We start from the raw sequence: 72,089 nt of genomic DNA on the forward strand, positions 1-72,089 counted from the left end.
AAGCTCTATAATAATCTTGACAAACTTCTCATATACGTGTATCATCTCTCAGGATACATAATTCTATACCATTCTGCTACCTCCCAGAATGAACGCATCCATCTTTGTGCTAGATTTATCCTTGTTCTTCTTAATAGAACCAAGCCATTTTATGCGAAGTTATTCGTCGTTATCCTTCTTCATTACCACTACCAGCCTTTAGTTCCTTATTTAGGTCTATCTGGCTCCATCTTACTTGCAACGTGACTTTAATTCCTTTATATACTGGATCTTCTGTACCTAAGATCCTCGTATCATCTATAAGCTTTTGCTTCCATGTTGTCATACCCAATCCTTATTTGTTTCTTCATTACTAGACCTTTCGTAGCATCTTTGTCTTGGAACTTCGGGTAAGACTTTCCTTGGAATCTTATCTCCCAACCTTATCCTTTTTGAGGTGGTTCTCGATTCCTTTTTGTTGCTATCTTTCCAACTTCTAACAAAGCATACTCCTGATCCAATACTTGTTTGTCTCATCTTCCCCCCTTAGGGTGTTAGCCCATCATTCTATAATTAACATCCGATTAGTTCTCCTTTTTCTTGCAAGTACATACTCTCAGCGAATCCGCAACTAATCTTAGTTGTGACTATTCATCGTCTGAATTTATCTAGTCAGTTGCACATATTTGTAACGAGTCACATATTCTAGTAGACGTACTGGCCCTGGATGGGCCTAATCTTTCATCAAAAGGATCTTCATAGTTTCTTTACTGTTCTTCCAAAATCACCTTTCTCCTATTACTCGCTTTCCCATTTCATCACCGTGATGGTATCTAGCGCAAATTTTATTCTCAAAATCCGCCCTGATTATTAATGTTCCTTCTTTTCTTCGCCACATAAATACTCGGTTCGGTCTTTAGACAAGCCTCTTTTTAAACTACAAATTCATCTCATTAATGAAGGGAACATCTTATACCAACTCACGACTTCAAACTCATTCATTCATACAACTAATTCCTTCAAAGCATCATTCACATCCTTCATTAGCCATTTAACCTTGTATTACTAACTCAATGACAAGAGAACTTCTGAAAGAGAATTTTTATGTACCTTAGTCCTACCTTTGTCTTATATTCGTATATCCTTATACTCGTACCTCCGTACAACATCCTTGCCACTATATTTTATACGATAGAGAGGCCCTTGTCGATATCTAGCTCTTTTAGTAATGTACATCGTTCTCATACCTCTGTTACCCCTTTATACTCATAAATCATTAGCATATTTACACTCAAGGGTCATATTTAAACATATACTTATCCCTTCCACTCCCTACTTCGAGAAGGAGTTACAACTCCCATCTAATCACACTAACATTTCATTAATGAAACACTTTGGAAGGTTCAATCGACTCAAGTTTCGCCCCAATCCGGCCAGCAATGTAAGGAGTAACATATAACAATGTAGAACCCGGATCAATTAATGCATACGTATCATGAAAAAAATACTGACAATATACCTGTAACAACATCGGGTGAAGACTCCAGGTCCTGTCGACCAGTCAATACGTAAATACGGTTCTGAGGACTGTTTAAGCTGGACGCTTCCTCTCTACCTCTACCACGACCTGCTGATGTCTGAGTGTCTTGTCCCGAAGGGCGCACTGATGACGACAATCCGACTGCCAATCTGGTAGGCTGCACCATACTTCGATGACCTAGAAATGGACACTCACGCATAATATGGCCTGGCTGACCACAGGCATAGCAAACATCCGAACCCAAGCGGCACAGTCCAAAATGTGGCTTACCACATTTATTGCACTGTGGTAAGGGCAGTCTCATCTGACCGGATTCACCTCTATACTGGGAACCTAAAGCTATGGAGCTCTGACCCAGTCCAGAATAATTAGGACGATCAAATCTCTTGCCTGCAAATTGAGGAGGTGCACTAGCTACTGAATGGCCTGAGTGCCTAGAATGTTGTTGCCTCTGACCCCCTCTGAACTCACTGACGGCACCTGAAGATCTGGCTCTCTTACTATAACCTCTATCATAATCACGCTCACCCCTTTGTGACCATTATTGTTCTTCAAGATTCTGGGCATGGGCCTGAATACGAGAAATATCCATCCCATACTGAAGTGAAGTCATCAAGCACTCCTTAATCAAATGTGGCCCCATACCACTCACAAACCGATGTACGTGGTCCCCTATATCGGCTACCATGGCTGGCGCATGCCTTGCCAAGCAAAGACTGTACTCTCAAGCACTCATATTCCCTTATCTAAGATTCAAAAACTTGTCAGCTCTAGCTCGTAGAACCTCTGGCGGCAAATAATGTCGGGGGAAAGCATCCATAAACTCTTTCCATACCGGTGGAGAAGCATTGACTCCTCTAGAAGACGTCCAAACTATATACCAATGAACCGCAACATCCCGTAACCTAGAGGAGGCTAACTCTACCGACTCCACATTCGAAGCATGCATTATTTGCAAGGTCCTCGATATTCCATCTATAAAGTTCTGCAGGTCCTCATCCGATTTAGACCCAAAGAATTCCGGAGGGTTCAAACTAATGAAATCACTGGCTCTAGCATTGACAGCTCTGTCACTATATCCCGTACCTTGCCGCTGGGCCTGAGCGGCGACTAACTGAGTCAACAAATGGATGGCCTCTTTCACCTCTTGGCCTGAGGCATCTGGGGGAGGAACTGGGGGTATTAGGGCTGGAGCTGAAGTCCCTTCATGCTCCTCTGAAATGGGTAGAGTAGGAGAGGTCCGAGATGGAACTTCATTCTGAGACTCACCCTCCTCTATATCTACCGGCGGCTCCCGCTCAGTCCTCCTTTCGGCTACTGTCTTGCCCTTCTGGGCCGCTGTTGCTTTTCTCTTCATAAGCATCGCTGAAATCATAACACACTATTAGGAAAAAAGGGAATCCTGATAACATAGCTCTATCGCACGATCTAAGATAAGAAAGAAAGGTCAATCATTCCTAAATGCCCCGCAACCTCCTGTTTATAAGTGTGGCGCGCTTCACACCCATAAACAAGACTCTACTGGACACGGCTCGTAGACACACCCTAGGATGAACTGCTCTGATACCACTTTTGTCAAGACCCAACCAGAGGGCCATGACTGGCACCTGAAGTTAACATACCGAGCACCTCTGAACATACATCTCATAATTATTTCCAGGTGGACCACAAAGATAACTCATAGGTGTCATACTCTGTAAGGGCATACATCATAAGATAACGGCATATCTCTATACAATCATCAACAACTATGTCCATAACACAAACCAACAAGGCTGCCAAACTATTATACAACAATATGAACTGGTAAGGTTACGAGACATCTAGCTACATACATTTGTCTATGAGCCTCTATATAAAATACAGGAATTCATAAGGACGGGGCAGGACTCTGCCATGCCTAAGTATATACACAAAAGAGTGGTACCAATAGACTACAGCTCTGAAGCCAATGGAGCGCTCTTGAAACTCCGGTGTTGAAGCTACTAAGAATATGATCCGTCTTCCTGCTTTCTTGCGGACATGAACGCAGCATCCAAAAGAAAGGACGTCAGTACGAATAATGTACTGAGTATGTCAGGCATGAGTAGTAACATGATAAAAGCATGAAAAATAGCGTAAGATAAAAGAACCGTTTATACCTCATGATACCTCTTAAGACATTCGTTATGCTTACTTAACCTTTCTCTAGAGGAAACATTTCATATGTCTACATACATACCTATAAAATACCGTACCCGGCCATATAGACTCGGTATTATCCATACCCGACCATAGTAAGGTTCGGTAATATCCGTACCCGACCATAGTGAGGCTCGGTAATACCCGTACCCAACTGTGGTGGTATGCGCGCAATAAATATCATACCCGGCCATATAAGCTCGGTATCATAAAGTAGCTACATACATATATATTATAAATAGCATGCATGAGAGCCCAAATAAAAGCTACTACTTTATCGGAGTGACGTGAGATCGGTAACCTTCGATTTATATTATGGAACAATCATCATCGCTATATCTCACCTTGAAGGAACAATTATCATAAGGTGAGATCAACAATAATGAATAAAATCAAGAAAATCATGAAATAAGCTCAATAATCTCATAATAGCATCAAACCCATAAGCTTTGGAATCTCCAGAAATGAGATCATCATCATCATCATTATCACCATAGAAAACATCTATCTTTAGCATCATAAGAACTTTGAGAATCGTGAACTTCTAGCATTTTCTTTGGGAGCAAGGATATTATGGAAAACGTGTATGGGTTCATAAGAAGAGAATCATGCCTTTAGAAAGAAAGGGATTAGCCTTAACATACCTTTTTGGTCTCCTGAACTACTTCACGCTTATCCTTCCAAGCTCGTAAATCTACATTCAAGAGAATTCATACTTTTGTTAGGCTTATCGTCATATGCTTGTCTTAAGCCTTCAAATTAAATCCTTTTAGAATATGTCGAAATTCGGGCAGCATCTCTTTTGTTTATATCCCTAGCCCGAAATCACAATACCAACAACCAACAATAACAACAATAACACTAACATCAACAACATCATCCTCAGTACCAATATACTCCATAAAACATCCCACACGATGTTTACCCGATTTCTCAGTCAACTAATTCATTATACGACTATTTAATAGCTTTATCTTCGTAAGTAAACCTAAATCAATATCAATAAGGAGAGATTCATACCTTGTTCTCACTAGAACAGTGATATCTTCAATATTCACCTTGAATCCAAGCCAAAATCCACTGCAAAACGATACTATAGTTACCACTATCCGTCACCCGAGCCTCGATTAATACTCGGCCACACGAAATCAGTCCAATTCCTCAATTTTTATGATACACACACACCCCTATATGTTGCTGAACTTTTTGGGAAATATTTTTGGATGAAAATGAGGGTTTTGACCCTTATATAGTGTGTTGAAGTCGGTGGGAACCGACTTAAAAATTGCTTTACGCGAACTCAGTGCTTCTTTACGCGTTCGCGCAGGGTTAATTTCTTGATCTGGCAGTCCGTCTTGAAATGCCTATAACGTTTGATTCTGATGTCGGATCGACGCGCGGTTTGCTGCGTTGGAAACTAGACTTCCTGAACTTCAATTTAAGCTTTTTTCTCACTTTAAAACTCCTGATATATTAGGAGATATTTTTTCTCAAGTTAGACCAAAATTATCGTACGAAACGTTGCCCATCTTTTCTCCAAAGTTCCAACAAACTTACTTTCCTTAATTCACTTGTTCTCCAATCCTCCCGTAACTCACCAAACATAAATTTAAGTACTCATAAACACAATTTAAACATGTCCAACCTCATATATCCTTGAAACAAATCCTGGTGTCCAAAATTAAGACAACTAACGTACGGCGAATCTTAATGTAGAAAACTACAAGGTGTAACATTATCCCCCTCTTAGGATCATTCGTCCTCAAATGAGTGTTATGGTCTAAGATTTTCACTAAACCTCAAGTCTTCAAAAAAAAAAATCTCTAGAGTTCCTTTATATTGCAAGCTACCCCAAAACAAAACTCTACTAACACCCTAAAAATAATCATATGGGCCTCACAGGGACTCCCACAACTACAACAAACAAGCCTAAACTTGAAAGGGATTCGCACCTTTAATTTACACTTTCACCAGAATTCGATATCCAGAAGGTTTAACACATACCTTGGACAGGAAATGAATGATAGTATTATGGCCTGAGTGTCATTAACAGCAACTAGAGGGTAACTACACCCCCTTTGAGTTTATTTTTGTGAATCTTAATTATTTTTGTGAATCTTAATATATAAAATAAGTATACCTCGAGGTTTAACAATATCACCCTTCAACTCTATAATGGGTTCACTAGGACATTCAAGCCTAAATATTTTTAATTGACAATCCAGAGTTTCACAACACTTGGAAAGACAGTCTATCCCCAATCACATCAAAGTTCACCATGTCTAATTCAAACAAATCAGCAGTAGTCTCACGGCCCTTAACTACAACTACAAAGGCACTATAAACTCTAGAAGTAATAAAAGGGACACTAGCAGGGTATTCAGAGAGAAAGGTTCTAAGAATTGTTCAGGTAGCCTACCAGAATCAAAGGCAAGCTACTGAGTCACATACGAAAGATTTAAACCTGTATCGATTTACGAATAGGCGTCAAGAGAACAAGTATTAGAATACCTGTGAACAGGTTTCAACTGCCTCCCTACAAGCTAAACCACAAAACACCTACTACATAATTTCAAATGACTTTATACCATCCATCAACTTATAAATCATAACCAATGTGCACCTCATAGCACCATTATTCACTAGGTTAGAAACTATGACACGAGTTAAAGTCATCTCCTCAAGGCACGATTAATTAACACACCAGAATGATCGTAGAGAAAAGTTCAAACTCTATAGCACAATCTAGAATAGAGAAGAATGAGAAACACCTATAAATGTCATGGTAGTCTTTCGATCATGCAAGTGATCAGGCTGCACAAGGAAGACTCCACTAGGCACAACTCTACAGACATAGACACATCCTAGGACACACCAAACCTAGGCTCTGCTACCAAGCTTGTCACGCCCGAAATTCGACCCTGGACGCAACAGGCATCCGATGCTATGAACAACACCGGAAACACCTTATAAAATAAATAAATAAATGTCTAATATCTTTTAACACTCGTTCAACATTTACTTAAACAAGTCATTAAGATTAAATGAAAACATGCTCACAATTATAAAACTAACCAGTGAAAGTCTAATATAAATATTTAGTCATATACATGGCAAAATGCCCAACAAACCATCCGAGACATCAACAATCTACTTACTATCCTGATAACTAACTATGAAGCTTTTAAGATAAATAAATGAATGAACTAACTTCGAGACACAGCTCGAGAACTTAAACAATAAAACTAGACAGATAGGGTGTCCCACAAACAAAGGTGTGGGCTCACCAAAAAGTCTGAAAAGCAGCAAGTTCTCCTACTCCGTACGCATATCACGAACCTACTCTTCTTCATTACCTAACATACCATCAAAAATAACAATGGTCTACCTGAGGACTGGATACTCAGCGAGTGTCTCCGAGACAATAGTTAATAGTAAACTATATAAGTAAAAAGTGTAATTGAAGACAACATTGAGAAACAATTCAAAATAAATGATGGCATATCATGAACATCCAGTATAAGCCAATGATGAAGAAGTAATCACTTTCAATCCTTAAGTCGTTCTCGTTACCTTAAGTTCTTTTAAAAACAGTTCGAAATCCAAGGATAGAGTAATTCAGTAACCTTGGTAAAATCACCAGTAAAAGCCAATAACGTAAAAATATATAAATTTTAACTTATTACACCGTTCATCACGGTAAGTCTTTTCAATCATGAACCCAAGATCATCAACAAGTCACTCACAGGCAACCAAAGTATACCACATGCCAGTACATGCCCAAATCAATATAACAAAGGGATGACCATTTAAGGTTCCCTAAACTGCATAGAAGCACCACATCGTGGCTATCAATCCACGATGGTTACCTTTCCTCTTGAATACTAGGCAAAGATCACACCGGGGCTACCAACCCTTGATGACCACTCTTCCTCCCGAATGGCTAGATATGAACCACACCAGGGCTATCCACCCTCGATGGCCACTCTTCTTCCGGAATGGCTAGGCAAACTCCACTAGGATCCATAGTGACTACCCTTCCTCTCGAGTAGCTAGGACAATCACAAACAATAGAATCATGACATATTAGCCAAATCACAAGTCATGGCTTGGAAGCCGAATATCAAATCATGGCATGGAAGCTAAATCAAAAGGCATAGCATGATAGCCAAATTGTTCATTATGAATTATGTTCATCATCCCGTTAATAGGGGTACATCAAGTCATTAGTAGATTTAAAACCCATGTTCAGCTCATTGGATAAGTTTCAATTTCAATAAAATTCGTACACAGGGCAAAGCAGATGAAATATCCAAGCTTTCCAAAATCAAGTGCAAAGCATTCCTTATAGGGTTAAATCATGTTCAAAGTTCAAAGCTTCATAAATCAGTTTCAATAACCCTTCGATAATAAAATCATGAATATAATATGTAGTATAATACTTCTAAGGTTCCATGAGGGCTTGTCCCTCACACACATGAAACATTGCCAAAGAAACTATTTTTGTTAAAGGTTGAAGAGTATGTTCGAAAAAGAGACATACTTCAAAAGAAGGTTTTCAAAAATGACATACCTCTAATCCCGCTAAAATTCTACCAAAGGAATTTTCAAGGCTCAAAGAATCACTCTACAAAGTATTTAGATGATAAATATTAGAACTTTACGCTTTTCTCTTGAATTTCCACCCTTTTCAAAAATTGGGCTTTTAAGCCAATTTTGTGTTCTTGCTTCCCTCTATGAATCACCCATTGATTCTTATTGTTTATAATACACTACACTATTACAAATCCTATAAATAATCTTAGTAAGGATCAAAGAACATACCTTGAGGAAATTTCTCAAAGTCTCCTTCAATCTCTCTTTCTTCGATTTTCAAGAATCTATGGTTTTGAAGGATGAACTAGTGTTAACTTAATGTTAGATTGATGAAGTAATAATGGGAAATGACCAATAAATTACCTTAGATGTTTTGAGGAAGCCTTAGGGTTTTTTTCTCTCAAAAACTCAGCCAAAATGAAGTGGGATGAAAGATTTTAAGAAAATTTGACGTTCGGTGGTTTTTATAGGCAGAGCCGTTCCGCTCTAGCGTTTTGTGTCGCATATCGCTAACCATTGGAGCATTTTGCTAAATGCTAGAATGCTCGAGCATTTCCAAAAGCATATCAAAACAGAATAATACGGTACTTTTGGGTCAAAATGCGTCCAAAAACGGGGCCGCATAACGTGATCCGCGAGGCATATTAGTCCAGCTGACTGCTCTGCTACCTTTCAGTAAAATAGTCATAACGTTTTCTCAAGAAAGTTGAAGCCCTTTGAAATACCTATCCACCTTATATCGTTGGATAGGTATTTCAAAGGACCACAACTTTCTTGTTTTAAGTTTTCTCAAATTCGTAATGGATTTTTATGTAAACAGGCTGGACTTTAGGCCTACCAGAAACTTAGTCGATTCTATCAAATCTTACACACCCCATTATTCGTGTTGATCTTCAAACAACTACTTTTACCCAAACTCATCTCGATAGGACTTTAGATGTCAAAAATAACACATTAACACTCATTTAACACATTCACACCTAATCCGGATTTACGTCGTGTTACATTACTATATTAATTATACTAACATACAAATCAACTTAATTTGACTTTTAAACATTTTTTCAATTAAATGACTATTTTTATACAAATTGATTTCAAAAAAGCATAATTAATATATAATTAGTACTAAGAATCAATGTAATATATATTGACCAAAAATTAGGATATTTTGCCAAATGAAATGACAAAATACCCTTAAGTAATTTTAAAAATATTTCTTGATTATAGAAAATAATTATTTCGCTTTGTTTGAATTTGAAGAAGTCTGACTAGTTGACTAAGAATATGGAGGATCAAAATTGGGTGTCAATAATAACCCTGATACTTGCATATATACTCGTTACCTCATATACAAGGCACACCCATGTACGTGGTATATGTTTTTTTTTTTTAAGTAAATTTATCAAAAGGCATTGCCCCGTGATGTTTTATTAATAATGTTCAAGTTCAACAAAAAATAACAGAAATGAAAAAATAAGAGTTGTTAACCATCTTTGAGTAAATCTGCTCAAAGATGGTTTTACACTTTGCCACATGAAAAAAACTACAAGTAAACTGCTCCATTTCTTAAACTTCAATTTGGCTGAATCTTTCTTGTTTTGATCCTCAGTGATGGAATTAGTGCCTTATCAATGTTTAGTATCTTCCTTCCCAGAACTGGCAGTGACTGAAAACTGTTGAACTCAAGTTGATCCTCTACTTCAAGTGTTGCATTAGCTAGGAAGTCTGCCGGTTGCTCCATTATATGCAGAATCTGCTCCACTATATGCAGAATCTGCTCCACTTTTTCCACAATTTGCCAAGGAATCTTCCAAACATTTTGCATTATGTTCTTCAATACCAATGAGTCCGTTTCTAATATAACATGTTGTTTGTTGTTAGCTAAACGATATTCATGGCTCCCTGGATTACTATTGTTTCTGCCATCATGTTTGAGGCAATACCAATCTGCTTAGCCTGTGCATATACAAGATTACATCTGTCATTTCTGATGCAAAAGCCATATGAACTGAGTCCTGGATTACCCTGAGATGCTCCATCAGTGTTACACTTCAGTCCATGCTGTGGCAATTTCCATTTAACCTTGCAGTAATGCAGTTTTGGCTTGTAGTTGCTTAGCAAGTCTACAATAGCAGGCCAATCTAGAGGAATTCTACAGAACCAAGGTACTTCACTTTGATTAATTGATGAATTGTTTGTTGAACCTGATATACCATTTTACTATATATGTGATGTAGTTCTGCCATGCTTGATTGAGTTTCTTCTTTTCTATAGCTCTCACATTATGAAGGCTGGCATGGCTTGAAATATCCCTTGTAGCTTGGATGGTGCATTGGCTTTCCACCATAAAATAATAATCTGCTGCAAATGAAGGCCTTCTATATTGAAACCTGCACAAGAAACAAATTGTTTCCAAAGCTTAAAAGCTATAAGGAAAGGTTAGAAAAAGATGGGACATAGTTTCCTGCTTGTGTTCTTGACAGCACCAGTATCTTAAGAAAATATTGATAAGCACTCTGTTGAGGTTGTCATTAGTTGCTATACACCTTTTCCAAACTCTCCATAGAAAAAAACTTATTTTGATAGGCAATCCCTTCAACCATATATATATATATATATATATATATATATATATATATATATATATATATATATATATATATATATATATATATATATATATATATATATATATATATACGCTTCAAGACCGTCTTGCTTGTCTTTCCTCCCATGCACTTTTGACTGTAAATTTACCATTTGTTTCACCCATCTACCAAGCTTTATCATTATCAACTCGAAACAGCTTTGGACTAATGGTATCCTGACTGCATTCCATAGTTTCTACAGTAAAAGATTCCTGCAGTTTTTGCAAATTCCACTCTCCACCAGATATGAATTCCTTTTACCTCTATTTCCTCATCAATGGCCAACTCGTTATCAACAAAGTATAAAGCACCTTATTTTGTCCAGTTATCAAACCAGAAGCTAGAAGTACCTCCTTTCAATTGCCACCATATCTGATGCTCTACCTCATCTCTAACTGCCATCATTTTCTTCCAAACATTTTATGCTCCTTTGGCTTGTGCTATGACAGGATGCAACTTCTTGCAATACTTGTTTCCCATAAAAGCTTCTCATAAAGATATGGTAGTTCTAAAGTTCCACCAAAGTTTTGCAAAAAGAGCTTTGGATATATCATGAAGTGATCTAAAACCAAGACCACCTTCACACTTTGGCAAACACATCTTATCCCAAGCCACCCAGTGCTTACCTTTAACACCTGCAGTATTACTCCAAAAGAACTTGGCAAAGATTGTACGTGGTATATGTCAAATTATAGTAACAAATTGAGAAAAATTCCCTTTTTAAAGTCAAAGTCTTAAGTTATCTCGGTCTAAGAATAGTAGACTTCCAAAACTGCTTTTTCATGTCAGAACCTACCAAATAGCTCAACTCTATTCAAAAGAACAATTCCCAACATCAAATAAAGTCATTGAACTCAAATTCATAATTTAATATGCAATCTAGGTCAAAGTCAACTCAAAAGTCAACCTCGAACCCACATGATTAAACCTTGAAATAAATTACATTCCAGTTTATCCATAAACCATAGAGTCTAAATCTTTAATTAAATTTCAAATTTAATCCATTTCAATGTTCAAATAACCATTTTAGTGTTTTTTAGATTTTGGTTTAAAATTCACAATTTTCACCTCTTAGATCAATGTATTAGGTATATAAATCAATGGATAATCATAATATGAACTCAAATTCAAGTTCAGACCACTTACCCCAAGTTTATAAATGTGCCAAAACAATGTGCCAAGCCGAGCTCCCAAAGCTAAAAAGTGGCAGAATAATATGAAAAATCCCAAAATTATTCAATTTATACCCAGGTATTCCTCTTCGCAACCACTACTAGCATCATCACTGTTAGCTTTTAGAGTAATATTTTGTATTATTAGAAATGTTTTAGTGATGACATATTTATGTGTAGAAAACTCAAAAAGAAAGATGATGAAACCACGAGTCACAGGGTGCAAGTCAACTATAAAAGGAAACAAGTTGGTAATAACCCTACAAACAGAATAAGAAGACTGTTGGGATTTTCTCTACAAGGAAAGACGATTGATCAAGGATATGAAGAAGTCAATCAAGCCTCTCCACAAGAAAAGCAGATCAATCAAGCTCAGTTCAAATTACACAACAATATATCACAGCCCCACAAGGAAGGAAAGCAGATCAATCAAGGTCAGCTCAAATATCATATCTCACAAGGAAAGAAAGTAGAATACAGTGGAGGATACAAACAGATAACAAAGCAGACTCGTACACCTTCCATAGCAAAGGATAAAAGATACAGAAGATACAGTTCAGTCTAGCAAACTGCGATCAAGATCACAAAGGAACGAAGAATCAAGATCAATCAGTGGATACCTACAAGATCCCTGATTGAGACAAACTCCCTTGGGTTACCTTAGAGCAAGAAAATTAAAATCAATCAAATGGACCGATTGATTTAGCAGCATCTGTCAAGATCACAAAGAAGGACTGCACACAAGTATAAATATAGCCCTCACAAGTCAGAGAAACCTATAACTTCACTTGAGCAAAATAGCTATTTACTCTTCATCTTGTAAAAGCATTATAGACTGTGAGCATTATAGTGTTAAGAAAAGAAAAGAGAGAATAGTTAGCTATACAGGTCGAGGCTGTCATTAGAAGAACCTATAATCAAGTTACAACAAAGAGCTCAAAGGAAACCCTTGTAACCCAACGGGACTGGATTAGGCACCACACCAGTGATTCGAACCAAAAGATAAAAACTCTTTGTGTTCATTTACTTTCTGCTTTACATTTATTTATTCTTGTCTATTTACTGATTAAGTTCAAAGAATTGCAAGGGAGTCGACTAAGTTGCATTAACATTCGACTTATATGTGAAATTTACAATCCACCCCCACCCCCTCTTGTGTTTCAATCACGAACGCGATTCAACTGGCTCTAAACTATCCTGACCATAACCAGTCTTCTGTTCCCGTGATGGCCAAAGGGCCTGGACCTACTAGCATTTTCTCAAACCAATGCAATCGTGAACCCATCCTCCACAATTGTGGAGAAGTCATTGCAGCATCACTTTGCGATCAAGACACACTATTTCACTAAAAATAAAAAAAAGCTCTAACCAAATATCTTTTTTTTTATAAATTTGGCCCAAAAATATTAACAGTTGAAATAAATAGTCTTTGTAACTAAACAAGAAATAAAAAGAAGTACACGGTAGCAACATCATTATTTTGGTTGTTTTTTTATTTGATTAAAATTAGTGAACTCCGAGGGTCTGTTTGGAAAGCCACATGGTAATTGGAATTGGTGTAATTATTATGGTAGTAATTACATAACCTAGTAATTACGCAATATAGTAATTACAAAGACCTGTTTGTTTGTCAGTCATAATGTAATTATAGTATAATTACAAGCATACGATTTGGTTGCACAAGTATAATTACACAGTTAGATGAATGACATCACCCGTTGTATGCCAACTTTGTTAATGACTCATTTTTTTTTAAAAAAATATTAGGAGGTGTAGTTTCAAAAACTAGAATAATAACTCAGTTACGCTAAACAAAGAAACAACAACAACAACATACCTAATGTAATCCCACAAGTGGGGTCTGGGGATGGTAGAATGTACGCAGACCTTTCCCCTACAAGAAGTAACGATTGGAACATGAGAAGATAGAAAATGAAAGATAAATTGTAACACCTCGTGCATTCGGACTAAGATTTGACTCATAAGACGGGGGTATAATGACCCCAATTTGAGTAGTGTATAAATGGTGTTTGAAACCCAATCAAGACATGAGAAGAGGGCAAAGGAAAGTCGGAAGCTACCCTACGGAGCATGTTTTCAAGTGAGTTTGCACCATATCTCAATTAAAATGAGTATACGAAATACGGAATTTGGGAAAATTTCCTCTTGAAAGTTATAGATCTTTGAAATACCTTTCCAACGATATATTATGGAGGTCAAACAGACATCTGTACAAAAAGTTATGCCCGTTTTACTAAAACAGTGTTCTGCCGATTTACGGCGGAATATACGGGCCGTGAAAATTATACGGGCCGTAGATTTAGGCCGTAAAATTGGCCCAGAAAGCCCAAATCACTGTAATTAATTTACGGTGGGATATACGGTCCGTAAAACTTTTATGGGCCGTAAAATAGGCCGTAAAATGGGTCCGACAACAATTTTAAAACTTCGTTTTAAGGCTTTTTCACTTCATTCTTCACACCCCCAAGCCGTAGAACGACCTTCTATTCTCTCCCATCATCAAGAACACCAAGGTAAGCCTATTCTAATCATTCCAAGTCAATTCTAATATATATCCTTGTAATCTAAACAAGAATCATCATTCCTAACCTAGGGTTTTCAAGAAAACCTATCTCAAGGTTCAAGATTCAAGATTTTGGAAATCTTCTTCAAAGTTAAAGTCTTTAATTCAAGTTTGGAGCATTACCAGGTATGTGGAGTTACTATCTACATGTGGGAACATCATTGTTCTTCCCCACGCCTCTTAATCCATAAAGTATGAATCTTTACGAAAACTAGGGTTTCTATACCATGCTCATAACAACCCTAGGTCCATGTCTATAATTATATTATGTATGAATTCCTATTATTCTATCATTGTGTTCTTAATAACTCCATATGATTATTGAGAATCAGTCTGTAATCCATGAAAACCCATATATCTCATTCCATGGGTTCTTATATGCTAGTTATGATATGCTATGATATTTTTCAAGAAAATACTATGTTTTACAAGTTCATGCAAGTGTAAGCTATAATTCATGATATCCATGTACAAGCAAGTTATATTCATGAAAACCATGGGCGCAAGTGCCACTTATTTTACATATTCATGTTTTTGGGAGTTGCATTAATTACTCAGAAGGCTTCAAACGGCTCGAAACTACGTAGCCACCGTAGGATGAGGATTGCTCCACCCATGCTTAGGACGATCTCTCATAATACCGGATCCTTTCATAATATTATTAAATCTCATGTCCCCAGGCAAGGTATGAGTGTTCTCATTGTAGACGCAAGTACCGCACCATATTGTTTGCTATATTTATCGCTCTCCCTACTCACGATACTTTACACATGTTATATATGTATATGTACTCATGTTCATGATCGTGTTTCAGCCGCTCTGTTATGTTATTTTCATGTCCCATGTTATTTCTTTCGCTTGCTTTACATACCCGTACATTCATCTCGTGCCGACCTCCCCTTTATTGCCGGGGGGCTGCATTTCACCACGGTACGGATTTACGGACGCCACATCCGCTCGCAGATTTGCACGTACGTGGCTATTGGTGAGCCCCATCTCATTCGGGGTTTAGGCATTGTCTTTCTTTATTTAGTTTTGCATCTAAAGGTATGCTGGGGGCCTTGTCCCAGCAAGTATGTTACGTGTTTCAGACTCATGTTAGAGGTTTCATAGACAAGAAAAGTTTCATGCTAGACTTCAGAGTTGGTTAGTCGGTTTGGCTCATTTATGATATTATCCGCATTCATGACTTAACCAAGTACTTGTGTTTAATATTATGACTTATTATGTTTTACAAAAGCTCATCATGCACTTCACTTTATAATTCCGCTCATGTATGCCTCATGATGATTCAGCAAGCCATGTGGTTCGCTCGGTCACATGCAGTCAGGCACCGAGTGCCGTGTTACGCCCAGGCCATGGTTCGGGGAGTGACATAAATAATGTAAAAAAATAAAAATAAAAAGGAATTTTTAAAAATAAAAGGCTTAATGCATATGCGGCCCCCTAAACTTGCCCTTTTTCCATTTTGGCACCTCAACTAAGTGTTGTTCCTATTGATTCCCTATACTCGTGCTCAAGTGTGTCTATCAAACCCCATAAATCTAATTTTTATTAGAAGCAGAAATTAAATTGGGGAAATAAAGGTAGGGTAATATTTTAGACATGTGGTAAGTTATTCTTTAGGTCAGCGATGTGTCAGTTTCTGCTGGTTCTGCTCTTCCACTACCAGCTTAATTAAGAGCTACTCTTTTTTTCCTCTCTTAATTGTGTTATTCTCAGCTAAAAGATAGCATAATTGAATTAAAATACATTTTAGCATGTTGCTACATTGAAGATGGAATACTATGTAAGTCGGATTGTGTTTAATAGACATACTTGAGGACGAGTTCAGAGGTTCAATAGAAACAACATTTAGTTGAGGTGCCAAAATGGAAAAAAGGGACAAGTTTAGTGGGGCACATATGTGTTAAGCCAAAATAAAAATAATCTGAAAAGTAAAAATAAAAAGAAATAAAAATAATAGAAATAAAAAATAAAAGCAATTTAAAAAAAAAAAAAAGTTTCCTTATAATTACGTCCAATTCTCAAAGGGGCTTTGACAATTGGAGAGTAATGTAATTAGCCCTCCGAATCGCTACCTTGTAATTACATCCAATTTTCAAAGGGACTTTGAGAATTGGAGAGTAATGTAATTAGCCCTCCGAATTACACTCAATTCCTTACTAACTAACAAATGATTACTTGGCCAAATAAACAGGTCAAACTGTATAATTATACTCAAATTCAATTTTCATGTGTCTTTCTAAGCAAGCCCTAGGTTCTTTTTTCATTGATTTAGCTCGAAAAGAAAAATACACAATTGAAATAAATAGTCCATTGCATCTAAAAGTAAGAGTAGTCACATCCTTTGCCGCATCAGCATCCGACGGGGAAGAGGGAGAGGAGGTAAGGACTATCAAATAACTAAACTCGGAAGTAATTAAAACTATTATACTGATAATATAAGTGTGCAATTAATAATTAACTCCAAATTTAGAGTTTCTCTTACGTGGTGTGGCAATCTGGCTTTTGATAAACCAAAACGGGGCTCGTAAAATCAGAAACATATACTATTACTCCCTCCGTTTCAACTTGTTTGACACTTTTCATTTTTCGATAATTAAACAAATTGTTCTTTTGTATTTTTTCATATGTGTTTTAAATATTTTAAAGTATTAATTATGATAACTTATAGTACTTTTTACGTAGTTTCCAAATATGTAAATTTTATTTTAAAAAATTTAAAAATTTTATATTCAAACACAAGATCAAAATTAAGAATTTTGACTCTCAAAAAGCGAAAAAGTATTAAACAAATTGGGACGGAAGGAGCAGTATATTTTAACTCTTCTTCGAATTACATCTATCATTAGATCCGCGAAGTTTCCTTTCTACTCAGTGTAGTTGGCTATTGTACTATACCTAAATTGTTGCATAGATGTCTTTGTTGTCTCATTAGCGAAACTTCCAAGTAGAAACTTTTTTTGTTCTTTCTTTTTGGCTAAACGTTTAAGAGTGGCAACACATTTACAAAAAATTTGTGATCTTAGTGGATAAAATACTCACTTTTTCTTGTTGTATATAACAGAATTACTATTTCGAAGGTAAATTCATTTTTGTCTTCTATCTGTAATTCTTTTTTAGAACGTGTTAATAGTTTTAATTTCTTAGAAGTTAATCACATTACTCTAGTTGATTTTGACGTTAAATTTTCACTATGTCCGATCTTTTTCTTCTACTTCGACATAATTACGCTGCTCCTTGCTAACAGTCTCGATTTCAATAACAAAGTATAAATAATTTGCTTTAGACTAGCTCAAATTTATAGTTATCATAGTCGTTAAGGCCAACTTCCTCCAACTATATATATAATGTTCAGAGGCGAATCCAAGATTTAAATTTTATGGGTTCAATCTTAAGATTTTTAACATTGAACCCATTATATTTTTAAAATTAGGGGTTCATATCTACTATTTATTACAATTTTAATAATTTTTTACATATAAATTTGGGCTCCGCGTCGAAAGTTTGGGGTTCAATTGAACCCCTAACTTTTAGGCTAGATACGCCTCTGCGAAACACTTATATTGAGGACATATAATCCCGATTCAGTTTCTGAGGCAAGGTTTAGAGGACGAGAGAGTCAAACTAGTTAATTTTAAAGTAAATTCGAACATAGACTTTTCACATATTTAAAGATAATATTTATATAATATTGAAAACTACATGATAAGTGATAATAGTTAATAATTCAGAAAATTTAAGAAACAAATGATAAAAAATAAAAAAATAAAAAAAGCCATCTTTATCTCTCCAACTAGTAACGCTACAACACTTATATGAACACAGAGAGTAATAAATTACACGATTTCTTTAGATTAACTAAAGTGAAGTAATAACAATGTCGCAGGAGTGAATTTTCATTTAGGGAAGTTTGAAATTTTCAATATCTTTTTATATATTATATATCCGAACTCCTGCGCCTTTCTAGTGTTTAGGTTTTGCATGCATTTTAGCAGATGACTTTATAAAACGTATGACACATTAGTAAATTTGAATCTTAATTGAAAAAACACTTCAATTCTTTGAAAGATAAGGTTCTTTTTTCTCGCTTTCTTTTTTCTTTTTTCTACGACTATCATAGACGACGATAATTGTATTAATGTATTATATTTAAATTACTCTTAATTAATATGATTTTGGTACAATAATTTACTTATTTATTTTTTCAATATTGGTAACATTTAGGAGATAACATGTATCAGCACTGCGGGTGAGAGGTTAACTGGTAGTAGAACCCCAAACCTTCGCACTAAATGCATACCAATTAGTCCCTCTCTCTCATATTACTTGTCCGCTTTTTCCTTTTCATTCCCCTTAAGGAATCATAAATAGAAGGTGTATTTTTACTACCTTACCCGTATCTCTCCAATAAACTGCCTCTAGGCAATATTAATTATCTTCAAGATCACTTAATATGAAGGGTAAGATGAGAAATATTTAATTAATTTTATTATGGTTTTATAAATTGATAAGTAATTTGAAACAAATATTTTTAGTAACGTCGACAAATAATATGGAACAGAGGGAGTACAATAATAGGAAATAGACATCTTGAATGAGAACACCGTAAGTGATGAAATGTAAGTTTTCACGTTATATAACTTAAAAAGCGTTCGGCTAAAACACAGTCAAACTGCGAGCAAGAAATGTAAACTGACCTGTTCTATTTTTCCAAGGCAAAGGAAGTCACTTTTCTCTTAAAGGGCATGCTAGATGAATTACTTATTGGGTTTTCCCAATTTTGGCAGTTTAGTTCCAATCCAATATTCCCTCCTTCTCATATTACTTGTCCATTTTTCTTTTCTAAAAGTCAAATTATATAAATTTTCACCAATATTGTTATTAATCTATATTACGAAAATATTTTGAAACAAGAATTTTGTAAAAATTCCAAAATATAGACTTTGTAAAACCGAGAAAGTATAAAAACTTAAACTAGAAAATATCAAAATAGTATCCGAAAAATATTTTTAAGGAAGAAAATCGAGCCCACTGAATACACAGTGTGTCCTTAAGGAAATTATTCCCCTCAAGTACCCGAGGTTAATAGAATACATCCTCCCAAGATAGAACGATCTTACTCACCGGTGTATCGGTACCTAAAACCACAGTGTCATCGAACCACTCACCGGCAGTAAATTACACTAGAATTTATTTGTGCAGAAGAAGTTTTGAAGTTCCTCTTATCAAACTTCGTAAGAAAAAATAAAGGAATCAAACGAATTTATAGCCATGAAGTCACCGTTTCAAGATTTGCAACCCTTCGGAATCTACTTTAAAATGTGCCATTAATTTTAAATAAAATCTGGGAAAGAAACGGGTCGCGGGTCAGACACGCGGATCCGGGTCACTAACGGGTCAGGATCTGGATAATTTAATTAATTAATTAATTAATTAATTAATAATTAAAATTAAAGAAAATTTGGTCCAAAAAGATTATCAATCAAATCATTTGACCAAATCCAAAGCCGAGCCGAGCGACGACGACGGCGATGGCGCGAGGGGAGACCCTCTTCTTAACCCTTTAGCAACAAGAAGGAGTGCTTCTACTTTTAAGTAGGAGAACTTTTCTTTCCACTACCAATGAGGGACAAATGCTTATTTCATAAAGCAAGAGGGAACAACTCATTTTTCCTCCACTTATTTTCCCTCCATTTCCCATTCAACCTATCAATTAAACCCAACAATCCCCCACATGAATGGGGAATGGCTATAAGATCAAGGAATGCACGGACAAGTGTGTGATTTACAAGCAAGGATTAATTGCATCTGGATAAGTGGGTTTCCCTTTGAACTTTCCGTAGTGAACATATATCGGATATACTCGGTCAATCGGTAGATTTGATATCTTTGAACCGTCGAGCTTTAGTGTATACCTAGACAACCACATGTCGGACAATCAATCCTTTACCGTCTATGGTTCTTACGGTTGTGTTCGTTTCAGCCATGAACACGTCCTGGTTGCATGAGTGTATAGAGAATGGGCTTTTTACAATCATCCTCTTTGAAGCGGCTTACACTTCATACTCACATAGGTGATTCCTAAACGTGTTATCGCGTAGATACACTATTTGGTCAAACCTGCCAAACTTAGAAACCATTAAAAAACTTAAGCTTTATTAACTCATTAAAAAGCCTTAATGTTTTATCCTTGTCCCTGAACATTGTCTTCATTATGAGAATGGATTAGTTATTTGACAATGCCGAACGGTCAGTCACAACTTTGTTTGACCTCCTTGAACCTAGCTCTTGGGATCTCCAGTCTGCTAAATAGAGTTACCGCCATGATGACTTGTCCTAAGCCTTAAACCCATTCCCTTAGATGATCTTTCAACCGCCTCTCTAGTTAGGCCTTTTGTAAGTGGACCCGACACATTATCTCTAGACTTTACATAGTCAATAGGGATAGTTCCACTAGAGAGTAGTTGTCTCACGGTATTACGTCTCCGTCGTATGTGATGAGATTTTTCGTTGTACATAACGCTCCCTGCCCTGCCTATTGCTGCTTGACTATCACAATGTATGCATATAGGTACCAGAGGTTTGGGCCAGAATGAAATATCTTCTAAGAAATTCTGGAGCCATTCAGTCTCTTCACCGGCCTTGTCTAAAGCTATAAATTCAGATTCCATCGTAGAACGGGCGATGCACGTCTGTTTGGATGATTTCCAAGACACTGCTCCACCCCCAATTGTGAAAACATATCCACTCGTGGATTTAACTTCAGATGATCCAGTGATCGAATTTGCATCATTATATCCCTCAATCACGGCGGGATATTTGTTATAATGCAAAGCATAGTCTTGGATATGTTTCGTATACCCAAAACTCATTTCATTGCCATCCGGTGAGTTTGATTGGGATTACTTGAACCGACTCAATTTGCTAATAGACACGCTATATCTGGTCGCGTACAATTCATGATATACATCAAACTTCCCAATACTCTTGCATAATCCAATTGTGAGTCACTTTCACCTTCGTTCTTCTGAAATGTATAGCTCACGTCAATTGCAGTCTTGGCAACATTGAAATCCAAATACTTGAAATTGGCAAGTACTCTCTCAATATAGTGAGACTGCGATAATGCTAGACTTTGTGGAGTTTTATGAATTCTGATTCCTAAGATCAAATCAACAACTCCTAAGTCCTTCATATCAAATTTGCTAGCCAGCATGTGCTTAGTAGCATTTATATCGGCAATATCTTTACTCATTATCAACATGTCATCAACCTACAAACAAACAATGACTTTATGATTTGGAGTGTTTTTAATGTAAACACATTTGTCACATTCGTTGATCGTAAATCCATTTGCCAACATTGTTTGGTCAAATTTAGCATGCCATTGTTTGGGTGCTTGTTTAGTCCTAAAGTGACTTAACAAGTTTGCACACTTTCCCTTCTTTACCAGGAATCACAAATCCCTCAGGTTGTTCCATGTAAATTTCTTCCTCCAACTCTCCATTTAAGAAAGCTGCCTTAACATCCATTTGATGGATTTCAAGACCATGTACGGCCGCCAGTGCCACTAACACCCGAATAGATGTTATCCTTGTTACCGGCGAGTATATGTCAAATTAATCAAGGCCTTCTTTTTGTCTATAACCTTTGACCACAAGTCTTGCCTTATATTTGTCAATAGTGCCATCAGCTTTCATTTTCCTTTTAAAGATCCATTTTGATCCTGAAGATTTATTTCCATGAGGAAGATCAACCAATTCCCATGTATGGTTGTTCAAAATTGATTCAATCTCACTATTGATTGCCTCTTTCCAAAATGCTGAATCAGAAGAAGACATCGCTGCTTTAAATGTTTGAGACTCATTTTTAAGCAAAAATGTCACAAAATCTGGTCCAAAGGAAGTAGATGTCCTTTGACGTTTGCTACGCCTTGGATCCTCTTCACTTGGTATACTTTCCTTTGGTTCTTCCCACGGTCGTTTAGATCTTTCACTTGACGACTCACATTCAGTTATATACGGATAAATGTTTTCAAAGAATTCAGCATTATCTGATTCAATTACCGTATTAACATGAATTTCAGGATTGTCGGATTTGTGAGCCAAAAACTGACAAGCTTTGCTGTTTGTAGCATATCTAATAAAAACACAATCCACAGTTTTTGGTCCGTTTTTTGCCCTTTTCGGTAAAGGAACTTGTACCTTTGCTAAACACCCCCACACTTTAAAATATTTCAAGTTGGGTTTTCTTCATTTACATAGTTCATATGGAATAGATTGTGTTTTGCTGTGGAGCACCCTGTTGAGTATTCGGTTAGCTGTAAGGATAGCTTCCCCCAACAAGCTCTGCGGTAAACCGGAACTTATTAATAAAGCATTCATTATTTCCTTTAATGTTCGGCTTTTCCTTTTCGCAATTCGATTTGATTGTGGTGCGTAGGGGGCAGTAGTTTGATGAATAATTCCATATTCTAAACATATCTCTATAAAAGGAGATTCATATTCTCTACCCCTATCACTTCTAATCATTTTTATCTTTTTATTCAATTGATTTTCTACTTCGTTCTTGTATTGCTTACATGCTTCAATTGCTTCATCCTTACTATTAAGCAAATACACATAATAATATCGAGTGCAATCGTCAATAAAAGTTATAAAACACTTTCTCCCACTACGAGATGGTATTGACTTCATATCACATATATCTGTGTGGATTAAGTCTAAAGGATCTGAACTCCTATTAATAGACTTATATGGATGTTTAACAAACTTAGATTCAACACAAATTTCACATTTTGATTTATTACACTCGAATTTAGGCAATACTCCTAAATTAATCAATTTTCGTTTGTTTTGTAGTTGACATGTCCTAAACGAACATGCCATAAATCATTTGACTCCAATAAGTAAGACGAAGCTGAATTCTTATTAATACTGTCAACAACCATTACATTTAGTTTGAAAAGGCCCTCGGTGAGGTATCCCTTTCCTATGAACATCTCATTCTTAGTTATTACAACTTTCTCACTAACAAGCACGCACTTAAACCCATTTTTGACAAGTAGTGCGACTGAAACTAAATTCTTCCTAATTGTAGGAACGTGCAGAACATTGTTGAGAGTCAGCACCTTGCCGAAAGTCATCCTCAGAAGTATCTTCCCATATCCTTCAACCTTGGCTATTGCAGTATTTCCCATAAAAAGCTCCTCTTCGGGTCCAGCGGGAGCGTAGGTTGCAAATGCTTATTTTACAGAGCAAACATATCGAGTGGCACCAAAATCAAGCCACCACTCTTTTGGGTTTCTAACCAAATTGCACTCCGATAGCATTGCACACAGATCATCAATGTCATCATTCTTCTCTACCATGTTAGTTTGTCCCTTTTTTCTTGCCCTTTTTCGGGAGACGACAATCTAGGGCTTTGTGGCCAGCTTTTCCACAATTATAGCAGTTGCTCTTGAACTTTTTCTTGGCTTGCTCCTTCTTTTGTCCAGTGGACTTCTTTCTTGTCTTACTTTTTGGGGCAGCCTCTTCAACGATATTCGCTCCCATAACCGTTGGATTCCCACGCGACTTCTTCTCGGCTGTTTTGTTATCTTCCTCAATCTTGAGACGAATCACAAGATCTTCCAACTTCATTTCTTCGCGCTTGTGCTTTAGATAATTTTTGAAATCTCTCCACAAAGGAGGCAACTTTTCAATCATTGCAGCCACTTGAAACGCTTCGTTAACTACCATACCTTCAAAGAATAAGGTCATGAAAAAGAAGTTGAGGCTCTTGAACTTGGGTTCCAACGGTTCTGCTGTCTATCATTTTATAGCCTAGAAACTTGGCAACCACAAATTTTTTCAAGCATGCGTCTTTAGTCTTATGCTTCTTCTCAAGTGCATCCCACAATTCTTTCAAAGTCTTCATAGAACCGTAGACGTGAATCTGCCTGTTTCCACTCCTCAGCAATCATAAAGTTTTCATTGTCCAGCATATCGGTGGTAGGCACTGGAGGGTCTTCGTTGGTGAACTTCTGCATACCAAGAGTGGTAAGCCAAAAGAACACCCTTTGCTGCCATCCCTTGAAGTTGGCTCCAGAAAATTTCTCCGGTTTTTCCGCCAGTGGCACAGCAGTTCGGCTTGTTGCCGCAAATACGAAGTATAGTAGCGCTTTCAATTGTCATTTCTTTTCACTGTCAAGATTGACAAATTGTTTTAATAATCAGAATAGCAAACTTTTCACAACAACAACGATGAAGTTTTTATGTTCTTCAATTCGTTTATGAACTTTAATATTCCAACGAAGTTTTTATATCTTCAAGTCAGAACACGAAATTTCATACGGAGTAGAAAACCACACAGGTTTTAGTCTCCAAAACAGAATATAGATTAATATATAAAATATAATTTCCTTAAGATTGTTATTAATCTATATTACGAAATTATTTTGAAACAAGAGGATTTGTAAAAATTCCGTAAAAACAAGAACTTTGTAAACCGAAAGAATAAAAACCGTAAAATGGAAAATATCAAAATAGTATCCGAAAAATATTTTTAAGGAAGAAAATCGAGCCCACTGAATGCACAGTGTGTCCTTAAGGAAATTATTCCCCTCAAGTACCCGAGGTTAATGGAATACATCCTCCCAGGATAGAACGATCTTACTCACCGGTGTATCGGTACCTAAAACCACAGTGTCAGCGAACCACTCACCGGCAGTAAATTACACTAGAATTTATTTGTGCAGAAGAAGAAGTTTTGAAGTTTTGAAGTTCAGAAAATTCGTAAGAAAAAATCTGAGGAATCAAACGAATTTATAGCCATGGAAGTACTGTTTCTGAAGGTTTGCAACCCTTCAGAACAGTCACTTTAAAACGGGCCAGAATTTTAAATAAAATCTGGGAGAGAAATAGGTCGCGGGTCAGACACGCAGATCCGGGTCACTAACGGGTCAGGATTTGGATAATTTAATTAATTAATTAATTAATAATTAATTAAATAATTAAAATTAAAGAAAATTTGGTCCAAAAAGATTATCAATCAAATCATTTGACCAAATCCAAAGCTGAACCGAGCGACGACGACGACGCGAGAGGAGACCCTCTTCTTAAACAAAAAGGAGTGCTTCTACTTTTAAGTAGGAGAACTTTTCTTTCCACTACCAATGAGAGACAAATGCTTATTTCATAAAGTAAGAGGGAACAACTCATTTTCCCTCCACTTATTAACAAAATTTTCCCTCAATTTCCCATTCAACCTATCAATTAAACCCAACAATTTTAAGGTCTATTTTTTCACCATATTGTTATGAGAAGAATTGCAATTGTAGTATTTCTCAGGTAGTTTTTGAAAATCTAAATTGTAATTGTAAAATATTAAATTTATCTAATCCAGTTTAGCTCCGAAGATTAGTAAACATGACTCTCGAGAAGCGAAACAGGACAACTAATATAGAACGGAGGGAATAAATAAGTAAAAACCTAATGGGCGCACAAGATAGTAAAAACCTAATGGGCGCACAAGATATTATTTTCCATTTAACGACGATCTTTTTATCTTTGTGGCCAAAAGGATAGACAGTCTTCCACAACAACTTTTATTAGTAATTAGCTTTTGGAAGAATTACCAACGCAATTCCGTAAGATCATTAATAAAATCTTAAATCTACATGAGAACAGGGAACCTAAAGACCTAAGAAGGAAAATATAAAATGCATAGTTATCAGCGACGTCTAAGTCTTGGGTATATATTACTCCCTCTGTCTCAATTTATATATTGTTAGAATATTATGTAAATATTTAGTTACCATCTTTATTGATGTAAATATATTAGAAGAATATTCTAGGCCACCATGTAAATATATTAGAAGAATATTTAGTTATCATTATGGTTAGGTGTATATTTAGTTACCTTCATTAAAGCCTATGATCTTTGTATATATACACATGTTGACAAAGATTAAGGCAAGCAGATTATTACCTTCTTACATGGTATCGTACTAGGGCACGATTCTCGTCTCTCTCTCTTCCTCCATCTCTCGCGTCAACATCATCATCTTTCTCCCACAATCACCCATTACCACCGATTCCTCCTCATCCGACTCCACCAAGTCCTTCTTCTACCCAAATTTTCCTTGGTCGTCTCCAACATCAAAAATCACATCTCCATTACTCTTGAGATGGAAAAACATCCAATACGGGACACGGGCGAACTCTTCAAAATCCACGCCAAGTCCCACAGAGTCCTCCACCATATCATTCCACCCCTGAGTCCAGAAAGAAAAAATGCCCAAACCGATGCCGAAAAAAGAGTTATGGTCGACTTGATGCCACTACGGTTCTTCAATGGATTTATGCTACCATCTCTACCGACCTATTGCATACTATCCTTGAACCCGACTTCACTCGCACGGAAGCTCGGGAATGTGACGCGCGACATATTCCAAGACAACAAAAATTCTCGAGCCGTCACTCTTGAGCATGAATTTTCTCACACTAATATGAAGGATTTTTCTAATGCTTCCATGTATTGCCAACGACTCAAGATTCTATCCGATCAACTCAAGAACGTCAGTGCTCCAGTCTCCAACAACCGTCTCGTCCTTCAAATGGTAGCCGACTTACGACGCCTATAAGCGCGGGTACACTCATCCGTCAAAGCAATCCCCTTCCTCTCTTTTATCAAGCCCGTTCCATGCTCATTCTTGAAGAAACAGGCTTTACCAAACAGCTTGCCACGGGATCCATCAAGGTTACGATTGCTCTGGATTACGACGATAACCCCTCTTCCGGAAATAACTGAACAAACTGTCGAATAACAATGGTAAAAGGAATCAAAACCGTAGCAACAATGGTGGAAAGAACCATGGCAGAGTAGGCGGTGGCAATAGAGAAGAACAACCGAAACAATAGTGGTTTCGGCCATGACGCGGCCTGTTAAAGCGACCACGACCAAAGAACAATAGCGGCCACTGACGGGGAACGCACAGCAACGGGCAGTCCCTACACGCCGTGGTCTCGTGCCTCCTTGTCCGTATCCAACTACTCCACGCTACGTACAAACACTCTACGCAGGCAAAAATGGGCATACTTGGGCCACGTCCATCACAAGCTTACCACCGACGTTCAACCCACTCCAACCGATATTTCGAGGCAAATACGCACACACTCAAGGCTCACCCCTCCGACGCAAATCGGGTACACGGATACCGCAGCCTACTTCATATGACATCCGCGCAAGGTAACTCCCCGTCTTTATTTTAATTGAGCAATAATCGTGATATAATTGTCGAATGGTCATTCAATTCCAATTCATGGTTATGGGTCATACCAACTTAGCTCCCCCTAACCCACCTTTAGCCTTAAAAATGTTCTTCATGCTCCTAATCTTATCAAGAACCTAGTCTCGGGCCGCAAATTCACCATAGATAACCCGCTCGTCGAATTTGATCCTTTTGGTTTTCCGTGAAGGATTACCGACGGGGATGCGTGTCTTAATAAGATGATATTCGGGTAAGATTTATCCCATTACCACCAAACCACCATCATCTTTTACACCTTTTTAACTTCATCTATGTGACACGATCGTCATCATCCGGAGCACCTCGTTTTAGACTCCCTTAGGCAAAATAAATTTATTAAATGTAATGGACCGATTAAGTCTCATGTTTGTCATTCCCCGCACTCTTGGAAAAACGATTAAATCACATTTGTCGCATCTCATTCACAAACATGTATGCCATTTTATATTATCCATAGTGATCTTCGGACATCTCCCGCTTACAGCTCTTCGGCCACAAATATTATGTTTTGTTCTTGGATGATTACTCTAATTTTTTGTGGACATTTCCCTTATCAATTAAGTCTCAAACGTTACCCACTTTCTTAGTCTTTCGAAATTTCATTCGCACTCACCCAACGAGAAATAAAGAATATCCAACGTGATAAAGCAGGAATTTGATAACGGTCCACTCGGGAGTTTTGTAAATCTAATGGCTTGTCTTTTCGCCTCTCCTATCCTCATACCTCATCATAAAATGGAAAGGCCGAGAGAAAAGTTCGAATAATAAACAACATGGTTCGTACTTTACTCACTCATGCATTTTCACCTCCTTCTTTTTGGCATCATGCATTACAAATGGCCACCTACCTCCTCAACATTCTTCCTCATAAAGGATTAGCCTATCAATCTCCTCTCAAAGTACTCTATCACAAAGACCCATCCTATTCTCATCTTCGAGTGTTCTATTGCCTATGTTACCCCTATTCCCATCTAATACCATTAACAAGCCTTCAAGCCCCTTCCACCCTACGCGTGTTCTTAGGCTATCCATCCCATCATCGTGGTTACAAACGTTATGATTTATCATCCAAGAAAATCATCATAAGTCGTCATGTCATGTTCGATGAAAACCTAATTTCCTTTTGCTAAGCTACATACTCCCTTAGATCGTCACCATTATGATTTTCTTCCGGGATGCATTTAACCTTCCTTACGTAATCCACCATTTACCCTCGCAAACAACCCACCTTCCGCCGCCATATTCACGCTCCACCGGTCCTAAGAACACCACCCACGCCGCCACATCCGCCTCACCCTCACTGCCATCGTCTGCCCCCCCGTCCGCGCGCGCGGCCCACCGTCCTCTCCCGAAATTCAAAACCAATCACTGGTGAGTCACGGTATTGTCAAGCCTAGCCTAAAATACAGCCTTTCATCACTCGCTATTCAAATCTCCTTCTCATAACCCCGTGTTCCATTTTTACGGACCGAATAGAAAAATGGCTAAGTAAGATGAACATAAGGCTCTTTATTAAAAATAAGACGCTGAATTAGAAGGCTTGCCCATCTAACGTGTACGTTATTCTATTTCATGTGAATTTTTAGAGATAAAGAACACTCGACTAAGCCTTTTCGAGAGCAAGATAAAGTTCGCGACTTCTAAAGCGATGGCAAAACTCGAAGAAGCGTGGCTTTGTGGTGATACGTTTAGCCCAGTGGTGAAACCGACGACCATCCGCACTGTTCTCAGTCTATCCCTCTCTAATGCTTGGCCTATTCACCAACTTGATGTGAAAAATGCATTCTTACATGGTGAACTCGAGGAAACTATCTACATGCATTAACCCGTGGGTTTCCGAGACCCTACACATCCTGACTATGTCTGCTTACTAAAGAAGTCCTTATATGGCCTCAAGCAAGCTCCCCGGGCCTGGTACAAACGATTTGCTGACTATGTTTCTAGTATTGGTTTCACCCACAGCAAGTCTGATCATTCTCTGTTCATCTACCGGTGGTATTGATATGGCGTATCTTCTTTTGTATGTGGATGATATCATCTTAACTACCTCCTCTCGATGATCTTCGTAAGTCTATCATGACACTTCTCAACTCTGAATTTGCTATGAAGGATTCCCAGGACCACTGAGCTATTTCTTGGGAATAGCAATTACTCGTCATGCGTGTGGTTTATTTTTATCTCAAAAAGAAGTACGCCGAAGAGATCATAGAACGAGCTAGCATGTCGTCTTGTAGGCCAAGTACCACGCCGCCGACACCAAACCGAAGTTAAGTGCCACCTCTACCTCACCATTTAAGGATCCTTCACTTTATCGCAGCACATGGTGCGGGGGCAATATCTCACGTTCACGAGACTCGGACATTTGTATCTTTGTGCACAGATTTGTCTATTCATGTATAACACGATGGAGGTCTACATGAATGCTCTCAAACGTATTGTGCGCTATATTAAGGGCACCTCGATCATGGCTTGCATCTTTATCCATCTAAACCCACCACTCTCATTTCGTATACGGATGCATTGGGGTGGGTTCGGATACCGATGCGTTCAACTTCGGTTATTGTGTCTTTCTTGTGATAATCTCATTTCTTGGTCCGCCAGCGGTAGGCTACTATGTCTCGATCTAGCGCGGAGGCCGAATATCGAGGGGTAGCCAATGTTGTTGCTGAGTCTTGTTGGCTACGCAATCTGTTTCTAGAACTTCATTGTCCAATACGAAAGGCTACGTTGGTGTATTGTGATAATGTTAGTGCTATATATCTATCTGGCAATCCTGTTCAACATCAACGCACTAAGCATATCGAGATGGATATTCGCTTCGTCCGTGAACAAGTTGCTCGTAGTCATGTATGTGTCCTACATGTCCCATCGCGCTATCAGATCGCGGACATATTTACTAAAGGTCTTCCCTTGGTTCTATGTGAAGATTTTCGCGATGCCCCTAAGCGCAAACCTCCCGCTTCGACTGCGGGGGTGTGTTAGAATATTATGTAAATATTTAGTTACCATCTTTATTGATGTAAATATATTAGAAGAATATTCTAGGCCACCATGTAAATATATTAGAAGAATATTTAGTTACCATTATGGTTAGGTGTATATTTAGTTACCTTCATTATAGCCTAGGATCTTTGTATATATACACATGTTGACAAAGATTAAGGCAAGCAGATTATTACCTTCTTACATATATCGATGTTCAGATTTCGAGAATCAAAGAGTTTAATTTTGATTGTGAATTCAAGCATAAAATGTTTAAACTTTTTAAAATAAATTTTACATATTTAGAAACTACGTGAAAAGTACTATAATTTACAATAATTGATAATTCAAAATATTTAAAACAAATATATGAAAAATTTACGGACAAAAAAGACTTGTTTGAATCTCAAAATCCGAAAGGTGTCGCATGAATTAGGACAAAGGGAGTACAAGTTTAAGTGCCCAAGGAATAAAGGAAACAAAGAAGAAATATAAAGAGTATTTATTTTACAGTAATTATATGTAAAAACATGAAGTCACGCACCGCTATCTGTGATGTGCTTCATGTTGCGAATATATAGAAGTTAAAATTTGACTCTGAATTTTTCCGACTTAAAATAATTAATTTAGCTAAAAGTTGACATATAAAAAGGTAAGGCCACTTGAATACCATATAGATTTGTTCCCTTCTCTTCCCATTCATTATGATGCATATTTTTCCATTCCATTTCAAGCCCAGATCAGCTCTTTCTATAATCCTCAACACCTCTTTCCTCTTTCTACTCTTGCTTTACACTCTCACTTCCAACGGTTTTAGCCAATCCCAAAGACACATACATTTATCAAAGACTAATAATGACTGCTCCGACTTACATAAACATAGTGATTCACAATCTAAATGTGCCTACATAAAAGCAAACAGTTCTTGCTCTGGAAAAGGGTATTTGAATTATCTTGAGTTCTTCTACTGCACCTTAGGCTGGTTTCCACAACTAGGATACTGTCTCCTACTTGTATGGCTTGTTTTGTTGTTTTATTTGTTGGGTAATACAGCAGCTGAGTACTTCTGCCCTTCTGCAGAAGGCTTATCCAAAGTCATGAATCTTTCCCCTGCGATAGCTGGAACGACTCTTCTCCCTCTAGGAAATGGGGCTAATGATGTCTTCTCTAGTATCATCTCCTTCACGCGATCCAGCAGTGGCAGCGTTGGGCTTAACAGTGTCTTAGGGGGTGCATTATTCATTTCTTGTTTCGTCGTGGGAGTCATAAGTATACTCGTGTCGACTACCCAAGGCCTAACCATTGATAAGCCAAGTTTCATTAGAGATGTGTTGTTCATCATATTCTCACTATCATGTCTCCTTGGGATCGTTGTTTTCGGGGGGGTTACTTTATGGATAGCAATATGTTTCTCTTGTATTTATGTCCTTTACATTTGTGTGGTTTGCGCTATGCATTTCTTTAGTAAGAGGGAAGCAGTTAAAAATGTAAATTCACCTACCAATTCTATTCCTGCTACGAGTATGTACCTCGGCAAAGAAGATGAATATATTGGGGTACCATTGTTAGGGTGTATTGATGAGGAAAAGGGTTCCGCATCACGTCCTAGTGAGGAACAAGCAGCACAAGTAAATTGCTCATCATCTTGCTGCAAATTCTTAAATCATTTTCTTGGTGTTTTGGAACTGCCCCTTTACTTGCCAAGAAGGCTGACCATCCCTGTTGTTAGTGAGGAAAGTTGGTCCAAGCCAATGGCTGTAATTTCAGTAACGTTGGCACCAATTCTTGCAGCAACCGTTCTAAGCACTCCAAGAGAAAGCATGAATTCCAGAGCAAGCTTAGCCATTGGCATGATATCAGTTTTTGTAGGGCTTATTCTAGGGAATCTTGCATTTTTGTCTACAAAAAGATCTAGTCCTCCAACGAAATGCTTGTTTATTTGGCTTCTTGGAGGGTTTGTTATGAGTACTACATGGACATATATGCTTGCCCAAGAATTGGTCTCGATGCTAGTCTCATTTGGATATATTCTAGGGATAAACCCTTCAATTTTAGGACTCACAGTCCTAGCTTGGGGTAACTCAACTGGGGATCTGATATCCAATGTTGCCATGGCATTGAATGGTGGAAAAGATGGGGTGCAAATGGCGATATCGGCTTGTTATGCAGGACCACTATTCAATACCTTGATTGGTTTAGGGGTATCCCTTGTGCTTGCATCATGGTGGGAGTATCCAACTCCCTACGTGGTTCCAAAAGGTCCTTTCCTCTGTGAAACTTTGGGATTTCTTGTTGTGGGCTTACTATGGGCTCTTGTCATTTTGCCTAAGAGAAATATGCAACCTGATCACTCTCTTGGTGTTGGACTTCTCGCAATTTACTTCTGCTTCTTGTTTCTAAGGTTTACAAAAGGTTTCTAGTATATATGGAGTTTTTCCAATGATTCATACAGCAATTATATGAATTTTTATATTCTGAAAAGAACAAGGATGTTTATACGAAATACAGGGCTTGTACAATAAACAGTATTTAATTAACTGGTTGACTCATATGGTGAAAATTCTTCAAATTTCTTTTTCAATATTCCGATAATCACGCATAAAAATTTATATTTCAAGGTTCTGCCAGTGGCAGAACCAGGATTTTCACTAACATGGTTCAAAATATGTAGAAGTGAACACACGAAGAAGTCAAAGGGCTCAACATCTACTAAATATACATAAAATATAATTTTCAACTATATATAAACAATGTAATTTTACGCCGAAGGGATTCGAACCCCCTTGGCTATACCTGGCTCCGCCCCTGGTTCCTGTTACAACAAATACGCAATATACGCCCTTCAAGCACAACATCATATCAGATTTAGTTCAGCTCAATCATCAGACGGTTGTATATATCCTACATATCATTTATTCATTTTTTTTCTTATAAGGATTAGTCCAGAGACTTTTAGTGTTGGCCCAAAAATGCTTAACGGTCTGGATGACTCAATTAGTGTTGATATCTAATTTTATTCTCTCTTCACCATATTAATTCTCTTGAGCTTCTATTTTACTTAAATGATTGTAGTAATACTTTTATCATTCTTTTATAAATTATAACAAGCAGTAATGCGCCTTCATTTTTTTTATCATGTACGTACCTTTTTTATCAAAAGCTTTTCAATCTATTTCTAAATTGTTAGAGGCATTTAATCCAATTGTTATCTCTCATTCCATGCATTCAAATTAAAAATTATTTAAAATTATCATCTTGCATTTATTATTGCTTACATTACTCAGTTTAGCAACCCAAAACTCAATTACCTAAACAATTTGCAATGTGTTCAGCCGCCGAATCCTAACTCAAAAATAGCCCAAAAATGAGAAGAAACCACAAATAGCTGCCCATAGATGGCTATACATCTTAGTTAAAATTAGGTACCTGAGTATTCAGGGTAACAAAATAAAACAGGTTTATTTTAAATTTACAGTTAATATGGGCTGCTAATTAAGTTAATTATTCTTTAATTTATATGGTTCGTGTTATTTTTTTTTTCCAGGTGCAAAAATTTCTAAATAGTCATTCATATTCAATAACTATTGTAACTTCTACAACTTTGCTTTTAGAAATTTGAGACTTCAAGGTCGATGGAAGTGTACATGAACTACATTATCTTTTAATTTCTAGCACCAAAATGAGAGACTTCATAAAAGATATGGTAGCGATTACGAGGCTGTTAAACCTAATATAGAATTCTATAATTGGCTTGGTTGAGTTATCATACTATAAGCTGATGTTGTCAACAAAAGAGAAAAAAAAAAAAAAAACATAAGCAGTTGAGATGTGTACTTTAACAGCCAGTTGATGCATATAGACTAAAGATCATTCTTTTTGGATAATGTTAGAGATTAAAAGGATTAAGAAAGCAAAAAGGATAAGAAAGGGATTACTGGGTGATACAAAATTATCTCATCAACCAAGACCTGTTGAAGGAACATGAGGATTAATATTCCTTCGTGTGGTAATACATATGTAGTTTGGTGACAAGTCTAAAACTCTTGAACAATGAACAAACAACAATTTTGAATTTTTGCTGCTTCTTTATGAATAAGTATCCCAATTAAAAGCTATTTTCATATGAGAATTCCAATTTTTAAACATATTGCACCTCTGTGAAAATTCATAACTTCTTCTATGCCTTGACCCTGAGGGAATTGCCGAACTACTAAACATTTTATAGGGTCTCCTTCAATAGTTGTTCACCTAATATAAGCGATACTGGCAACTCCTTTTGGATGTCTTCTTTTATTTCCATAATAACAACTTCATATATGAATCATTTTATGTTCCATGGTTTCAGAATTACCTCCTGATACAAAATGCTTTCTTTCTAATAGTTTGATCTTACATGTTCTTTAAGTTTCTAGATTTTTCATTTAAGTGTGGGCTTTTCACTTTAAATTTGTAGTTATTGTTCCTATTGTATTGGAAAAAATTCATGGAATACAACTGGACGTATGCCATGGAGACACGTGTCAACATGAGTGAGTCAGATCTGAGTCAGCGCTCAGTGCCTCTGGAGGTGATCTAATGACTCCGTAGGCTAAAGAGGATTCGAGCTCTCGATGGTCCGTGGGAATGATATGGCACGGGTTTAGGAGGCCAATGGTCGCACCTTCCACGGGGCATTAATAAGCATTATTGTCCTCTTTATTGTCCATCACTACTATGGCACAGATATGTATTATTAATAGGGGCATAATTCATCGAATGTGTACCCCTTAGTCCAAGTATAAATAGTACCTATCATTTCATTGTAAGGGACACGAAATAAGAGAAACATATACAATACACACTCAAAACTTGCATTATTGGCTAGCTTCTTGTTTCAATTCAGCTTGTTGGTATTGCAATCAATAGATTGCCCGGAGACTCGAGCTCAAAGCTTCAGCCTATCCTAATTCTTTACTTTTTTTTATTATATTTCACTTATGGTAATTTCAACTACAAATTACATTGTTATTTTGTCACATTTGATCCACGTGTCCTTAACCACGTATACATATTCAACTGTACCAATTTATGGCTAAACAGTGTGGTGCCCACCGTGCGGCCAAGGCAATTGTGGTATCATTGTGACCCTGTCCTTTGCACTAACCCTTTTAAAATTCTATTTTATCTCTAGCACCAATTTTAGGTATATCAGGAGTTAACAACAACCTAAATACTGCGAGACGTTGCTGGCAACGAATGGTTAGGCCCGGATGGTCTTCCATTTCGCGATCCTATAGCAGATTTGCCAACCCAGAGCGTGGACAGTGTAGCCCTAGGAGACGGTCAGACCCAACAATCTACCGGGGACCAAATTCCTACCGACGAAACCCCCGTAGAGGCAATGCAGACCATAAGGGAACAAAATCATGTACTAAGGGCAGAAATAGAAGAGATGAGGCAATTCATCACCTCGCTTTCATTCAACCCTACCACCAGGACTATAGCTCCTGGTGAGTCACCTTTGGCCTCGACAAATGGCAATAACGCTACCAGTGAAGGTCAGACGGAGACAAGGAACGGCGATGCACCGTGAGGTTAGTCTGCCCCAGGAGATCTTTTCCAAAGACAGGTCTTGCGGTCCATGAAGGAAATTACTGGCAAGGCGGACAAGACCGTCAGAGAAGGTGAGAAGAACGCTAAGGTATTCCAGCGGCGTCTGAGCCAGATTCTGGGGGCTCTTCTAGTCATAGAAGGTCTGGACGCGAAGAAGTATATCCAGTTGGCATACAAACCCGAGGCTGCCTGGAGCTGATCCCGAAAAGATTTAAGATGCCGAGCATACCGAAATATGACAAGACGATAGACCCGCAGGAGCATGTAATGGCTTACACTATGGCGGTCAAGGGAACGATTTGAGGAAAAAGAAATAGTCAGTTCTGATTAAGAGGTTCGGTGAAACACTCACTAAAGGGCCTTTGACCTGGTATTCTCTACTGCCTAAGCATTCGAGTAGCTCATTTGCCATGCTAGCCAATATGTTCATCAAGACGAATGCGGGAGCCCGAAAGGTGAAAACTAGGAAAGTGGATAGTTTCTGTATTTCTCAAGGAGAATCGGAGCTACTCGAGGATTTTGTCACCTGGTTCCAGAAAGAGCAAAAGCTTCTGCCTGCAGTCTCGGACGAATGGGCCGCCAAGGCTTTTACCAAGGGCTTGAATCCTTAGAATTCCAAGCCACAATCTGGGAAGATATGCATAACAGGTACGAATCAAATATCCGAGTGGAAGATGACCTACTCGAGACTCCTGCCAGAGAACTTCCCAAAAAGACGGATAAGGGATTCAGGCCGGATCAAAATTCATCAAAAAATTATTTTCAGCCTTACCCTCCTCCCGAAACATCTTGTGGTGTGGACAAGGTTATCGTTCTTTGGAGAAGCCAAATGCAAACAAGAAAGAAAATCACGGCAGAAATAATCACAGTTTGCAGAACCAAGATAAGGGTAACTCTCTCGGTTCCTCTTCGAAGGGATCGAAAAACTCGAAACTTTCCAATTACACTTTTACGATTGATGAAGCACAGATGGTGGATCTGTTGAGGACCCATCCAGTGTCACGTCCTCTGAAACCTCTTCGATCTGACCCTAACACTATGGATCAAACCGTATCGTGCGACTTTCATAGCACTTAGGGGCATAAGATGGCGGATTTCAGACATCTCCGAGAAGAGGTGGTAGGAAAATAGGGGACATCTTCGAGAGTTCTTGAGTGAAAGGGATAGGAACAATTACGATAGAGTTGGACCGACAAAAGAGAAGGTCACTCTGGATGCCCCTCTGCACGTCATAAACATGATTTTAGCAGGTTTTTGATTGTCGGTACTACCTTCACAGCAGCCAAGAAAACAAAGATCTCGGGCATAAGATAAAAAAGAATCCGAGAATATTCGGATGAATACACCATCACTTTTACTGATGAAGATGCAGTTGGCATCGTCATACCATATAATGATGCCCTATTTATCACTGTGTCCATTGATTGCTTCAAAGTAAAAGGTGTGTTGGTTGATCCGAGAAGTTCGGCCAACATTATCCACTAGAAAGTGGTGGAAGAAATGGAAATGCTGGAAAAAATCGTATCAGTTGCAAGGACCCTCACTGGTTTTAACATGTTGAGTGAAACTACAAAAGGGGAGATCAATTTTCCTGTGGAACCGGATGAGTCGTAAAGGAGACCAAGTTCTATGTGATTGATGGTGACATGCGCTATAATGCAATATTCGAGAGATCATGGCTCCATGATATGAACGCAGTTCCTTCGAATTTTCACTTGCTAGTAAATTTCGTACTCCGGAAGGAATCAAGGAGGTCAAGGAGGAGCAACCAGTAGTGAAAGAGATGTTTGTTATTAAGGAGCCAAAGTTCGGTGAAGCAGCCGGGGATGACAAATAGCAGTCACAGGAGCCAGAACCCGTCCCTAATGCAATCCAACAAACTCTTTCTGATGAGGTGGTAGAGATGGGTCCGAAAAATGAGCTCCTAAAAAGCACCAGGTTCTGAGGTACTTTGAGGTGCCTGATGATTCCGACGCCACAAAATCAACGGCCAAGGAACTCGAGCAGATCACTTTGCATCATGAGTTACCGGAAAGTAAGGTATATCGGGGCACGGGGCTGACCCAAAGCTCAGGGAAATAATTCTTTAATATCTTAAAGCTACATCAATTGTTTTGCTGGTCCCATAAAGATATGACAGGTATTCCTCCGGAGGTTGCAACCACAAGCAGGGCCTGGACCTCAGGTTCCCACCTGTATGATAGAAAAAGCTGCCTATAGCTAATGTTCGCAATAGGTTTGTCAAAGAAGAGGTATCTAGATTACTTAATATAGGGTCTATCTAGGATTTCAAATAACTGGATTGGTTAGAAAATGTAGTCGTAGTGCCTAAAAAAGGAAATAAGTTTAGAATGTGCAATGATTTTAAAGATCTTAATAAGGTGTCCGAGGAATTGTTCCCATTTCTGAGTATAGATCAAATGATTCATGCCATGGCTGGGCGCGAGGTAATAAGTTTTCTCGATGCGTACTCTGGGTATAACCAGATCAGGATGCACCCGGAGGACCAAGAGAAAACATCCTTGATCACAAATTTTGGAACTTATTGTTATAATATGATGCCCTTTGGGTTAAAAAAATCGGAGCCACTTATCAAAGGCTTGTGAATAAGAAGTTTGAACAGCAAATAGGGAAACTATGGAAGTTTACATAGATGACATGCTTGTTAAGAGTCTCCATGCAGGAGACCACTTGACTCATTTGCAAGAAATATTTGAAATTCTTAGGAAGTTCAACATGAAGCTTCATCCAGAGAAGTACTCCTTCGGAGTGGGCTTCGGGAAGTTCTTGGGTTTCCTAGTCTCTCAAAGAGGAATACAGGTAATCGCAAAAAAAATCAAGGCAATCGAGGATATTGCCCACTCAATGGACAACGTAAAGGCAGTGCAGCGATTGACCGATTGGATCGCATCCCTCAACATGTTCATATCTCGATCATCAGAAAAATATCATAAGTTCTTATCACTACTCAAGAAGAAAAATGACTTTGAATGGATGTCGGGGTGCCAACAGGCATTTCACGATCTAAAAGCATACCTATCCACTCCTCCGCTCATGTCAAATTCTAGGGATAGAGAACAACTCTTGGTGTACTTGGCCGTCTTGGAGGTTGCAGTAAGCCCAGTTTTGGTACGTGAAGAGAAAGACCTTTTTCCTGATTTCAGTCCGAGAATGGCTCCTTAAGCAGAAAAAGAAGACGCCTTGGTCTTGGGAACTGCTCCTCGGGTTTGGCTGCTTCATACTGACGGAGAGTCAAATGTTAAAAGAATCGTTTTGGGGATAGTTTTTCATACTCTAACCGGATCCGACCGGAGAAGTTTTGAGGCAAGCAATACACAGTGTGCCTCTAACTAACTCTAAGGCCGAGTATGAGCTTTGATTATAGGTCTTGAATTAGCCTGAGGGCTAGGCTAAGAGTTAATCGAAGCAACGTGCGACTCTTTACAGGTGGTAAATCAAGTACACGAAGTGTTCAAAGCAAAGGAGGAGTGCATGTTACGGTACTTCAAAAAGGCTTAGAAGCTGTTTTCCAGGTTTCAGGAGTGCACTATGGTGTACATACTCAGGGAAGAAAAAATGGAGGCAGATGCACTTGCTAATTTGGGTTCGTCCACAGAATCAGCAGTCTTTAACATTGAGTTAGTAGTTCAGTTACTTCATCTGGCATTAGATCCTGTAAGGTATGATGTGGTAAACTCAACAAGCTTGATCTGGTATTGGAGGAATGAGTTCTTGGATTTACCTGGGGCACGGAAAATTACCGAAGGACCTAAAAGCCTCCAAAGCTCTAAGAGCTATGGCTACCCGATATTGCATCATAGATGTAATGTTACATTTGACGTGCTATTACGGCCCGCTAGCACACTGTGTGGGTCTCGAAAAAGCCGATTACGTAATGAGGGAGGTCGATGAGGGAATCTGCGAAAATCATTCAGGTGTAGAGTCGCTGATGAGGAAAACAATAAGGGTCGGGTACTATTGGCCAAGGATAGAGAAAGATACGAAGGAGTTTGTCCATAGATGCGACAAGTGCCAATGGCATGCACAAATGTTGCACCAGCCGTGGGAAGAATTGCATCCGATTGTGTCTCTATGACCATTTATGAAGTCGGGGATGGACATAGTCGGACCTCTGCCTTCTGGTTCAGACAGGTAAGATTTGTATTAGTTATGACTAACTATTTTTCTAAGTAGGTTGAAACAGAAGCCTACTAGAAGATTCGTGAGAAGGAGGTGATAGACTTCATTTGGCAATATGTCATCTACCGTTTTGGTATCCCGAAAGATATAGCTTGCGACAACGGTCCTCAGTTCATTGGGTCCAAGGTCACCAAGTTTCTCGAGGACTTGAATGTCAAATACATCACCTCCTATCCTTGTCATCCCAGTACAAACAGTCAGGCGGAATTGACCAACAAGACCATAATCCAAACCTGAAGAGGAAATTGAAAGATGCTAAAGGATCGTGGCCTGCAAACCTACCTGAGGTACTTTGGGCATACAGAACCATAGCAAAGTCAAATACCAGGGGAACACCCTTTTCCCTAGTAAATGGGGTAGAGACATTAATTCCGGTCGAAGTGGGGACTCTAAGCCTGCGGTACGTACAGGCAATTGAATGGGACAATTCGGACGCAATGCTGGTTCAGTTGAACTTACTTGAAGAACATTGAGGCCTTGCATATGTTTGGACGGTGGCATAAAAATAGCGGATAAAATGGTAATACAACCACCGAACCAATCTCCGACATTTCAAAGTTAGAGACTTAATGCTTTAAAAGGTGACCTATAACACCAGGGATGCAAATGCAGGAAAGTTAGGTTCGAATTAGGAAGGACAGTATAAAATTACCGAGATCACCAATAAAGGATCATGTCAGTTGGAAGACAAAGATGGACAGAAGATTTCGAGGAATTGGAATATTAGCCATCTGAAACATTACTATGCTTAACCGGGGAAAATGTGGCCATTTGGGCTACATTCTTTTTTCCTTCTCCCGGTTTTATCCTAATTGGGATTTTCTAGTAAGGATTTTAATCAGAAAGCATTGTATGGCTTGTTATGACGTTTTTCCCCGGAGCTATTATCCAAAGGCTTGGGTCTTCATTCTTTACACCTAAACATTGGGGGCCTATATACCCCTGCCATCAGGTCTGGGCATGATCATTTTCAAGGAAGCGACACTCCTTAACATTTTTTTGTCTGGCTTCAAGCCAAAAGCATAGTAGTACCGAGGATTGCCTGGTTGATAGGACATCTTACGTATGTAGCTGGACTGACTAACTAGATGGCAAAATGTGGATTATTTTTACATTTGCATCACATTTGTAAGTCAAAGGAATCAATAAAACTTTCCTTTTTAAATTCTTTCCATTGAAAGCAAAGATAATCAAATGGGTGTTATTTATGACATACCTAAAATGAATGGGAGACGTCCTCTTCATAAGCACTATAAAAATAAGGGCCCCTCTCTTATTCGAATAAAATAAAAACCTTACGAAAGAAAAACGTTGAGTTCGATTGCCTCAAAATTCGAACACAAGTTGACCGGTATGAAGAAATCGAGTGTTACAAACGGAAAACCACTGAGGTTCCGTTAAAGAATTCAAATAACTGAACAACTTTTTCATGTGATGGCCAAAGTCCAGCAAAATTGTTGAATTCGCCTTTCGACTCAAATAAGTTGACTTTTATAAGTCTATAAGATCCTTAAGGAAACGCGATGTGATTTAAAGTTAAAACCCTCTATTTCGAGGGCGTGATCCCTTTCCTTTTTTGGGAGGATGCGAGTTGCATATGTCATAAAAATAACACATGCAAAGACAGTGTGATGCAAGAAACAAGGCAATAAGAACACCAAAACGATTCATATTATATTACAAATTCTCTGAGACTCATAGAGATCCGAAGGCAAAAGTTTACTAGTCCCCGAAAGGAACCGACACGCTCGATTTTACGGTCCGGCCACGTTTAAAAGGGAAAAAACAGAGAAAAATATGTATATACTTAAAATACTTATTTAGAAGGAAGACATAGGAACACAGGCCTGAAGATAGGAGCTAAAGCTAGGAAGATAAAGAAGCATCCCCGACAGTGGGAGGATCTACTAGGCCCTCATTCTTGGAGTTGCTTCCCTCAGAGGTGTGAAGGTCCGCCATCATAGATTCTATAGAAATGAAATCAACATAAGCATCCAGAAGGGTCGTAGAGAGATCTAGCTTATTATCCAAAGCATGTTAGAAGGCATCTCGGCGTGACTTTAGAACAACAAGGTCACGAGTTAAGCCTGCTTTGTGTCCAACAACAATACAATGGCATTGTAGCTTCACACACTAATTTTGAAGCCAAACCCTGGAAGCTTCCGAGCACCTCATTTGTCCTCGGACAATCTCTAGTTCGAGCTCTAGCTGGCGGACCCGGGCCTGAAGGTTCTGATGGTTGAAAGTCAAGGATTAAAGAGCCTCCTCCCACTCCTCCAGATTATGCTTAACCTCATCATAGTTCAACCTCAGAGAGTGCTTTAAGGACTCTGACTCACGGTGCCTTGGCCGGAGCGTCTTCACTTTTCTGCATTTTTCCCAGTTCAGTAAATCCTCCGTCGAGGAAGTTAACATTCTCTTGGCCATCTCTATCACGTTAACTGTATTTGCACGGCTCTGGAGGAGTTGGTTGGCAAGTTGTGATAGCAATATTATAAAATCGTGATCTTGTGTGCGACGAGGGGCAGAACTTTCACCAAGTTCGGTGGAGCAAGGTTGTGTTACCGCCGGCTCAGGACATGCCTCTGGTTCCTTAGGAAGTTTCGAAGGTATCTCAGAATTTTTGTCCCCACGTCATGTAGGATCCTCATTCCCTGCTTTATCATCCTCAATGTTCACAACGTCACAGTTAGCCGCTGCCACCTCCCCTTCAGGCCTCAATAATATGGCGACGAGTTCTTACTTGAGATCTAATTCCTTCAGTTGGAGTCCCAGCAGGTTGTGATGGGCTCTAGGCTCTACGCTTCTGCCTACTCGAAGCCTGAGATGTAGCATTCATGATGTTGGATAAAGCAGTTTCACTTGAAGGAATCCTCTGAGTAGACGACCTTCTCATGGGAATGCTTGAGTAGGTAGGAAGGAAACTGTGAGCATGGAGGATTTAGGGAAAAGGCATACGGGGAACGGGATTTGATGTTTTACCATGGATCTTCCCTTTCCACTAGTCAGATTTCAAGATTTTCCAGGTCTTAACAATGTTAGGAGCTCGCAACAAGTCCATTACCCAATCAAACATTTCATGCACGAAACCGGGCACCACGGGGGCGTTGCAAAGATTAGCAACGTTAACAAGCAATTCGTACATGTATAAGAGGAAAAAATAAGGGATAGTACGTTGTCAGACTTAGGGGTGCTATTCCGGGTTTTTAGGAAAGGTTCCGATAAGGCACGATTAAGGAAGTCAGTACGAATCATAATAAACCGATCATACCAGTCGCGGTTAAAATCGTCCTCGGTGCTGGTGATCATTCCACGAGAGCCTCAAGAAAACAAATGGATCATTCCTTCATATAATAGTCGGGGGGAGGAAAGCTGCATCAGATGGTCAATAGTGAAGGCCAGCCCGCCACGGTCGGTTAAGTGTTGAATGTAATAAACCGTTCTCCCCAGTTAGGGAGCAAGTTGAACAAGGCAAACTTGGTACCTGTGACAAAAGTTTTCCGTAATTTATGGGACCGGAAGCTTAATTCCAATAGTGAAAGGGTAAGTATGGATCATGGTGTAGCCCTCTACATAGTGAGTCATCCGCCCCTCCGCGCTAATCGGAAAACCCACAACCTCAGCGCCCCAGTTGCAGTCCACATATACTTGCGGGAGATTTTAACTGGTGATCAATAAACTTATTCCGTGATCAATAAACTTATTCCACCCATTGATTCATAGTGGTTCTCAATGCGAAAGTCCTCTTGATACGTACAGTTGAGAGAAAGGATGTTCGCAGCGTGAGAACCCAAATCTATCTCATGAGTGGTCAAAGACTCAGGGGCTTTCCCTTGCCTTTGAGAAGGAGAACTTGTGTTTTCCTCTCTTTGACCCTCAGAGAGACAAGAAAGGGAGAAGGACATACGTGATGGTCTAGGGGAAGCCATGATCAGAATCAAGATATGGTTTTTGTAATGGGAAGAAGGTTTTCACTCTTTTACAAAAGGAACAATTGCGTAAAAGGAAAGTAATAAATTGAAGAAAAGTAGAAGTTTTTGGAAAGATCTTGAATTTATATAAGGAAGGAAATTCCTTAATGGGCGCAAAATGCGGAGTCGCGTATCAATATGAAAGGTCAATCATCGCTGTCGTCGATACTTAGTGGCAATTCTGGTAAGTTTCGACCTTTTCCACTTCACGGTCACACTTATTCGAGTCACTGAAAAGTGGGGGACTATCTGTATTGGGGAAATACAACTAGACAAATGCCATAGAGACACGTGTCAACATGAGTGAGTCAGATCTGAGTCAGCGCTCAGTGCCTCCAGAGGTGATCGAATGAGTAGGCTGGAGAGGATTCGGGCTCTCTGTGGTCCATAGGAATGATATGGAACCGGTTTAGGTAGCCAACGGTCAACCATTACAAGAAATACTTTTCACCTAACACGGGGCATTAACAAGCATTATTGTCCTCTTTATTGTCTATCATTACTATGGCATTGATTTGTATTATTAACAGGGGAATAATTCATCGAATGTATACCTCTTAGTCCAAGTATAACTAGGAAACTATCATTTCATTGTAAGGGACAGGAAATACAAGAGATGTATACAATTCACACTCGAAATTTCCATTATTTGCTAGCTTCTTGTTTCAATTCATCTTGTTGGTATTGCAATTAATTGCTTTCCCGGAGACTCTAGCTCAAAGCTTCTCCAATGCTCAGGCTATCCTAATTCTTTACTTTTTGAATATATTTCGCTTATGTTGGTTTCAACTGCAAATTACATTGTTATTTTGTCACATTTGATCTACGTGTCATTGACTACGTATACAAATTCAACTGTACCAATTTACGGGTAAACACCTATCTATTTATATGTAACAACACATTTGTCTCATATTAACTTGAGTTTGATGATTTTTTATTTTTTTTCACGTTAACAGAATTTATTTGAAACAACTAAAAATATTACAGTTAATTACTTTTTTGAGCTTCTCGAGTTATAAATGGTCTATATTGCTTATGAGATTGATTCTTTTAAGGGGAAATGCCATATAGACGCATATTTTAATTTTCAAGAGTAATGTTTCTTAGCATATTGCCAATCACTTAGGTACTTGATTGGCAAAACCTTTCTATTTGTTGTGTCTGATGGTTAATGATGTCCAAATGGAGCAACAATTCATTGACAAAAAAAGAGTACCCTTTAGTTGTCCCAAAGGGAGTATGTAAAATGGTTCTTAAAGGCCAAAATAGGTGTTGAACTCATCAAGGAAAAAATATGTATTTATCCTCTGAAAATTTCTTTGAGTTGACAAAATGGATATGAGCTACTTTTCTAAGAAAAGTAGCAAAATTATTCTTTTCAAGGAATTGATATTGCTAAGAGAATTTTAGTAGTTTTCCAAAGGTACTATTGCAATGATGAAAAAGCAAATATGTATATGTTGGCGGTGGTCTGTATGCCTTGCTTTCTCTATTTCGTTTATATATGATGTGTTTTTTATATCTCTGGTGCTTTTGATACAATATCACATGTTTCTTGTGATACAATGCCAAACTTCTTAATTAACTTTAACACATTATTCGGTCCATATATTCGGGTGTAGCAAATCAATTTGAATTCCTCTTTGATGGTTGCTTAAGTTTCAAAAGAGAATCACTTGAATAATATGCCTAAAATAATCAAGAGATTGAAGACCTTTTTTGTTCGTGAGTTCTCTCCATTTATATAGTTTCATGTTAGGCTTAGAGATTTTACGATCTTTGTATTGAATATCAACTTTGATTCACCTAGTCTTAAGCTAGCTTATGTAGTACTTAATTTCGATTATTATCTTATGAATACAACAGTTGTGGTGAAAGCCTTAGCAATTGTATAAGTGTCTAACCAGTTTAGATACCTGCAGTTATTTCTATTTCGCCGTCATAGACCCATTAATTTTATAGTGCTTATACTAAGGAAAATCTACAAGTAAGTTGGATTCTCCTATCCTAATAGATTTAAATAATTTGGTCAAATCTACTTAATTCTCCTCAACTTGTGCAACAATCCCTCTCTCAATTTAGAATATATTAATGTAGGCAAAGAATTGGAAGATGAAAAAATAAGAAGGTTGTTAGTGTCAAGTTTTTATGATGACAATTTTACTTGTGCAGGTATAGAAATTAAATCACATAAGGAATATATGTGAGCCCACAGAGTAGCCCCAACGAGCTGGGCTCACTCGACATATGGCTTCCTAGCCCAAACGTGGTTAGGGCAACCAGCTGTAACTCTCAGCAGCATCAAATCATTTCAAGAAGGAAAAATATCAAAGGCATATCTCATGAGGTGTAAGAAATCTCTGCTGCCTCAACGCACAAGGAAAGCAGCAAGTTTTTAAAGAGGAATTATTTCAGCAGCATCAAATCATTTCAAGAAGGAAAAAATATCAAAGGCATATCTCATGAGGTGTAAGAAATCTACTGCTGCCTCAACGCACAAGGAAAGCAGCAACAGCTCAGTCTTATTCTTGGAAATAGGATCTCTGATTCCATTTCCAAGGATCAAATCCCTTGGGTTGAACTCTCTGCGTGAAGTGCCTAAAGCTATATAAACGGTACGCCTCACAAACGAAGAATCATGCAATTGTCTCATTACCTCCATTGCTGCTTTTTACTTTCAAACAAACATTGTCGATCTGTGTGATTCATAGTGTAATAAGAGAGAAAGGAGAGTCATAGTTTGTGAGGCTTTGTATCAAAAAGAATAAGAGTGTTTTGAGTGTAGACGTAGGAACTTCATTCAAAACCTCCATTGTACCAAACCTTATAAAAGAGCTACAGAGATCACCCTTGCAACCCAAGGGGACTGGACTAGGATTCACATTGAATCTGAACCAGTATAAATTATATGTGTCATTTATTTTCTGCACTTGCCTAAATATTCACTGAGTAGGTAGTCGACTATCGTCTTGACCTAGTCGACTAACAGAGCGAAAATTTTAACAATTCACCCCCCCCCCCCCCCCCCCCCTTTGCACTTTCAATTGGTATCAGAGCAAGGTCTCACTTTCAGTGCTTAACCGCACGTGAGAAAAGATCAAATGGCTGGATATCAGATTCCTGGAGCAATATTGCAAGATGGGCACTCCACAACAAGACCACCATACTTTAATGGTGAGCATTATGGCCACTGGAAGGAAAGGTTTAAAATATTTGTGCAATCAACTGATTATCAAGCCTGGGTCGTGATCAAAAAAGGACCTAAACCCATTCCCAGAGCGAACACTGAAAGCAAAGAAGATGCAGAAGTTTCAGCAATTGATCTAGAGTCACACGACATTACTAAAGAACAACAAGAGACTCTACAAATAAATGCAAGGGCAATAGCTTTGCTCTCTTGTGCGATGTAAGTGGAGAAGAGTATGCAAAAATTTCAAATTGTGAAATACGCCAAGGAAATGTGGGATAAACTTGAGGTCACTTATGAAGGAACATCAAAAGTAAGAGAAACAAAAATTGATGCTCTAAGACACGACTATGAAGCTTTCATGATGAAAGATGATGAGAACATCGAATCAATGTTCACAAGATTCAGCAAGATTATTGGAGAACTCAAGTCGCTTGGAGTAACCTATACCAACTCTCAACAAGTTAGAAAGCTTGTCAGAAGTCTGCCAAAGACTTGGGAAACCAAAGCCATTGTTCTTGAAGACGGAAATCTGGATAAATTCACTTATGATGAATTAAGAGGAAATCTTATAGCTTTTGAAAAGAATCATATCCAAAGATACCAGAAGGACGAAAAGAAGAAAGTGGTCGCATTCAAGGCTCAAGTTGAGGAATCTGATGATGATGATTTTAAAGAAGAAGAAGTAGCCATGATTTCGAGGCATGTGATAGAAGCTATGAGAAGATCAAGAAGTAACAGAAAAGGAAGCTCAAACTTTAGAAAAGGCAAGGCACCCACTGGACAGCCAAAGAATGACGGAAAATGTTTTGAATGTGGAAAATATGGCCATATTGCGTCTGAATGTCCTGAGATAAGAAAGAAACCAACCAGAGGCTATCAAAAACAAAGAGCTTTCAGCAGTTGGAGTGAAGATGGGATCTCAGATGAAGAATCTGAAGAAGGTGAAAATATATGTTTCATGGCTCTCGAAGAAGCAGCAAGGTAAGTCTCATTCTGTGCTAAATGTGAAGAAACCCAAGAATTATTAGATCAAACTCTTATAGATCTAAATAATGTCTTTGATGAATATAGAAAACGAAGAGGGATAAAAAGGAATGGGAATCAAGATTAGAAATTTGTGAAAAAGAAAAAAATTCAATCCAAAATGAAGTTTATAATCTTCAATCTAGATTAGATGTCTTATTAAAACCTTCCAACCATAACCATGACAAGTCAAACCAATCAAATACACCCAAGTTTACTGAAAAAAGGGTTGTGCAAATAACCAGAAATTTTGAAGGAAAGAAAACTGGCTATTTGAATACTGATAAGTCAACTAGAAGAAAGAGTGCACGGTTCAGTGATTCCCATTGTGGAAAGAAAATCTTTTCAAACATGTTTTTGCTTGTGGAAAACTTGGGCATAATTATTATAGCTATGATTTCGCTTACAATCGCACAGTTGGATATGGAAACCCAAGAAAATCAAATATTTTGAAACTAACCATCAAGGACCCAAGAACTCTTGGGTACCTAAACAAGAGTAAAATTTTGTCTTGCAGGAACACCACAAGAAAAAGAAAAAGGGAAAATGGTATCTAGACAGTGCGTGTTCAAGACATATGACAGGCGACAAAAATCTATTCAAATCAGTCGCTGACTTTGATGGAGGATTGGTAACTTTTGGAGACAATTCAACTGGAACGGTAATTGGTATTGGTACTATTGCCTTGATAATTCTGTGACATTTCAAATGTTTGGTTGGTGAAGGGACTTAAGTATAACTTGTTAAGTGTAAGTCGGCTATGTGATTCGGATCTTGAGATCGGATTCGATAAATCGGGTTGTGTCATAGAAGACTCTGCGGAACAAAGATTCTTCCGGAAGACGAAAATAAAAATGTATACACTCTGGACTCTATCAAAAATGCTAAAGGTCATATATGCTTGGCATCAATGGGAGAAGATCCGTGGATGTGGCACGAAGCTTGGGCATGCTAGTATGCGATTAATTGAAAAACTAGCAAGACATGATCTTGTAATAGGATTGCCAAAACTCACTACACAAAAGATCACTTGTGCGATTCGTGTCAAAAAGGTAAACAAACTAGAAACTCCTTTAGTTCTAAAGATATTGTGTCTACATCAAAGCCCCTGCAATTACTTCATATGGATTTAGTCGGTCCTACTAGAACTGCTAGCATTGGAGGAAAAAGGTACGCATTTGTTATAATAGATGACTTCTCTCGTTTTACTTGGGTAATATTTCTTGCTCATAAAGATGATACTTTAAAGAACTTTAAGTTTTTTTGTGAGAAAATTCGAGCGTGAGAAGGGATATTACATCACTTCCATTAGAAGTGATCATGGAGGAGAATTTGAAAATAAAGCCTTTGAGGAATGCAGTAATGATCAAGGATACACACACAATTTCTCCTCACCTCGATCTCCGCAACAGAACGGTGTAGTTGAACGAAAAAATAGAACTCTTCAAGATATGGCAAGAACAATGATCATAGAAACAGGCCTACCACATCACTTTTGGGCAGAAGCGGTAAGTACTGCGTGTCATATTTTGAATAGATGCCTGATTAGACCAATTCTTAAGAAAACTCCGTATGAGCTATGGACGGGTAAGAAACCAAATATTAGCTACTTTCATCCTTTTGGATGTAAGTGTTTTGTTCACAATAATGGGAAAGAAAATCTTAGTAAGTTTGATCCTCGAAGTGATGAAGGTATATTTCTTGGTTACTCTCCTACTAGTAGATCTTATAGAATTTATAACAAACGTACTTTATCTATTGAAGAGTCTATTCATGTTGTATTTGATGATACTAATAACCTGGCCGAGAAAAGGAAAATTGCAGATGAAGAAGACAGTCAAGTACTTACTGCAGTGGTTACAAAACCCACTGAAGAAAAGGCACCCTGTGAGTCGACTTCTGATGAACCTCAGTCGACTGAGGTTACTGTTGGAGCAGTTCCAAACGAATGGAGAAGTGAACCTGACTATCCAAAGAAATTTGTTATTGGAGACATCTATGAAGGGAGGAAAACTAGAGCATCTACTAAAAATAACGTAAATCTTGCTCTTATTTCTCAATGCGAACCAAAGAAAGTTGGTGATGCCTTAAAAGATGAATACAGGGTCAAGGCTATGGAAGAGGAACTTGATCAATTCGAAAAGAACAAAGTGTGGAATCTAGTTCCCAAACTTTTTGAGAACACTTCAATCATTGGCACAAAATGGGTGTACAGAAACAAGCTAAATGAGGCTGGAGAAGTAGTCAGAAACAAAGCCCGGCTCGTTGCTCAAGGATATTCACAACAGGAAGGTGTTGACTATGATGAAACTTTTGCCCCTGTTGCCAGGTTGGAATCCATAAGAATTTTGCTTGCATATGCTTCTTTTAAAAAATTCAAACTTTTTCAAATGGATGTTAAAAGCGCTTTCTTAAATGGGTTCATTGAAGAAGAGGTATACGTGAAACAGCCGCCAGGTTTTGAAAACCTAAAATTTCCTTATCACGTTTTAAAATTAAGTAAAGCTCTATACGGTCTTAAACAAGCACCCAGGGCTTGGTATGATCGCTTAAGCTCCTTCTTGGTAAGCCATGGATTTTTTCGAGGAAAGATCGATACAATCTTTTCATTAAACGATCCTCCTTAGGAAATCTTATCATACAAATATATGTTAATGATATTATTTTTTGGAAGCTCTAACCCCTCTATGTGCAAGGAATTCTCGATCTTATGCAAAGCGAGTTCGAAATGAGTATGATGGGAGAATTAAAATTCTTCTTGGACTACAAATTCATCAAACTGACCTTTGGAATATTTATATGTCAAGCTAAGTATGCTAAAGAACTCGTCCAAAAATTTGGGATGTCGACTCAAAAAGCTATGGGAACTCCAATGAGTCCTACTTGCTCTCTTGATAAGGATGAACAAGAAAACCTGTTGATGAAACTAAGTATCGCGGTATGATTGGATCATTGCTTTATTTAACTGCTAGTCGACCAGATATTATGTTTAGTGTGTGCAGGTGTGCTAGATTCCAAGCTGCTCCAAAGGAATCTCATCTTACTGCAGTTAAACGTATCATTAGATATCTTCATGGAACAACTAACTATGGTTTATGGTATCCTAACACCACTGATTTTACGCTTGAAGGTTTTTCAGACGCAGACTTTGCAGGTGATAAAGATGATAGAAAAAGTACCAGTGGTACTTGCCAGCTTCTAGGAAAATCTCTTATTTCCTGGAATAGCAAAAAACAGGGATCAGTCTCTTTATCTACTACTGAGGCTGAATATATAGCTGTTGGTCAATGCTGCACACAGCTAATTTGGATGTCTTACCAACTAAGTGATTATGACTTGTTTTTTAAACCTGTAAAAATTTTCTGTGATAATTCGAGTGCTATCTGTCTATCTAAAAATCCTGTGCATCATTCTAGGGCCAAGCATATAGATATTAAGCATCATTTTATCAGAAATCATGTTGCTCAGGGAGATTTTGAAATTGTTTTTGTTAACACTGAAAACCCGGTCGATATTTTTACTAAACCCTTCTTGAGGAACGTTTACGCATGCTAAGAAGCTCTTTGGGAATTATTGATAAATGCCTCTAAATTTCTAACAAACCGTGCCAAGATTTTCGGGTACTCAAATCTTTGCCATAAATGGTATTCCCATCATATTTATGACATTCCCATCTTCCCATATTTACTTTTTACCTTTTCCATAAAACCTTTTGCTTTTCCCCACACCCTTTTACCCGTATCCCCATAAACCCTTTTTCGTCTTTCTCCTCACCTTTCTCTTCCAAAGCTCCGTTCATCTTCTCCTCTCTTCAATGGCGAAGACGCGAAAACTCCTACCCCCTCCACCCGTCAAAGCTCAAGGCTACGGAAATGGGTCAAAATCTCCCCTCGCCTCCTCATGACTTCGTCATCTCCGATGACCCTGCCTCCTCCGACGACTCCGATTTAGTTCCCATTAGTCATCTTGGGAAGCGAACCCTTCCTGAGGCTGCTTGCTCCACCTCCTCCAAGAAACTCAAGACGCTCTGTGATAAACCTCTTGATCTTCGGAAGAAATTTTGGGATGACCATCGTAGCACCGTTCTCGTCTCGAGGACAAAGCCATCGTTCATGGTAGGAATGTCGATCTTGACCTTATGCTCTCTCTCAGTTGTAAAGTTAAACATTTGTTTGTCTATCAAGGATGGGAAAACTTTTTTAAAACCCCTCCTCATGTCTATGAAATTCCTGTTCGCATGTTCTATGCCAATCTTAAGTCTTCTAAAGCTAATGAACTTGAAACATTGGTTCTTGGAACTCATATTGTGCTAAATTGCTCGTTCTTGACTCTATTTTTGGTTGCACCTTTCTGGCTTTCGGAATTACCCAAAAAATTTTGGCCTGAATCTCTTGAAGTGTCTTTTGACGATGTTAAAAAGTCTCTCTCAAATTCCTCCTCTGTTCCTGCTCAACTTGGTCCGTCCAATATCTCGTTTGAAGCCCGTGTGCTTGCTCATATGGTTGCTACTACCATTGTTCCTCGTGCTGGGTCATACTCTACCATCTCCCAGCGTGATGCTATTTTTGCCTTTTGCCTCCCCGTCCAAGAAAAAATAAATTTGTCCTCCATTGTTATCAATTATATGATTGAGTGCGCTTCCAATCCCTCTAGTCTCCCATATGGTATGCTTATCTCCCGCATCCTAGAGGTCCACAAAATCGACTTGGTTGACTATCCCATCACTCCAGTCAAGCAATGCTACAACTCTAGGGCGTTCGGTAGCATGGGATATGTTTTGAGCGATGATTCCTGGTTGTTAAAAGATGTCCATGAGGCCTCTCAACTTGGTCCCTCTACCAAAGGGAAAAAATCAGATCCCCCTGCTGTCTCCTCTGAATGCTATGAAGAACTTCTCGCCAAACTTTCTGCTATGGATGAAAAAATTGAGTCCATTAAAGACTTAATGGCATCCACGTTATTTCAAGTGGAGAAGATTCGTGATGTGACTAGAGAAACAGGTGCTGATGTCTCTAAGCTAAGGCTACGCCTGGATGCGGTTATTAAGGAAGCAGTCAAACTGTCCACCAAGCTTCAAGCTAGTGTTGCTGCTATGCCTGAACGTCTTACTACACCGCTGACGGAAATGAAGGATGCTATTGTGAATACATTAGCCTACTTTCTTCGTCTTCCGTCGTCAAGAATAGTTTTTAGTTTTTTTTTTTTTAAGCTGTTTAAACAATGTTTTTTTGTGGTCCTTATGCTTGGCGATCGTTAATTGCCTTATGTTATTTGCTATTTGTCCCTTGGTTTTGCCTGTTTGTTATATTGTTTATTTGATGGTTCTTTGCCTCTGCTTTTATTTTGCCTCTGCTTTTATTGTTGTGTTGTTTTTGAGTGATGCTAAAGGGGGAGAATGACGATCAAGCCAAAAGGGGGGAGCCTATAAGGACTAGTCGACTAGTCGGGGGGAGCCTCCACCCCTATTCTAACAATGAGCATCCGTTACGGGAAGTTGACTACACTTTGTCCAAAATTGTCATCCTCAAAAGGGGAGATTGTTAGTGTCAAGTTTTTTATGATGACAATTTTACTTGTGCGGTATAGATATTAAATCACATAAGGAATATATGTGAGCCCACAAAACATTTCCCAACAACTTGGAAGCCCACAGAGTAGCCCCAACGAGCTGGGCTCACTCGACATATGGCTTCCTAGCCCAAACGTGGTTAGGGCAACCAGCTGTAACTCTCAGCAGCATCAAATCATTTCAAGAAGGAAAAATATCAAAGGCATATCTCATGAGGTGTAAGAAATCTACTGCTGCCTCAACGCACAAGGAAAGCAGCAAGTTTTTAAAGAGGAATTATTTCAGCAGCATCAAATCATTTCAAGAAGGAAAAAATATCAAAGGCATATCTCATGAGGTGTAAGAAATCTACTGCTGCCTCAACGCACAAGAAAGCAAGACAACGCTCGGTCTTATTCTTGGAAATAGGATCTACGATTCCATTTCCAAGGATCAAATCCCTTGGGTTGAACTCTCTGCGTGAAGTGCCTAAAGCTATATAAACGGTGCCTACAAACGAAGAATCATGCAATTGTCTCATTACCTCCATTGCTCTGCTTTACTTTCAAACAAACATTGTCAGTCTGTGTGATTCATAGTGTAATAAGAGAGAAAGGAGAGTCATAGTTTGTGAGGCTTTGTATCAAAAAGAATAAGAGTGTTTTGAGTGTAGACGTAGGAACTTCATTCAAAACCTCCATTGTACCAAACCTTATAAAAGAGCTGCAGAGATCACCGCTGCAACCCAAGGGACCGGACTAGGTTTTACATTGAATGCGAACCGGTATAAATTATATGTGTCATTTATTTTCTGCACTTGCCTAAATATTCACTGAGTAGGTAGTCGACTATCGTCTTGACCTAGTCGACTAACAGAGCGAAAATTTTAACAATTCACCCCCCCCCCCTCTTGCACTTTCAAAGGCTTCACCAAAAAGCATTAACTAACTTTCATCAGTTCAGAGACTTAGTTTATTCACCTTGTATAGTTCATTTATAAACAACAGAAAAGTTGTGCAAGAAAGATGATAGTACCAGCTTGGAAAAAGAAATGAGGCTGACTGAATCTACTGTAAAGTTTTTTGAAATCAAAGTTGGTTTAGACATTTTTGCTGTTACAATTTATTCCCTGAAGCACAGGCATTCAAATGTATAAATAATATTGTAAATTTAAATGATAAAAGAGGAAACTAATATCGTAATTGATTTAGCAAAAAATAAATTTTAAATCTATCGGACTTAATTAGTGAAAATAGATTGAAATTTTCTAGCACAATTAATATATCATATATTTGAAATAAATTCAGAACTAAATTGAAAGATGTATCTAGTGAGAATTCACTTTGAAAAACTATTTCCTAAATACACATGTCATGTTATTTCACAATTGAATCAGTTAAATTTTTTTAAAAAGACCTAAAGTTAGGAATTTATCAATAGGTGATGTTGCACCAATGCCCAACAAAACGGCGACCAGTTCATATAATGCCTTTCTCGGGAGCTAGAGGAAATGCATCTCAGATACATCATTTAGTAGGTACGAGAGGATTAATGTCGGATCCTCAGGGACAAGTGATTGCTTTACCTATTCAAAGTAGTTTGCGCGAAGGACTAACCTATACCCTTGCTCCGAGAAATAAACTAATACTTTCTACTCGAGCTTCATCATAGACTATTTACATTACCAATGATGTCAAGCCAAGAGCACCTTCTTTCCTACATAAAATGGTGTATGTACAAATCAACAACAGATCGTGTCCTTCAAGAGTGGAAATAATTGTACTCATATACATAAAAAACAACAGGAATGTAATGTCAATCATTGGGCTTTATTTGTAAAGTCTTCCCGGGTAATCAAAGACAAAAGATCTATCAATTAGTCCATGCTTGACTAGCCATACATATAAATGACCTTGCATCTTTTTATCACTCCCGCATTTTAATTTGTATAAGTATTTCACATTTACGAAGAAATTTATGAATATTGACCTACCACTTCTTATTCTGGACAAAGAAATCCTGTTTAATTCACTAAATCGGGGGGAAAATATTGAATTGTTGTTGAAAAAGATTTTTTTAGAGATCTATGATAAAGAACTCTTTGATAAATTTTCTATATGAATATTGCATCGAACATGAAACATGAATCTTTAGCGTGGAAAGAAGTTGAAGTTTTTAGGCAACTTGTCCGGGCACAGGTACAGGCACGTGCAGCACGGGCTTCACCAATCTAGTATATTAATAACCCAAAAGAATATCCTCACATAAGATTAGTTTGAACTGCTTAGATAGACATAGTAAAGAAGGAAAATACAAAAATTAGAAAGAATCATAAAGAGGGAAAATACAAAAATTATGAAGAATTTTAACATAATAGTAATGAAAGATCGATTGTGTAGAACCAATGTCGATGTTATCAAAAATACAAAAGTGGATGCTCAAAATTTTCTAACAATATTTTTTGTCCAAAAGTTACCCTAAAAGACCGAAAAATCCTTATTTATACTAATATCAAAAGTGGACAAAATTACTCCCTTTGGGTCCTGTGTAGCCCAGCTGCATGGACCATGCAAACCTTTGGGGCCGCTTCTGGTAGCAGCCTTAACTTCTCATATTTAGTCTTGGCTATGTGGGCTCACGCAAGCACTGACTTTTACTCTTTCAGCTTTTTTCTTTAGTTCAGCCTTCATGTCCAATTTAATGCAAGTGTTTGAATGCTATTCCATCCTTTAAATTCACCCAAGGCTCTAATACCTTAAATTTCATTCAAACCATCATTAGTATAATTAATCACAACAAATGGGACACGAATCTGTCGTTAAATGTAGAAGAAGTTGGCAAAAATGTCTACTTATCAACTTCTAGCGCGTTCGAAAGTTAACATTGAATTGTTGTTTCAGGTCGAGTAGTGAATCAGTAGTATAGTCCAATGACGGCTTGCAGTTTTCTCTACCTTTCATTATTTTTTTGTTCAAACATTGTCGTTGTATTTAGTCACTCTGAGAAGCTCATGACTTGTACTATTCGACCTGTGTATGTCGTTCTTTGCATTGTAATCAAATATTCAAAGTTGGATTATTATATTCATGTCTTTTTTTGATAAATAAATGATTTTATTAGTACCAAAGTGATAATTACGTAACCAAACATGGCAAATCACATGTTTCTCAAAAAACAAAAAATAGACCCATAAAAAGAAGTCTAACTATAACAAATATTACAAAGCTAAATTGGAACAACCAAAAATAACAGCAAAACTAACACATCAAAGTATCTAGTAACAACTAAAAGAAAACTATTTGGGCTGGTTCATAAGGATTAACAATGACAGTATAACATCTAAAAGCTCAAGGCATGCAATTGAGTTTGGGAAAAAGTGATTGACATTCCTCCAGGTCTTTGCCCCTGATGTGGATGTGAATTGCAACCTCCTTGCAAAGTTTGTCAGCATTGTAGGCCTCTTCGGAATCTAATCATGTTTTTTTCTCTCTAGATAACAACTATAACCATAACATTAACACAACAACCAATGGCCCCCCTTTCAGTCTTCTTTTTTGCCCAGCTAGTGACCCACTGTATCTCCTCTTGCCAGCTTCAAGTTGCTTATTGAAAACCCAGTCAAGTAAGTAATATCTGCAACAAGACTTCGATGATGGAGCACTAAAAAAAAGAGATGGTTCAAAGTTCATCGGTTGTAACACATATTATAGAAGGAGGCACTTGAATGTCAGATTAGTTTATCCACAGTAGCCAGTCTTCTCATCATCGCCAATTAAAATATGAACTCGTGTCTTTTATTTAAACTTGATATATTTTTGAGTTTAATTAAGAATCTTATGTTCATGGTTCATTTGTGTCACAACCCAATTCCACTAAGTCGTGCGGGCACCTACTTTTCTCACCTCAATAGGCGAACCCTTATGTTACACCCCTCGAGTTCATAGTAGTAGAACCCATGGTTTCCTAGTCGGGTATGCCCTTGGAATAGAGACCCGAGCCCGAGTTTGGAGGTAGAAAGTGCCTTACCCCGTGTACGAGGGTACCAGCAGATATTCCTTGCAAATTATAGAGTTAGAAGTTGAACGAATCGAATTGACACGATCTGAACTGAATCAAAAAATCTGCAGAACACTAGTCATCGTCAACGGGTTGTCGACATAGTCAACGGACCATTGATGTGAGGTGTCGATAGGGTCCCGCAGCCTTGCATCTTCAGGCGCAGGTCAACGAAGCAAGTCGACGGGCCGTCGACCCGCTCGTCGAATCGGACCGCTGTAGCCTTTTTGGCTTTCAAGTATAAATAGGTGGTTCACAACCTTATTTCCTATTTTCCTCCATTCCAAATCAGAAAAACCCTAATATATTCTCTCTCAATATTTTCCATCATATTATTGAAGATTTGACAAGACGCGGATCCCGTAAACCCGAGCTTGTGAATAAGAAGGTTGCTTCTAGGGTTTCTTCAAGGTTGTGAAGCTTAGGGAATTAAAATGAAAGTGATTCTTGGGATTTTGACCCCTCAAGGTATGTAAATGATTTCTATCCTTGTATTTGAGTTTATTATCAAGAGTCTTAGTGAACTAAGTAAAGAGAAGGTATTTGTGGGAGTGGTAAGTTGACGAAGGACAAGATGGTGACTTGGGGTTATTTTAAGAGATAATTGGGAATGGATTTAAGTATATTTTTGATATATATGTGTGTGTGTGTGTGTGTGTGTGTGTGTGTTGTCATCATGTTGTGGGTATTGTGGTTGATCGAATGAGAAGTTGAAGAGTTGTTAAGCTTATAAGGAAAATGTTGCCCATAAATTGTCAAGCTCTATTCGTGTTTAAAATAATTAGTAAGCGAGGTAAATAGCCTAATTAAGCCCTATGTTATCTTAATTGTAGACTTGCAAGTTCAAGAGGTAGAAGTTGGATGATTGCGTATACTTCAAGATATGTTAAGGTCATTCTTGCCTTCTTTTTGCATGATCCTATGATATGATCCTATGATATGATCCAACAAGCGAGTAAGCGAGCTTCCATTTTACTCTACTCTTAGAAGCATTAGAAGCACTTCAGTCTTTGATGTTCGTGTATCCCATTTATGAGTGATCCTTCTGTTCATAGGTCTAGTCTTATGTAGCCAGCTCTGTGCATACAGTTTATTCATGCATTACATTCATTATATATATAGTTTGTACATTGACCCATGACCAGAAGGCGTTATATACACGAATATTAGATATATGTAAAGTATGAGAAGAGATATAGGCGTTATACACGCATTACCACTATGATGATGATATTGATTATGGCCCCAGAGGAGCCGATATGATATGATGATATGCCATAGAGGATTTACAAGCGTTATATACACACATGCATCAGGCATTATATACACACATATATCAGGCGTTATATATGCACACATATAAAGATGCATGACCATCATTGATAGGCATGAGCATGCATATTATGTGCCCACAGAGGCATTGTCAGTTATACAGATTTATACAGACTTAGGCAGATACTAGTTCATACAAGTACATGCAGTCAGTCTTTTCAGTTTATGAGTTCAGATCTTATCCATGATTCTTATGTATCTATGTTGTTCGTATGCTTTACATACTCGGTACATTATCCGTACTGACTCCCCGTTGCTCGGGGGGCTGCGTTAATGCCCGCAGGTTCAGGGAGACAGACAGGTGGTCTAGCGCAGTAGGACCTCTAGATCTAGCAGTGGTCAATACGCTTCATTTGATCCGGAGCTACAGTTAGTTTGGGTATGCCACCCTTTTGAGATGTGTATGCATATGGGTATGACGGGGCCCTGTCCCATCCTTTCTATAGATTTTATTCCAGTAGAGGTCTATAGACAGTTGCATGTAGTAGTCAGATAATGTAGCCTTGTCGGCTTCTATTCTTTTGTGTACAGTATATGTAGCAGCCTAGCTGGCTTGCACTGTTCTTTCGCATGTTGTGTATATATATGCAGATTGTACAGAGTTTCGATATTTCCCTCTTATGAGATCAGTTTATGCCATTTATGGTTCTTTGATGTTCAGTATGTTTCAGATTCAAGTTTAGGGGTGTTTGGTCGCTAGAGGTCAGACACTCGTCACGACTCATCGGCTTGGGTCGTGACAGAAGTGAGTATCGAGCGATTTCGTCCCAGGTTGTACTGTACTTGTGTCTAGTAGAGTCTTATTTATGGGCTGTTGTGCACCACACTTATAAATAGGAGGCTACAGGACATTTAGGATGATGTCATTCTTTCTCTCTTAGATTGTGCGATAGAGCCCTGTGTTAAGCGTTCGCTTTCTAATAAATTGTTTCGATTTCAGCGATGCCCCGTAAGAAAGCTACGAGCTTGCCGGAAAGAGGCAAACGAGTGGCCGGTGAGGCCTTCCGGTACTCGGTGGCCACGAGGGCCTAGGATGAGATTCGAGTGAGGGGTTTTGAGACGTCGCATACCACACTGCCTCCGACCGACCCAGTTCCTCAGCTGGATGCAGAGGGCCAGGATGTATGGGATGCTGTACGATTGTTGACCAGATTAGTAGCCGCCCAGGCACAGTGGCAGGGAGTTAGTGTTGACCCGGTAGACAGGGCCAGCAGTTCGAGGGTTAAGACCTTCCTAGGGTTAGGTCCTCCCGAGTTTTCTATGGTAAAGCAAAATATGGACCCTCAGGATTTCATTGATGGTATGCAGAGAACCTTGAGGGTTATGTACGCAGATGAGGTTGAGTCGATGGAGTTGGCTTCATATAGACTCCGGGATATTTCGATACAGTGGTATCAAGCATGGGAGTTATCCAGAGGAGAAAATGCCCCTCCAGCTGTGTGCCGAGAGTTCTCAGAAGCTTTTCTCCGCCATTATCTACCTCCAGAGGTCCAACGGGCCCGAGCAGACAGGTTCCTACGTATTGAGCAGGGCAGTATGAATGTGCAAGAGTATTGTGTATACTTTGATTGCTTGGCTAGATATGCCCCAACCATGGTGGCTGAGATAGAGGATAGAGTTTATATCTTTGTGGTGGGTCTAGGGCCACACTTGATAGATGAGTGTACGACTGCTGCATTATAGCTAGGCTCCCGTTTACAGGCGTATGCATAGAATTTGGAGGATCGTAAATGCCAGCGGAGAATAGAGCTCGAGCGTGACCAGAGCCGTGGTAAGAGGGCTAGATCTTTTGATATGGTTGGTAAGTTCAAGGGAGGACGAGGCGACGGATTCCGGATATTCTTATCGGTAGGTAGGGAGTGCACCTCCCGCGATTTCTGTCCGGGTTTTGGTGGTCTTCTTATTCCCGAGAGCGGGCCGAGCTGCAAGTGTCGAGGCTCTCGATGCCGACCGAGTCGGGACAGAGATGAGGCCCTTTTTGCCGCGATAGACCAAGTGTGGCAAGTTACATACAGGTCAGTATCGGCTGGGCTTGAATGGTTGCTATACTTGTGGGCAGTCAAGCCACAAGATGAGGGAGTGCCCGATGGGAGTTGGTACGGCCTATGGTTCGACCTACGGGGTACGTGGCGGCTCTCTTATGCGGTGCGCCGCTTCGGGGGCAAGTTTTCGGATGCCAGCGGGCGAGGTAGGGGGAGGAATGGAGCATCCGGCTCGAGCGGTCCTCGGCACCGCGTATGTCGTTGGGTGGTGACGGGACCGTGAGATGTCTCACGATGTTGTTACGGGTATATTATCGAGTTTCTTCCATGATATTTATGCCTTTGATTGATCCGAGCTCCACTTTATCATATGTTACGCCCTTTGTTGCCGGCAAGTTTGGGATAGAGCCTGAGTTGATTAAACTTTTTGAGGTGTCTATGCCAGTTGGTGATCCGGTTATAGCTAGGCAAGTATACCAAGATTGTGTTGTTATAGTTTGTGACCGCCATACCGTAGCAGATGTGATTGAGTTAGATATGATTGATTTTGATGTTATTATGGGCATGGACTGGTTGGCTTCTTGTTATGCTAATGTTGATTATAGAGCAAAGATGGTTCGATTCCAGTTTTCAGGTGAGCCAGTCCTAGAGTGGAAGGGCAATGCTACTTCGCCTAGGGGTAGGTTTATTTCCTACCTTAAGGTAGAAAGGATGATCAGAAAAGGGTATATTTTTCACCTAGTTCAAGTTCAAGATGTGCAAGCAGAGTCGCCGACTCTTCAGTCTGTTCCTGTGGTTAATGAGTTCCCAGAAGTATTTACAAATGAGCTTCCAGGCATTCCCCCAGAGCGGGAGATTGATTTTGCTATAGACCTATTGCCAGACACTCAGCCAATATCTATCGCTCCTTATAGGATGTCACATGCGAAGTTGAAAGAATTAAAGGAACAGTTGAAAGATTTGCTCGAGAAGGGCTTTATCAGGCCTAGCACATCACCGTGGGGAGCGCCGGTATTATTTGTAAGAAAGAAGGATGGCTCTTTGCGAATGTGTATTGATCATAAGCAATTGAATAGAATGGATCAAAGAATAAGTATCCGCTCCCGAGGATCGATGATTTATTCGATCGGTTTAACGGCGCTAAATATTTCTCGAAGATAGACTTAAGATCAGGATATCACCAGGTCAGGGTCAAGGAAGAGGACATTCCGAAGACGGCATTCCGGACTAGATATGGCCACTATGAGTTTCGTGTTATGTTGTTCGGGCTAACTAATGCCCCAGCTGTATTTATGGATTTGATGAATCATGTATTCAGGCCCTTTCTAGATTTGTTCGTGATTGTGTTCATAGATGATATTCTGGTTTATTTGCCGTCAGAGGCTAATCATGCAGAACATCTGCGGACAGTGCTTGGAATTCTTCGAGGTAAAGAGTGGTACGCTAAGTTTTCTAAGTGTGAGTTCTGGTTAAATTCTGTGGCTTTTCTGGGTCACATTATTTCGGAGGAAGGCATTAGAGTGGATGCCCAGAAGATTGAGGTTGTGAAAAATTGGCCAAGGCCCACGGCACCAATAGAGATACGTAGTTTCTTAGTCTTGGCAGGTTATTATAGAAGGTTTGTAGAGGGATTTTCCTCTCTTTCAGCCCCATTGACTAAATTGACTCAGAGCTCAACTAAGTTCCAATGGACAGATACTTGTGAGCAGAGTTTTCAGATGTTGAAGGATAAGTTAACTTCAGCACTAGTTTTGACTCTTCCAGAAGGAGCAGATGGCTATGTGGTATATTATGATGCTTTAGGTGTTGGATTGGGTTATGTGTTGATGCAGCACGGTAAAGTTGTCGCTTATGCTTCTAGACAGTTGAAGAAGCGCGAGAAGAATTATCCAACCTATGATCTTGAGCTAGCGGCAATGATTCATGCCTTGAAGATATGGAGGCACTACTTATACGGTGTCCATGCTGATATCTATACTGATCATAAGAGTCTCTAGTACATCTTTAAGTAGAAGGACTTGAACTTGCGTCAGGGGCGATGGTTAGAGTGGTTAAAAGACTATGATGTGGATATTCTGTACTATCCCGGGAAGGCCAACGTAGTAGCCAATGCCCTCAGTCGTAAATCTATGGGTAGCTTGTCACATATGTCGCCAGAGAGAAAAGAAATGGTTCGTGAGGTTCATCGATTGGCTAGCCTCGAAGTTCGATTGATAGATTCAGGTGATGCAGGAGTTACAGTTCAAGACACAGCGGTATCATCCTTGATAGTAGAGATAAAGGAGCGCCAATACGAGGATGAATTTATAAGGGAAACCCAACTCTGCAAGCATCCTTGTCAGGAAACTCCATTCAATAGAATCATAAGCCTTCCTGAAATCCACTTTCATAACACACCTTGCTGATAATCCCTTTCTAGTATATTATTTTAGCAACTCATGGCTAAAAAAGATGTTGTCAATGGCACTCTTACCTTTAATAAAAGCTAACTGTGAAAAACTGACTTTATGACCAATAACACTTCTAATCATGTAAGTTAAGATCTTTGTGATGATCGTATAAACAGTAGTACAACATGTTATAGGCCTATAGTCCTTGACTTAGGTAGGGGTTGGGAACTAGGGTGATAGCAGTGCAGCTGAAAGCCTTTATTAACATTCCAGACTCAAAAAACTCTTTCACTGCAACTATGATATCATCTTGAAGTACACCCTAGTTCTGAGAAAAAAAAATCAATTAGAAAACCATTGATACTTGGTGCTTTTTCATGTGGCATCCCTTTGATTCCTTGTAGTATCTCCTGCTCAGATATATGAGTGATCAGCTTACACTTCTGTTGATATGTTAGACAAGGTCCACTTCTAATAACATCAATATCTGGGCATAGACAAGATTGTCATGACCGGACTAGGGCCATGACGGGTACCCGAGGCTGACCACCGAGCACCACTCATTCTATTACTTATCCTGCCTTCATTCATATTTCTTATCAATCATAATCATAGAAAACGACTTTCATTTAAAACATATTTACTTTATAAACATCAGCCATCTAGGCTATCAAAATAATACATACATGCACATACATAAGGATTGTGAGACCATACTACCCACACATACGTATCTACGAGCCTCTACTGGAGTACTAGACATATGGACGGGACAGGACCCCGTCGTGCCCAAAATATACCGATATATATATACAGGAAATACTGTCTCGAAATAGCACCTCCGGAATAAAGGAGGGCTCCTGTAAATCCGCTGATAGCTCCTACGGATCTGCACCGTCTCCCTGTCTACCTGTGGGCATGAACACAGCGTCCAAAGAAAAGGACGTCAGTACGAATATTGTACTGAGTATGTAAGGCATGAATTTAATGAACATAGTAGAGAAATCATAAAACATAAGATGAGGACATAACCTGCAAATAGATGCATTTCTACACATATATTATACGTAGCATATTGTATGGCTACCATAGCGTATACATCATCTTATCATACGTACATCATCATATCATACATGTACCATCATATCATACATACATCGTCATATCATACATGCATCATCATATCATACATACATCATCATCGTTAACCCGCAACCGAGTAACCATCATATGCACCCACCAAATGGTGATCATGTCCCGGCCCCTTAGGCACGGTGTAGTCGCACGCGCGGCCACTGGTGGTGATCGTGTCCGGCCTTCTAGGCGCGGTGGAATCATAGCAACAACCCTCATATGCAGCCCACTAGTGGTGGTCATGTCCGGCCTTCTAGGCACGGTGTAGTCGCACGCAGCCCACTAGTGTTGATCGTGTCCGGCCAATTAGGCACGGTGGAATCACACCATCACATCCATCATACATTCATCATCGTGCATGTCATAATCTCATCATTATTAATCGTCTCGGAAACATGTCATGATTCTTCCATATTTTAGCATCCTTATGTACATATACATTTCATAGGTATATTATAAGCTAAACATCATCCTACATATCATAGATTTACAATTATCAATTATCTTATAAGCATATCATGGCTCTATCATATTTTAGTATCATTACATACATATCTATATATATATATACATATATCATCACAACATACGTTGGGACCAATAGGCATCTATAGTCATGTCGGGGTGACATAAGGTCGTGGAACCCCGATTACATTATGGAATAATCAGATCATCGTATCTCACCTTGAAGGGACTAACATTTTAAGGTGAGTGTACATAAGAAGAAGCACCAATGGAACCATACTTAGAATCATTGACTTCGTGGGCATCACTTCTCCCTTTAGGACTCTTTAAATTTAACTCATCATCATCAATTATCATACTTGTGCCTTATATCTCTTCTTTATCTTATACATGTGTAGCTTCTCCTAGTCATGGACTTATCGTCATTACTATCGTGCTCATAGTATCTCTTATCTTTCTCTCGTATGGCTATTCATAAACGTAGGCTCTTGGTTCTTCGAAATTAGGAGATTCATGGAGGAGGGAAATCATGCCTTGGATGGAAAGAGACGAACATCATAAGATGGGTCTATCAACAATGAATAATAGCAAGGAGTCGTATGAAGGTCATTAGCTTTATAGAAATCTTGTATCATAAATTTTAGGATCTCTAGACTTGGGCTCATCATCATATTTATAACTCTTGGCTTCCTTTCATGTGAGTTCTTTATGACGTAGACTCATCATTCCCAATACATACATATGAGTAGAGAAGTCATAGAAAGATAGGAGGGTTCATACCATAGAGTCATGCCTTAGAAAGAAAGGTTGAGCCTTACATACCTTTGTTGTTTAGCTACCATATTGCTTGCTCGTTCACCTTTAATGCTCGCATCTTTACCTTCAAGAGGATTCGTAATGACATTAGCTAAACATTTATAAGGGCGTGCTTACTAAAGCTAGAGAAAATTAGGCAGCATTTTCTTTGTTTATATGACTTCCTCCATATTCCATATCAACTCCCAAACATTTATGACAACCATCACAATATCATTGACAACAATTCTCATTCATTTACATTATTCGCATTTCACAATTTCCCCTCAATTCTCCAAAATCATGATCATAATTCACTATCATGCTTCTTCATATATAATACCCATTCCATGTTCTAAATGTCATTTATAACGTATTTATATTCATAATGTATCAAGAATCATAACTCATTCCAAACATTCACTCAAAAGTGGCACTATTGCACATTCATGACCCATTTCGTATATTCTTTTGTAATCCAAGTGTTTCAACTTTACAATACTTCAAACATCATGAAAATACCATAAAACTTACCTTAGATAATGGTAGAATAAGTCTTGAGTGTAGATTCCCTTCTTTCACCAAGAACCCTAATTCACTTCCTTTGGATTTTCTTGGTTTAGATGGCTTTAATGAGTTTCACAATCTTGATTCTTGTTGGTTTGATGAAGTTGATCACAATTTTTCCTTGAATTCGTGTGGGTGAAGTGTATGGAAGGTTCTAAAGGCTTTGAGAGATATGGAGAAGTGTATGGAATGAAATAAATGAAGTGGGAATACATTTATAAACTTGGAACATTTCAGCCGTCGGGAGTTCCACGGGACCAACCACGGTCCGTGGAACCCGGTCGTTGTCTGTGAAGCTAGTCGTGGTTCACGACCAGCCAGTCGACATTTCTGCTGGCAGTTCCACGGACCCATCCATGGTCCGTGGAACACAATGTTGGCCGTGGAACCTGGCCGTGAAACTCACTACTTCACCAAGTTCGATCCCGTCGTCTTGTTTGATCTCCAATCCTTATGGAACCTTCTTAGCACTTGTTTATCACTTCATTAACAATCTAAGGGGTGTTATAACTCTTCCCCAACATATCATTAAGTCATCATCAACTTGTTACTTGTAAATCCTTTCCGATACTTATCGCATACATTGCCTTCTCTTGGCCACTTTCTCGTCTAACATCGGATGCCTTTAAAATCTTACTTAAGGTCATCAAAAGTCATTACTTACTTATCGAAACATCATATACTTCATGCTCTTCATTAGCCTACTCACTGTGCATCAACAAAAAAATTTTCGAGGTGTAACAATGATTCAACAACAGTTCCCATTAATCCATAGAAGAAAGATATAAACTCTGCCTCCACTAGTTTTGGATCCTGCAGCTTTATTCCATGTGCATCATAGATAGTACTTATAACATTCCCACTTGCCCTTATCTTTGTTTGACCATGGAAATAACTTGTGTTAGCATCCCCACTAGTAATCCAAAGATACTCTAGATTTTTGCCTACACACTTGCCTCTCAACATTACTCCATTTACTTATATCAGCTAAGAAGTTCTTCTCATGTTCTAGTAGCATTGGGCACAAGGGTTGATTTTCTATTTGAGCTTGCATAATCTCTAGTCCCTGCCTAGCTAGATTCAGTTTTTGGCTATAAGAAGCCAATTAAACATTAAGCCCCTTTAAACCTTCCTTCAAAGCCTTAAGTTTTTGCCACAATTGATACACCTTGGTTCCAGAGCATCCCCTGTGCCATAATACCACCAAAGTCTGGGTGGTTCATAATAGTCTTGTACAACTTGAATGGTTTGGGATTTGTACTCAGTTGTGGACAAGCTTGGATCAAAATGGGTGAATGATCAGACACTTTAGGGTAGAGATAGTCAGCCTCCGCATTCCTATATGTTACTATCCACTTAAAGTTACTAAGAGCCTAATCAATATTGGAGTACACTTTACTAGTAGGATCCTGCTTATTGTAAAAGGTATATTGCCACCCTTTTTCCCTTAGAGTTGTACCTTGTAGTGAATCAAAACAAGATTGAAAAGCCCGAGTTTCAATTGGGAGAACAAGTGACCCAATTCTATCATCAATGATTAACACATTGTTGAAGTCACCACATAGCAACCCTTCTCCTTGGACTGAAGTACCCAAATGGAGAAGCTCTTGCCATAGAATATGATCTTGCCATAGAATATCTCTTTATGGACCTTTATTTCCCATAGACCATTGTAATATAGACGGAGAAAGTGCTCTCAGGATTCTCTACTCTACAGTGGATAAATTGTTCATGAACCACTATATATGGACTTGTATATTCCTCTTCCACATCGGCCATATCTTACCATTGTAAACCATAAGATAATCGCAACAAGAGGACCAGTTAGGTGCAACTTTCCTCAGAATAGCTTGGGCCTTTTGTTCCTTAACTCTTGTTTTTATACAACGAAAGGAATCCACCTTATACTTCTGTAGAAAAAGTTTCAACTCCTTCAATTTCAGGGGCTAGTTTAGCACCCTAATAATCCAAGTAGAGACTATCATGGGGGGTTATGAATGACCCCTGGATCTCCAGAATGACCATTAGTCTCTACCTAGAGTACATCATAACTATTTTAAACAGAAACAACCTTAACCTGATCTGGAGGCAGATGACCAGTGCCCTATTTGTTCTGAATTTAGGTTGAACTGTTACTGTGGTTACTCTTCTCTTTATTGACTTCAACTTGAGGGTCCTCAGTTTGTGCTAAAGGACAATTAATAGTAAAGGACTCAGGTTTGTCTAGAGCACCAGTTGTAGTTTCCTGTGGAGGCATGACCCTTCCTCTTGCTTGCCAATCCTATCTAGTCTGCTTATTTTTGCTCCTATTACATTCCCAGTTCTTTTTTACCTCTTGAAACCCCTTCTCCTTTTGAGCAGCAACTTTCATATTCCAGCATTTGTTAGCTGTATGCCCAAACTTCATACATTCAGTACAAAACTTGGGTCTCCAATCATAGTCTACTGTTTGATGAAAGCAACCAGTGGGAATAATAATTTCAATGGCCTTAACGAGTGGTTGAGATACATCAGTTTCAACCAATATCAGAGCATATGAAATCCTTTCTATATTTACAGTAAATATATTAGTGTATAATGGTCGCCCTATGGCACTAGCTACCTTACCAAGCGCATCACTGAACCAGTAGCCTATAGCTAAACCAGGAAAAGTAACCCATAAGCGTATGGTTGTTAAACAATCAGGTTGAAACTCAAATTCGATCTCCCAGTTCTGAAGCACAAACGGTTTATTATGGAAGTAATAAGGACCAGCCTCATTAACCCTTTGACAATCTATAATGGAATTGAATCTAAAAATGAAGTAAACTTCATCATGTAGAAGAATCTGAGGATTGATTGCAAAAATTCCAAGGATTTTCTACATAACTCACCCATAGTTTTCAGATATGGAGTATCACCAATGTCATAGCTAATTAATGCCAATTTCCAGTACTCTTCCTGCTCTTTCAAATCGCCCATAACTATCGTTAACAAACTTTGTCATCGCGTGCACTAGGAGGAAAATAAGAGAGAGATTTACCTTTCTGGGCAGTCTTGTTCTCGTGATAATATTTTTCCCCAACCGGAGTAAAAAAAAAAAAAAAAAAAGTCGAGGTAGCTACTTGATACGCTCAAATTACACCTATTAATGGTATAACGCGGACGTTGTCAAATATAGTAACCCAACAAGGTTGGGGTCGAATCCTACAGGGAATAGGGTGTGAAAAGGTTACTAAATTCGTAGAATGCTATGTTTAGGTCTAATGTCTTAATCCGATGATTTTGGTAAAAGTTGGGTGTTTAGTAACTAATTGTTAACTATTTGCTTTGGTGGTAATTTATGGTAAAAGAAACTAAGGTTGTGTCCCATTTAGATAGAGTGTATGATCATGGACATTGATCTTGATATACTTCTAATGGATCATTATATGAATGTACTTAATCTCTATATGAATCTCTACTATTTCCCAATAAATAAAGATTATTTCTTTCTATGATTTTCCCAAATATAAGAAAGTAACTATGAAGAACGATTAATCATGCCAAGTAAATTCTTCTTATTCCTAAGTGAATTTATTAAACAAAGTTTAAAGCTTTGAGTTCTTGTTGTTTATTCTTACCAACCCTAATTATTTTCCCAAATAAATCAAGGTTTATGGCTTTAATCAATGTTTGCAACCATTAATTATGAATGAAGAATGAAGAATAAACAAACCCTAATAATCCATTATGTGTATATCAATCACAAACCCAATCACAAAACACCCATCAATTGGGTTCACAACCCTAGTAAGGGAAATTAGCTACTCATAGAAGGAGAAGAACAATAAGAAGTAATAGAAGTCATAATGCTTACAATTGATTGCTTGGAATTGAAGAGAATTTAATTGCAATTGTTTGTAATCTCCAAAAGACTTCAAAACTATGAATAGTAATACTAAGGAAAAGTAAAACTGAGTTCTATGTTGAATAATGTACAGGAAACCTAAAATCAGGTATTTATAAGAGTCAAAGCCGTGCAAAACTGGACTGACAAAATTGCCCTCGACGGACCAATGTAGGACCGTACTTTTTATACGGTCCGTAGAATCAATGAACGCCTTTCGTGAAATCTCCTCCAGTAGTCAGATGTACGATCAACTTTCACGGACCGTAAATATTATACGGTCCGTATAACTTGCCCGTGAATCCTCTTGTCTTGACAGCTCTTCTGGAACCAACATACGGTGAGTTTTACCGACCGTAAACATTATACGGTCCGTACTTCTGCTCGGACATCCACTTCATGTAAAGACCCATTCTGTTAAGCATTCACGATGGAATTTACGGACCGTGAATATTCTACGGTCCGTATGTTCCTCCGTATAACTCAGGCTTCAGTTAATTTCTTTTTCTGAACATCTTTTTCACTCCATTTCCACGACTTGCTCCCGAAACACGTTAAATATCTGCAACATGTCACAAACACATCAAAAAGACCAAGACTTGCTCAAAAACAAGTAAAACTTATAGCAAAAAAGTATCGAATGTGCCATAATTTCACGGCACATCAACATACCCAAAGCTTGTCCTCAAGCAAGTCGCACAACACAATGACTCGATCTACCACCTAGATATCGTAGAGTACTGATGTCTACATTGGTTTTGACTCTGAACTCCAGAATGCACGTTTTTTTCTTTCAAAGACCACCTCATTTTTCTCTTTTAACCCATATGCACAAACCGAGAATGTTATGACTAACAATGAAGCTTCAATGCATGACATTACCTTATCAAGTATATTATGATGCACACAAACGCTACTTTAGGCGGTCACTTTATTTGCCCAATTTTCATCCTCATGCCCTCACATAGACCAAAGAATGTCCCACACACAT

At 38.6% G+C, this 72,089-nt stretch overlaps 2 protein-coding genes across 2 annotated transcripts; both read left to right on the top strand.

Annotated features, from left to right (window-relative positions):
- Positions 1-31,553: 31,553 nt before the first annotated feature.
- LOC132034533 (cation/calcium exchanger 1) lies at positions 31,554-33,519 on the top strand. Its single transcript, XM_059424940.1, has one exon. The coding sequence runs from the start codon at positions 31,687-31,689 to the stop codon at positions 33,400-33,402; it is 1,716 nt and encodes a 571-aa protein (XP_059280923.1). The 5' UTR covers positions 31,554-31,686; the 3' UTR covers positions 33,403-33,519.
- A 14,687-nt stretch (positions 33,520-48,206) lies between these two features.
- LOC132033660 (uncharacterized) lies at positions 48,207-50,094 on the top strand. Its single transcript, XM_059423700.1, has 4 exons — positions 48,207-48,919; positions 49,207-49,324; positions 49,479-49,622; positions 49,687-50,094. Exons 1-4 carry the CDS (start codon positions 48,207-48,209, stop codon positions 50,092-50,094), a joined length of 1,383 nt encoding a protein of 460 aa, XP_059279683.1.
- The last annotated feature ends 21,995 nt before the right edge of the window (positions 50,095-72,089 follow it).

The sequence above is a fragment of the Lycium ferocissimum genome, chromosome 10, assembly GCF_029784015.1.
Source record: "Lycium ferocissimum isolate CSIRO_LF1 chromosome 10, AGI_CSIRO_Lferr_CH_V1, whole genome shotgun sequence".
Classification (NCBI taxonomy): Eukaryota; Viridiplantae; Streptophyta; class Magnoliopsida; order Solanales; family Solanaceae; genus Lycium; species Lycium ferocissimum.

Bases quoted from the DNA above. Each gene is read 5' to 3' on its own strand.
- LOC132034533 (XM_059424940.1), top strand. From the start codon at position 31,687: ATGATGCATATTTTTCCATTCCATTTCAAGCCCAGATCAGCTCTTTCT.
- LOC132033660 (XM_059423700.1), top strand. From the start codon at position 48,207: ATGTGGGATAAACTTGAGGTCACTTATGAAGGAACATCAAAAGTAAGA. The intron at 49,325-49,478 runs GTGGAAAACTTG...TTTGTCTTGCAG, and splicing joins TTTCAAACATGTTTTTGCTT to GAACACCACAAGAAAAAGAA. The intron at 49,623-49,686 runs GTAATTGGTATT...TGGTTGGTGAAG, and splicing joins GAGACAATTCAACTGGAACG to GGACTTAAGTATAACTTGTT.